This window comes from Armigeres subalbatus, unplaced genomic scaffold (assembly GCF_024139115.2).
Source record: "Armigeres subalbatus isolate Guangzhou_Male unplaced genomic scaffold, GZ_Asu_2 Contig382, whole genome shotgun sequence".
Taxonomy (NCBI): domain Eukaryota; kingdom Metazoa; phylum Arthropoda; class Insecta; order Diptera; family Culicidae; genus Armigeres; species Armigeres subalbatus.
The window spans coordinates 157,046-229,134 of NW_026943133.1; the positions used below are offsets into that span (position 1 = coordinate 157,046).

The 72,089-nt window shown below is 39.1% G+C and overlaps 2 protein-coding genes across 2 annotated transcripts; both read left to right on the forward strand.

Annotated features, from left to right (window-relative positions):
• The first annotated feature begins 7,336 nt into the window (after positions 1-7,336).
• LOC134204079 (uncharacterized) lies at positions 7,337-10,207 on the forward strand. Its single transcript, XM_062678908.1, has one exon. The coding sequence runs from the start codon at positions 7,337-7,339 to the stop codon at positions 10,205-10,207; it is 2,871 nt and encodes a 956-aa protein (XP_062534892.1).
• Positions 10,208-10,288: 81 nt separating this feature from the next.
• On the forward strand, positions 10,289-20,401 carry LOC134204080 (uncharacterized). Its single transcript, XM_062678909.1, has 4 exons — positions 10,289-10,850; positions 10,997-11,737; positions 11,814-12,616; positions 20,045-20,401. The coding sequence occupies exons 1-4, from the start codon at positions 10,289-10,291 to the stop codon at positions 20,399-20,401; spliced, it is 2,463 nt and encodes an 820-aa protein (XP_062534893.1).
• Positions 20,402-72,089: the final 51,688 nt, after the last annotated feature.

A 72,089-nucleotide genomic window follows, 5' to 3' on the forward strand; every position in this document is an offset into this window, starting at 1 on the left:
TATAAACATAGTTATCTAAAATTTACAATAGAAAATAATTTGTTCATATGACTTCTTTCTTTATTTTGATTTAACAATTTTTACAAATGTTCAAGATTACTTTTGCTAGACAACACTTGTTCACTTGTCATAAGGAAAGTTGAATCAATTCAATTTATTCCTACCACTTGATTGCAACTTTATAAAGATGTTGTGTTTTGTAATTGACTAACCAACGCATTTCATACCTACTATTTATACTAAGGCTAAGTATCACAGACAGCCTTAACTATCGTTTTTCCTAAATAAGTTTAATTACGTTGCTACTTAGGTAGACTCACTGGTTTTTATTCAATAGCGGTGTCTGTATCTGTTTTTTAAATCATCAAGCTCTCAATGATTCTCATGAGTTGAATTCAAAATATAAGTCAGAGGCTAACTTTTCATGGCCTACGCCTTTTTCGCCTCATTAAAAAAGTGTAAGATACTAAGACAAATGTTATATTAAACTCTTACAATTCTGCATTTGGTTTTGAAAATTGTCATATGTCAAGATTTTTTTATACAGAATTTTGAAAAACTGCTGTTTGATTGTAGTAATGAATTTAGGATTTATCAATTAATTTATTGATTCCATTAGCTACTCGAAAAACTATTTAATAACAAAATTGTACGAACCTGTTATTTTGAGCACGTTATGAATTTCGAAAATACCTACATTAGAAATAGCTCACTGGGTGCACTTTGAACCCACCTTCCCTCAAAATTCTCTTTGCTTTAATTACGGACTGACCTTTGGACCGAGCTCTACGCAATGGGAATCGCTTCGGAGCACCTGCATTTCTGATGTGGCATAAACACGATGAACGAAAACATTGGAACGATTATGAAGAGGCATTGAATGTAGCATTTGAAAGAACGATCCTGAAAAATTCCATCGCTGTCTGTTTTTTATGCTTGGTTCGTTTTTCTGGAATTGTTTTCGGCATTGTCTTCCATGCTGCTGGGTTTATGTTTACGAGTAGGTTTCTTCCCTTTGCAACTTATTCTTCATATTAGACGTGTTTCAGACTTTGTTTTGATCGGTAGCCAGATGATCGATAAACAGGTTTTCAGTTCATGCTTTTCTTTCTTTTCTATACAGCTCTTCTATACATTGTTCTGTATTCACATTTCTTCTTTGAACTTGTTTGTTTTGAACAAAAGTAGGGAGAAGGACCCCTATTCTCGTCCCCAACGTATTTTTTCCGGCCACATACCAATCTAATGGCTTGAATTTCTGCACATCACAAGAAGCCTACAGATACTAGCCATGCCTTTATAGTACCAAGTTATTCGGTTGTAAAGCGTCCGAGCTATAAACATTGCATTTACAACTGCTGATTACGATGAATTGGCGTGAATTGACAATGCATGTGGGAACAATATATTTCGCCCGAATAATTTTGTACGATTTTTGGCAAATGAGTAAAATCGCAATCGAGTTTGCTCGCGTGCAAGAGTCCTATGATTTTGGTTTAAAAATGAACATGAGCATAATTAGCCCCTCGTTGTTGTTACTCAATTATTCCTGGATAAGCTATAATTACTAGTAGATAATACTTTGGTTCACTCAAAATTTTAATGTGAGAAAATACTGGTACCGGCCGCATTCAAATGAAGAGAAATTTGTTTTAATTAAACTCGATTGGATAAAAGGCCCTCAAAATAAAAGCAGATCGATATGTTTATCTGGAATGGACTTAATCACGAGCTTCTTCTTTTTCCACGATCCTTCTTCTTATCGGTTGGAAAAGTGAAATTAGCTGCGAGTTGATGAATAATTCAATGAACTCGAGCAGTTTAGTTCACCGGATGTTCATGTTGAGGTTCATTTTTTGCAAACATTACCCGTGCGGTTAGACGTGTGGCTACAAAGCAAGACCATGCTGAGGGTGGCTAGGTTCGATTCCCGGTGCCGGTCTAGGTCTAGGCAATTTTCGGATTGCAAATTGTGTAACTAATGGGGCGATCCCTGCCCAGCACTAATGACCCCCCTTATTCAATAGCCTCAGGGTCGGCGTACGCGCTTGATTATCGCGGCCAAGAAAATACAGGAAGCTTCCACTTGAACACCAAAACCGGATTCTTCAAATTACACACAGGTACCTTTATTACTCCTTCGTATTCCCACTTCCTTAATCTACCTCCTACCTCACTTTTCTAACTCTTCGGTGGGGGGCCCCTTCACGTTCCGCTACTCCAACCGCTTCCTCTACCTCGCTACCGGCTAGCTCCAATTATAGCCCGGGGGACACTACCTCGAGATTTCGATGCTGGCTGGTCTCCTCGAACCCAGTCACGGAATGCCTGCAGCGTTGGTGATATCCACAAAATGGCGGTGTCTGGACAGTTGTGCCACGGACGTACTAGAATGGCAAATCTGGCCCAGAGCGTGTAGGGTCGAACTTTGGACGATAGCGGTCCACCGCTGCTTGGTTAATGGCTCCAAGAACACTCCACGGCCGAGTTCACGTAGACTGATGTGGGTGCACTAAGGTCTTGCCAAGGGGTCCTATTGGAGGGGGTGTTGGGGTTATTTGTGGCGGTTAGTTATGAGGGACGATCGATGGTCAGGTTTAAACCATACCTGGATATTTCCTCCTATGTCGCGCAATTCACTTTTTCACAGATCTTCGACTTCTTGGTTTTAATTTTCCGGATAGCTAATCGACTCACGTCTTTTTCTAGCAAAAGTTGCAAGCTTATTGCCATTTAGCGATGGTGGTCGTTCGCGCGAAAAGGCTTGGCATTGGGCTTGACCGTTACCTTTTTCCCTCATCACATTTTCGCCCTATCGCTGTTCCGATTACACCACCCACCATGGCCTCCCATGTCCTTGCATACACCTGGTGTTGGGTAGCGGAACTATCCTATTGATTGGGTCAAGTTTCAATGGATCAATAACTTTTAAGGCATATACAACAAAAACCGAATACAAAAACCACGAAAATCTCAACAATCTTGAACAGATCAACACACCACTGGTTACAATTGTCTCGATTTCCCTGGGCATAAATGTATCATCGTGCTAGCCTCATGATATACAAATGCAAAAATGGTAACCTGGCTTAGAAACCTCGCCGTTAATAACTGTGGAAGTGCTTAATGAACACTAAGCTGCGAGGCGGCTCTGTTCCAGTGTGGGGATGTAATGCCAATAAGAAGAAGAAGATTACATTTTTTTGTACGAACCAAACGTGATTAGTTACCAAAACCCCAGATTAATTCACCTAGCGTTGGCAATGCCTTTCTTGATTTAATCTCTTGGTTTTGTCTTAGTGTGATACATATCATAAATAATTGCCTACACTGTGGTTATTGCAGACGCTTTGTAAGCTAAGCAACCAACCAACCATATATGGTTCAACACACAATTCTCTTCATAACTTTTGAACGCAATGACCGATCATGATTATATTAAATAGTGATCAACTAGGGTTTGTCCCCCGTCGAACTTGTTACGAGAAAATCGGATAAGAATTACTAAATGAAAAAGTGGCTAATGTTTTTCAGTTTTCGTGTGCACACACACATACATACGCATACACATACACACGGACAGACAGACATTTGTCCAGCTCAACGAGCTGAGTCGATTGGTTTATAACATCATGGGTCTCTGAGACTTCTATTAAAAGTTCGATTTTGGAGTAAAATGATAGCCTTTCGGTACAACTTTGTTGTACGAGAAAGGCAAAACGTTCCGGTGGGTGATGTAAAGCTAACAAAGAGATATTCCTTGATCCAAGACAGCTTTTTCATTGTTACTGGTTCCATTCATAACAGGATTGATTTAGTTAACAAGACTTGGCTAAATATTTTATCATCGTTTCCCTTAAAATGCACCTAGATGCAGCTGCGAATGAAACCAATATGGTCGAAGCTAGGATGTGGTGAATTTTATTTGCCCAGTCGTAGTTTTAAGACCAATTGTCGCACTAGTGCACTATATCATTATATTGCAAAGCTCCAAACCAAGCATTTTTCGCTGTAGTCAACATAAATTTGACAAAAAAGTCTGGTTCTAGCCCCCACAACTGTAATGTCTTCTCTAAACCCTGTCCACGTTAAATTTCGGACACTTAGACAATGTCTAATTGATTTGTAGTCATTTTATCAATTTGGACAATAATGAAAATATGCTGAAAGTATCACGTAAAGCGAAGAGATTCAGCTATCATGTAAATTGATCTTCTCAGTGGTTTGTGAAAATTTTAAAAAATCGCATTGGATGGTGGGTGTCCGAAATTTAACGTGGACAGGCTTTAGTTAGCCAATCCAGAGATGACGAGTACGATTCTCGGTCCGCACACGGTTCCCTTTGAATGTGAAAAAAAAATTCTGCCCAGAGTAATTGCCGCCATGTAGTCGCATGACATGTCATTACCATTATGTATGAAGTATGCATTAGTCTGTAATCAATAACTATGGAAATGGTAATAAGTCTTAACATTTTCAAAGAGGAGCTGTATTTCATATTTGACATTAGTATAGGGTTAAAAAGCTGTAATAGTACTTTTCATATAAAGATTTCAAAACAAGGAGCTGGTTTCCGCAAGAAATAGATTCGACTGATGTATATTTTTTGCATATGTACTAGAGGAGAAAAGTTTAAGTTATCTGAAGTTTGAGATTTGGTGACAAATACTCAAGTGTATTCTAATTAGAGCGCGCGAAATCGTTTGTGTAGTTTATATACGCGGATGTGTTTGGTGAAAATATGTTTGAATATGTGATAATACCAGTAAAATATGGATCAACAACGAATTGCTCGGAATAGCGCTGGAAGAGTAGTGATTTTTAGTGGACACTAGTTGTGGTCTTTTCTTTCTCAGTTCATTTATCCGGAATTTGATCAATTTGGTGAGATTGTTTCAATATATTTTTATATGATTCCAAAACTAAATACGCGCTGGATTTAGAAATCCGGAAGTTTGTTTATGGATCCATCATCCAATTGATAATGGTAGCATGAACAGGCGGGGCTTATTGCAAGTGAAAGTGACCTCGGACTGGACGTGAGTTACCAGGCACTCTGAAATGGGTCACTGGAGCTGCAGTAGAGCTAACACCTTCTAACTCCCGGGCTAAAGCTGACTTTATTAAAGACAGCTTTCTTCCATAATACCACTGCCGGACAGTGGGGGTTAGATTGAAGATACATACATACATACACATACAAAGATTTCAAAACAAGGAGCTGTCAGAATCATATTCATGTTCGGATCACTTCGCCTCTACCCTCCTACAGTTATCGTTTGTTAACTAGGGCAGAAGCGTGATGTTGAATTGCATACAAACTCGCTGACTAAGACAGAAGACAACGATTAATAAACCTACAAGCCGAAAATTTAAGATTCTCATTCCAAAATAATCCAGATGGTAGATCATCTGCGGAGGTGATATGCTATGGTGCAATGATATGCAACAAGTTTATTCGATCACGGATAAATTGACTTTGGAGTGGAAGCGTAACCACCCATCGCATCGTACAAACCAAAACAACATCATATAGGAGGAGCATCCTCTCTCCACCCAAGAGGCAAAACACCTTCTAGGTCTTTCCTTGTATTAATCGTGGATGATTAGGCCCTAATGTATGTGGGTTAAGTGAAAAAAGTACACAGTTATTGTACCAGAAACTAGGATTTTTCACATTTGAATGATATGAAAAATTAATTAGAAACATGTTAAGTTTTAGCTAAAACTAAATGTCCTAGCGGCATCAACGTACGATGTACCACGCGCCTCCACAGTTCACACGCATCGCGCCAAATACCAAAAAGCAGGGTCTGCAGAAATTGTTCTCAATAGGGTAAAGTGCCCAATAGTGGACCCCCAACCAATAGTGGACCCTTCAGCCATTTTTGCATTATTACAGCACAATGTAAACATTTTGCTATGAAATTCCATCGGGAGAACCTGCCTTACACTCCTATGATTTGACTACATGCATTGGAAATGCGATGGAAAGTAAAATTAGATGATTTTTTACAATTCTATAAAAAATAAACACGAAATAATAGGAAAGAAGAACGTACCGAAACGGAACATAAAAATCAAATGAAGTGTCGACTATAGGGAAGCAATTTCCTATTATGGACCCCCAGGGGGTCTACTATAGGGCAAATTCAGTCAGACTTTAAAATGTTAATTTCAACGAATAACGTCGAGTATTTGAGTGTTTCATGTATGTATCGTAAAGAGGAGATGCAGAACTTGATATTAGATATCACGCAAAATTAATATTTTGAAAATTTCCACTCGTTATGCCAGGAAGAGCAAAATTACGCTACTAGGGGTTGTTGAAGTAAGACAGAAACATTTGATCGAAAGTCTTTTTTTGCTTGAGCATCCCTCTGTTATTATGATTTTCTCTTCTCTCTTTGCTCACTTATGTATCTCCGATCATCTGAGTTTTGTAGGCATATATTGTATGTAAATAGTATATAGAAAGTAGGATAAATAAACAAAAATAGTTAGTTGGAAAAAACCGTCGCGGAGTAAACATCATCGCTCTTTCGTGTCTTAATAAAATTAAGTAGTGTTCGCGAATAAAAGTGTTTCTGTTCTACTGGAAACGAATAGTTTTTTGAAGTGTCCGAAAGAAATCCGCGACGGCGCGAACATTTGGTCCTCCACGATCTGTGTATCTGCATCGGACACTTAGGATCCATAAGAAGGCCCTGCAGAAGAAAGTTCTGTGTATTGCTAGACTGAAAAATTAGACAATAAGTGCGCGAAAGCCATCGGTGAATAATTCGCACGGCTCGGAAGACGAAAAAAAAGTGAAGTGAACTCGATTCTGTTCCACGCCGACGAAAGGAGATATCGTCGCCATCGCAGACTACGACGCAATTCTTCAGCAGCAGTACAACGGTCATTTTGTTCGACGAACCCAAGAACCATCCAGCGCCATTATACGGGATCGCCCCACAAAGGACATTTTGGATTGATTGAAGGGAAGTAGTGCATGTATGAATGGTGTCATCGGCTTGTGGCTAATAAATTGATGATAAAGTGCATGCGAGTTGTGTCCTCATTTGGTGCATTGCCCTGTGGTGTCCTCCCACTAGTATAAGTTGGTCTCGGTAATTCGCTGGATTGTTGGCTGGTTTCTCTTCTCTGGTTGCTTTCCCTTCGCTGCAGTCCTGTTTTGAGCTGTCATTCTGTCTCATAAGATCGCGATTTGTGAAACGTCGAGTCGATCGGGAGTGTTTTTGTTAAAAAGTGTGCAGTGTACAGTGATTGAAATAATTAATTACGATACCGTAGTTAATCCAGTGCTGTGATCAGTTTGGTAGGTGTTTACGCAATGCCAGATTTGCGGGAGTTGTCCAAACGCGAACGACGTTTGCTTTCAACATTGAGCGGTGTAGAGAAATTCGTCACCAATTATGAAACTCCCCGAGACGAAGCGCAAATCGTCGTTCGTTTGCAGATGTTGGAATCAGCATGCAAAGAATTCTACGAAGTGAGGGAGAAAATTGAGCTGCTTCTTGAAACGACGAGTAGTAAATCGGACGATGACGAATCCGCCAAGGTGAAGCAAGAAGAAGAGAACAATCAAGCGTTGACCAGTTTTGAGGATAGGTATTGCTTAGCAAAAGCTAGTCTGTTATCAGTACAATCTGCAACCATTTCTACCACGTCAAAAATGGATCAACTTGGCGATCATTCCGGCGTATCCTACTCAAAAGTGAAGCTGCCAGAGATTCGTCTTCCATCATTCGATGGGAAGATCAAGGAGTGGGTTACATTCCGCGACAGTTTTCGTAGCCTAATTCACGAGAACAAGCAGCTCACCGACGTGGATCGATTTAGCTACTTGAAGTCAGCTTTGTCGGGAGAAGCTATACAGGAAATAGAGTCTGTGGAGTTTTCTGCTGTTAATTATAGCGTAGCATGGGAAGCGCTGGAGTCCCGCTACGAAAACAAAAAGTTAATTGTGAAGGCACACTTGGATTCCCTCTTCGCGGTTGAAGGTTTGAAACAAGAAAGCTACCAAGGGCTGAACAATCTAGTTGGAGTATACGAAAAAAATCTGCAAATGCTTCAAAAGATCGGCGAACAAACTAGTGGATGGAGTACGATTCTGGCCCACATGGTGTCTTCCCGGCTGGATCCTGCCACATTACGGCAGTGGGAAACGCACCACAACTCCAAAGAGGTACCTACCTACAACAGTCTTATCACCTACTTGCGCAGCTACTGTTCAGTCCTGCAATCCGTTGCTCCAACGAAATCTAACTATTCTGATCAACGTGCACTGAAGCCGTCTGTATGTCACACTGTTGTCAAATCATCGCACAAGTGCCCATTCTGCAACGAAGCGTGGCATTCTGCTTTTGTGTGTAGCACATTTCAACGTTTGATGGTTCCAGAACGTAATGAGGCGGTTTTCAAAGCAAAATTGTGCCGAAATTGCCTGAGCCCTGGCCACTTTGCCAGGAACTGTGAAAGAGGTGTTTGCCGTCACTGTGAACAAAAGCACCACACCCTGCTACATAGCGCTCCTACCAGATCCTCCGTTTCACAATCGCAAACAAATCCTCCGATTCAAAACAATCGACAGCCACAATCCAATTCACCAAACCCGAACCAACCGACACAAATCGAAAGCACCTCTATGCACACCAATTTGCAAGAACAAAGCACTTTAGACCCAGTCACAAATACAGCCACAAGTCAGACACACGTTGCACTCCCAATCACACCCACACACAACATCCTACTTTCAACCGCCCTCGTCAATGTTAAAGATCGGTATGGTAATACCATGCTGGCACGAGCTCTGCTGGATTCATGTTCTCAGCACTGCTTGATGACGAAGGAATTTTCTAGCCGACTAAGATTCCACGAAGTTCCATCATATCTATCCGTTCAAGGTATCGGACTATCTGCAAGTACTTCTACCAGATTAGTCAGTGCGGTAGTTAGTTCAAGAAATGATCGCATTTCATCATTCGCACAAGAGATGCATTTTCATGTCCTTCCACGATTAACGGTTTCACTACCGACGGCAAGGTGCGATCCTGGGGAATGGAAGCTTCCAGAGTCATCACTCTGGGCTGATCCTCGGTTTTATGAGCCAGGTCCAGTAGATATCATTATCGGTGCGGAATTCTACATGGATCTCTTGGTGAACGAGCAACGCAAGGCAACTGTAGGGGGTCCCACGCTTCAAAACACTGAACTGGGATGGATCGTCTCCGGAAAGGTTCCGGATAGTACTCTCAGTGAATCACAATCGCTTATCGTCGTCTGTTCCACTTCCGACCTTCAAGATCAACTTGCCAAGTTCTGGGAGCTGGAAACATGTCGTAGCCAGAGTACACTCTCTGTTGAGGAGTCAACCTGTGAGGAGCATTTTGATCGGACAACGATCAGAGACGAGACGGGGAGATTCATCGTTACGCTGCCAAAGAAAAACATGATACTTGGCCAGTTGGGCCATTCAGAAACCACTGCGATTAAACGACTGATAGGCATGGAACGTCGTTTCTGCGGAAATCCAGAGCTAAAGAAGATGTATACCGAGTTTATCCAAGAATATCTTGAGCTTGGACATATGAAGGAAGCTGCGGAGGAAGCAAAAGACGCTGTCACAAGATATTACCTTCCGCATCATGCTGTTTTCAAACCAGAAAGCACAACCACGAAGCTACGTGTAGTCTTCGATGCTTCTTGTCCAACTTCAACAGGAATTTCATTGAATGATGCTCTTCTGGTGGGTCCTGTCTTGCAGGATGATCTGACTAGTATTACTCTTCGCTTTCGCACCCATCGTATTGCTGTGAATGCTGATATCGCCAAGATGTACAGAATGATCGGAGTTCAAAGAGAAGATCATCCATTGCAGAGTATTAAATGGCGAAACGATATTTCTGAACCAATTCGTACGTTTGAGCTGTCAACTGTTACTTACGGAACATCATCAGCTCCGTACTTAGCCACAAAATGCTTGCAACGCCTTGCAGATGATGGGGAATCCACACACCCAATAGCATCCAGAGTGATCAGGAAAGACTTTTATGTCGACGACATGCTTTCCGGCGTAGATACGTTAGCATTAGGTCAGAGGATGGTTCGTGATATCATTGAACTTTCTGAATCAGCAGGATTCTTGCTTCGAAAGTGGAACTCTAACAGTAAAGAACTTCTTGAAGTCGTACCGAAAACTTGAGAGACGATCGCTCGGTGCTGGAGTTAAAAGGGTCCGAAACAACCGTCAAAACTTTAGGATTAGCATGGGAGCCCAGCTCAGATGTCTTTCGTTCTCACATATCCGTCATTCAATTGGGCAACGTCAATCACGAAGCGCGTGGTCGTCTCGGATGTGTCTCGTCTCTTCGACCCACTTGGTCTAGTTGGTCCTGTCATCATTCAAGCCAAGATTTTTATTCAGGATCTGTGGAAGGATAACAGCGACTGGGATGAAACACTCAACCCTGAGCATCAAGCACAATGGCAGGAGTTTCGGAGAAATCTTACAGGACTAGAAAACCTTACAGTTCCTCGGTGGGTGGGAACCGGTGGTAATACCAAGACGGAGCTCCATGGATTCTGCGATGCTTCAAACAAAGCATATGGAGCCTGCTTCTACATTCGAACGATCTCCGAAACGGGGGAGGTGTGTGTGAGGTTATTGACAGCGAAGTCACGTGTTGCTCCTCTGGACAATCCGAAAAAAGGAAACAAGCGACTTTCCACTCCGAGACTAGAGCTTTCATCTGCTGTGTTGCTGGCCCATCTATTCGAGAAAATCACAAACAGTATTGGCATAGAAACGAAGTGCTTCTTTTGGACGGACTCCACGATCGTAAAATGTTGGTTGGCAACATCGCCATCAAGATGGAAGCAATTCATCGCAAATAGAGTTTCGAGATCCAACACATTACCAAGTGTGGTGTCTGGAATCATGTAGCTGGTCTAGAAAATCCTGCGGATATTATTTCTCGTGGTATGATTCCAGCACAATTACAATATGAATCACTATGGTTCAACGGTCCGCACTGGTTAAGTTCAGATGAACATAACTGGCCTTCAGCTCCACAGATTGACGAAGAAGACTTTGATCCTTCAGTTCTTGAAACCAAGAGCATAACAGCTGCTTTACCAACACTTCCTCCCAATGAAATCTTCAGTTTAAAATCGTCGTATACGGAGCTTCTACGACTCACCGCTTGGATTCAAAGGTTTTGCTACAACTCTAAAACGTCGAATCGTAACAACCGTCGTAAAGGTCAACTTACCGTGCATGAATTAGATGAAGCACTGGATTCTCTAGTACGCGTCTCCCAGCTTGAATGTTTCCAACAAGAGGTAGCCGACCTATCAATGGGTAAAGAAATTCGAGAATCATCGAAACTGTCGCCCTTGCACCCGGAGCTTAGGAAAGGCATAATTTGCGTTGGCGGCCGGCTTCGTCACGCTCAAATTGCAACTCGTCGTAAGCACCCGTACATCCTTGATCACCAGCATCCGTTTACGCTCCTCATTATTGCACACTACCACCGGAAGCTATTACATGGTGGACAACAGCTGATGATTTCGGCCATTCGAGAACGTTTCTGGCCTACTAGTATCCGGAATCTGGTACGGAAAGTCATTCACAGATGTATACCTTGCTTCAGGGCGAAACCAAAAGTTCAAGATCAGCTAATGGCAGACCTGCCTCCCGGAGAGAGTGAACCCCTGTTCTCCATTTCAAAGGGTAGGCGTTGATTATTGCGGCCCATTCCAGATCGCCTATCCACAACGTCGTAGTCGTCCTGTAAAAATCTTTATAGCCGTTTACGTATGTCTAGTGACCAAAGCAGTGCACCTAGAACTAGCGTCTGACCTTTCCGCACAAGCTTTTATTGCCACCTTGAAACGCTTCTCTTCTCGGCGCGGCAAGCCGGAGATTATCATGTGTGACAATGGAACTAACTTTGTCGGTGCAAGACGACAGTTAGAACATTTGCGTCACTTGTTCAACAACCAGCAGTTTCAACAATACGTAATCAGGCATTCTGCAGATGAAGAGATCCAGTTTAGATTTATCCCAGCTCGTTCGCCAAATTTCGGTGGACTTTGGGAATCTGCAGTCAAGTCGTTTAAACTACTTTTCAAGAGAACGATTGGCTCGCACACCCTACTATACGATGAGATGCTAACAGTCCTAACGCAAATGGAAGCAGTAATGAATTCTCGGCCCCTTACACCGCTTAGTAATGACCCGGACGATTATGAAGCTTTGACCCCCGGACATTTTTTAATTCAGCGACCTCTGACAGCAATTCCAGAGCCCGATTTGGATGGAATCCCAGAGAATAGATTAGCGGCCTACCAAAAGGCTCAACGATATACGCAATTATTATGGAAAAAATGGTCGCAGCTCTACTTGTCAGATTTGCATAATAGGACGAAGTGGACAGTGCGACGAGAGAATATAGCTGTAGGGACGATGGTAGTTTTGAAGGATGAAAAACTTCCCCCTCTATCATGGCTGCTAGGGCGGGTAACCGAGACTTATGCTGGTAAAGACGGAAACATTCGTGTCGTAACCGTCAAAACACGTGATGGTACCTATCGTAGAGCTATCTCGAAGGTCTGCGTGCTACCAATCCGAGATAATGTTATTCTATCTAACGGGAGAGAACTAGGACTCCTCCAACGGCGGAGGTTGAAAGGCCTCCGCACGCCAGTTAAGTCATTGCATTTTATGTTTTTTGTAAAAAGTAACCCGTTCATCTTTCCCCCAGCAACTGTGTCCAAATGTCCCGGAGTTGTCTAAATTGTTGGCTGGCTAGCCATTCCCTTTAATGTCATTCGAGGTCTGTACGGTTACGGTGGTTATTCGAGGTTGCATGAAGTGTCAAACCATTCGATAATGAACGTTCTGCGGCATTTTATGCCAACATTCCCGCACCTTTTGATTAATATGGACTCGTTTGAGGACAATGCTACATCATCGAGTAAGAGCGAACTTCTTCCGTACTGCGCTGCAACTTTGTAGAGAAGCCAAGGTCCTTAAATTCATCGCAGCATCGCCAAAGCAACTATGAGAGGGTCAACGATGCTATCCGGCATCCTCGCAGGCCAAGCAGGCCTGCGATCCAGGCAAGTCATTTCATTATATGGTTAAAAAGGTAAAAAAGCACCCTCTCATATTTTCCAGCGACATAATCGGCATCCTATTGTCGGTCCAGCATATATTACGGAGAAGGTATATCGGAGACTCGAAACATGCGATATTATCAACTGCAAGAAGATGATGTCTCTTGTGATGACCTATATCAGGAACAGATGCCAACCGGCATCCGCGCAGGCCATGGAGGCCTGCGATTCAGGCAAGTCGTTTGTTTTTATGATTATTAAGGTAAAAAAGCACCTGCTCATCTGTTTCAGCATATCATTCTGTACCAGCATCGTTTTCGGGAGTAATTAACTCAGCAGGAGTCAATCGTGAAATTTGTGGTTTTATGGAAGTCGCAAAGTCCACTGCTATCGAGGGCTATCATAAGCATCGTTGTTACCTGAATACCAGCAGCTGTAAAGTCCATTTCAACCAACTCTAAATAGCAGCATCACAGAAAACCCTATCGCCGCAACCGACCAACGACATGTCAACACAGCATCCGAATATGTAGTATGGAACAAGATTTACCGATCAAAACAAACACAGTTCGCATTCGTAGGTAATAAGAAGAAGCAGGAGGACTAGAGTGAGACAATTGTTGAAACCAAATTTCAAGGTGGCCGGCATATGTTGAAGTAAGACAGAAACATTTGATCGAAAGTCTTTTTTTGCTTGAGCATCCCTCTGTTATCATGATTTTCTCTTCTCTCTTTGCTCACTTATGTATCTCCGATCATCTGAGTTTTGTAGGCATATATTGTATGTAAATAGTATATAGAAAGTAGGATAAATAAACAAAAATAGTTAGTTGGAAAAAACCGTCGCGGAGTAAACATCATCGCTCTTTCGTGTCTTAATAAAATTAAGTAGTGTTCGCGAATAAAAGTGTTTCTGTTCTACTGGAAACGAATAGTTTTTTGAAGTGTCCGAAAGAAATCCGCGACGGCGCGAACAGGGGTCCACTATTGGGTATTTTACCCTAGATAACGAACAACGATAAAAGAGAGGCAAAAGCTGTTCCGAATCATAACAAGCCATGATAACAAATTTATCAAACTTGTATACAAGTGATTCTCGCTTTGTTTTCGCTCATTTCGTGTTGGTTACTGCACAGCTGTGTAGAACAAGTTGAAATGCATCATCAGAGCTAGTGCTCCCCGAATTTGGAGCTTTCTAAAAGAAATTTATCATGGGGTATAGCCACCCGAATCAGTTCTCTATCATGACAGCTTGCGAAAAAAGTCTCTCACGGTATGCTACATATCGTATATGTATACAGAGATGATAAGTGAGAGACTTGTTCATTCTCTTAGGATTCAATCCCTGCCAAAAAGTGATTTACTGACGCGCGATCCAATTTTTACTTAGCTAAAAGTCAGCTAAAAAGTGTTTTAACTGAATACATTTTTCATCGTCATGACTTTTTTTTTAACTTCTCAATATTATCAATATGACATCAGCTGACTATGTTCGAATCGAAAATCACTTATACGCACCAAAGACGTCATTACTAATCATAAATCTAGAGATTTTCCTAGCATGCTCATTTCAATAATAATTAAATAAATATTCACGAGACCGCTACACAAACAGTACCTAGGTGCTACACAGAAAGACTGTAATCAGCCAATTTCATTTCAGCAGCTGATAATAATCTAGTTTATACATCTTTGTTTACTCTCTCAATCACGAAAATACCTAAAGATTATAGTCATCGATTGATAGCAAGTAGGTTATTGCTATTTCAAATCATTCACGTTTTGCGTCCACAGAATTGTTTATACAAAATCTTCTTACTTCGCCACTACATTTCCAATAGAACTTAGTTTTCCTTCAACGTACATCTAACAATTCTCCAACTAAATATTACGTAATTTTCTACTACCATAGTTTTGATGAGCTTTTTTTCTCTTCGAAAGGCAAAAAGAAATTTTGTAATGCACTACTGGTTTCAGCAAACGCTTAGTATCAAGATGACCTATCAAGTTTACACTAAGTAAGACCTGTCGCAGAATCCAGGCAAGGACATAACATACTATCAATCGCGGTTCATCTTTGTTTTGATGAGACTGTAATGCTATTTTAAAACGAAATGTAGAAAGTGTTACTGTAGGGTTGAGAAACGTGATCTCAATTATCTCCTCGCCAAAGAAGAATGTTTTTTAACCAGGCGTAATAATATTGAAATCTGGAAATCATTGGAATTGTTTGTTATGCAACGTTGTTTTCAATTCGATATTAGCAGTTGTCACGCGAACCCGAAATCTGGGTAACTGGGACTTTAGCATTTTTGGACTTAGCAACATGGCGTCGACATAGAATACCGCCGTAATATATGTAACGATTTACGAAGAATGTTTCAAGAAAAATGTGAGAATGGTGAAGTATACCATCCCGATCAAGAATGCATAACAAAATTATAACAAGGGGACTTATTTATTTCAGAAAAATAATGTAACAAAATGTGTTATAAAATTGGCTGGTTAGTTGTTAAAATAACAAAAATTATATCAAAATTCTCTCTAGCCGTAACATAATTATATCAGAGGTTGTTACCTTCATTTCAACATTATATCAACCGTTGATATGATTATGAGGTACAAAAATCTACTTTCATGGTAATTGCCTACATCACGTATAAAAATGTGGTACGCTACAGCGCCGGATTTCCATCCATAATGTAGGCAATAAATTTTGTACTAGCTATTACCATCGAACATTGATTCAAGTTATACTGGAGGTGATTATCTCCGCTTTTTTTCCAATATCAAAAAATGTAGGCAATTATTTTGTGTAAATATACACACATAACTAGTGTTGTTATAATTTTGATATGAAATAAAACTGGCCGGAGACACATTTTTATCGAATTATCTAATTATAACACACGTTGTTTTAAATAACAACCATTGATAGAATTGAGTTACAATTTTGTTATGTATTCCTGATCGGGATGGTAGACAAATAATGTACGTTGAGAAACTTGTTTTATGTACCTAACTGTTTTCTTGCAAATAACAACTTCCTGGATCTAAAAGGGCTGGGTATCCGATCAGTGTTGCCACTTATTTTTCGAACCTCATCTTCATTTTCAGGCGTAAAAATCTTTTTCATCTTTATTTGTGAGCAAAAAATCTTGAAAAAAATCTTATGTACTTAAGGCTGAAGCGCATGCCATCGTTTGTCATTTCGCCCGTCAAATTTGAAATTTTTCCCGTGGATAAACTGCCAAATTCGACGGGTTGATTGGCGAACGGGTCTTTGTGCTCCAGGCTTAAACTTGAATAGGTGCTTAATAGCGGAAATATTTACTTTTTTTAAATATACAAATGTTTTTAAATCTGTTGGGTTTTTTAGAAGCAGGTAGATATTTGTAATGAGAGTATATTTTGAAACGAGTTTCGAGGTATTTTTGTACCATCCCATTTATTGCAAAAACAAGGTGATCAAAAGTTATAAACCTTTCAGGTTTGTAGTGTGAATATTTTGACTTTTTGCATTTTTGCAGTTACAGCCATCTTTGCAACTCCTTTCTTTTCAACATGACATTTTTTAACGCACAATAGCATTAATCGTGCTGGTATACCATATATATATTCAGTCGGTTACTAACCAAAGTTTTAATAAAGTTTTTCGGCCAAAACAGCCTTTTGACAGCTGCTGCCGAATGAGGGATGAGATGAAAAATGTTGATGAACTTTCTTAATAATGGAAATGCCAGCTTTCCTTCTCGCCGTTTACCGCTCAGCGATGCCTCCCAACTTTTCGTCGTATCGGCTTGCTCATCGATCTGATTTTGCAAAGATTTGCACCCCTCAGCTCCCGCAAAAGTTTGTAAACTTCTCCAGGATCGAACTGAGACTGGTAATGTTCTCCAAATTCTTTGGATTGATGAGTCAAGCTGTCTTAAGAACGGGAGCAGGACCAGCTCCACATAGAAATTACATGCGAGAGAATAGAAAGTTTCCTTCAGCGGTTAATCAAGATGTCCTGCCAGATTATATGCCGCTAGCCCTACGTAGGTCTTCATTTTCTCGCGAAGATGTTGTTCAATGTTTTGAAAGCCATTTGTCTATGATATTTTTAAGAAATTCATCTTTCTAGATGTTGGAAAGGATAATCAGATAAAGCGATTTAATTTCATTGTACATGTTCGTATACTCAGGGCTTTCCGATTGGAAAATACGATTGACTAAATTAACAAGCAGTAGTTCATCCCGAGTAGAAGAAAATACATAGCTGAATAATATCAAATGTTGATAAGATAGTCAAATGAGATATAAACATGATTGATATAAAAGATAAAAGATCAAACGACAATATCAATATTCCGCATTAAAATATCATGTGGAGATCAATTTATGCTATTTATAATAAGAGATCAGTATCATGTGCCATTAGTTTGTTCTTATCCATAGCATATCTTGATATTTAAATGATATTTCGGTGCAAATTTTTGATATTGTTGCCTGTTCTTTTATCTCTTATATCAATCAAGTCTATATCATGTTTTTTTATTCTGTTCATGACTTCTACCCGGGATGGGATCGTTGAGGTGACGAAGTTTAATAATGGGCAGTTTAATAATTGTCACAGTTCGAATAGAACGTAAAGTACATGATTAGCTTTGAAAAACGATCAACATTCCGTTTGACTACTGAGTCAAGCAATAGCCATCTGGTAGCTGACGGACTTTACTGAGTGAAAACTGCCTTATCGGTCATGATATCGGATCAAAGTATCGGCCAAAAATGAGAAAAAAACAGAACACTAAATTTCAAAATGCACAAAAATCTTGAAAAATCTTATTTCTTCGAAAAAATCTTTAATCTTTATATAAAGATATCTTTATCAAAAAATATTAAAAAATCTTTATAAATAAGATAAATCTTTATATGTGGCAACACTGTATCCGATACCCAGTTATTTCGCTAGTTCGGTTACCCAGATTTGAGTAAAGGGTCTCTTGCCCATTTTAGAGTAATCACGGTTCTGCTGAATCTGGGTCACTGTTTTTTGTCAGCAGGGTCACTGGGAAACTGTTTTTTGTCAGCAAGTGTGCGTTACTTTTCTATTGCGGAGATGCGACCTTGATATTTTTGCTTTCTTTTGATGCTTTGCACAACTTTTTTTTTTTTTGGGCAAGTTTTAGAACAAAGTAAGTAGGGGAAAAGAATGGTGGAAATACTAATAGTATTAATTGTGTGCTCATTTTTGGTATTAGAACAAAAGGTATTTTATTTTTGATTTAAAAGATTAAAAATAGGAATTTGTCTGAAAGAAACGGGTTCTATGTTATACTATTTTGTATTCCCGTTTAGTGCGAATGAAATTACACTGATTCGCACACTTGCTGGAACTTCGAAAACTGAGGACAAACGACAGTGGAGATGTAACTTATTACCTACCCGCTGGATTGGTGGTTCTGGCGAAGGACATTTGATTCACTCGCTGGATTAACGTTAATTCGATGGTGCTGGAAGCAACGGACGGAAAACGACACAGTAAGAAATCGACGCTGATTTCGATGTTGCGAGACGCCCATTACCGATGCCATTCCGACGCTGGTGAGTGTAAAGCGCTGTTGCTGGAACCAGGGTGAGTCATTAAAAGCTGTCTCTTTTGTCTCGGATTAACACTGCCACATTGTTTTCTTCCTTTTTCATTTTTTTTTATTTTTTTGTCGAAATTTAAAACAATAACTTGTTGTGATAGGATCTAAAAGTGATTTGAATACGTACCTACAATGTCGTTATCGTTTACCACCACGATTGAGCCTTTTCGTAAAGGCACTTCTTTCTTATGGGTAGAGACTGAATTTTTATTTCTCGCCAATAAGATTATATAAGTTGATTAGAAAATTCACTTTATCACAATGAATGGTTTATTGATTCTGAGTTGCGGAAATTATATTTTCCTACCGGATATTTGCTTGAAGTTCTGTCGCATGTCAACAAATTAATTATAATCAACGTATGCAGGATTTGGATGAATATGTTGAAGATGTTTTGCTTGCTTTGAAAATTTAGGCGATTTTCTCCATACGGAGAATTCAAAGACACTGCGATTAGAGATAAGTTGCTTGCTCGAGGGATGTAGGTTTGAAACAACGTACTTTAAGTGATCCAGATCAAGCATTAGAAACTGCTGAAAAAATAATTTAAACCTGAGAAGCTGCGAAGAGCAATGTACAAACCCTCTCTTCACACGTTGGTTCTGATTTTCAACGTAATGAAGAAACCCAAGTAACAATTTGGATGATTGGAAGACTTATCACAGTGCTCATATTTTATGGTGGTTTTATAGAGGCATGCCAAAATGCTTATTGTTTTATAACGGTTTTATATAGTCGTCATTTTAGTTGGTCCGCAAGTGTACTATAATAGAACTCTTTTATTCCAACCAGTATAAAACTTACGTTTGCAAGTTTTATTATGGGTTCTGAGCTGGTTCTGTATTTCATTTTTTCATTTCATTTATTTAGTCAACATCTATACAGATAACACTTAATCAACAATTTGACGCCACAATACACGATTCGAGGCCGCATCTCTCCATCCATCTTACAACTATAAAATAAAACAAGCAGCAACTTTTAAGTTGGTTCTATTCAGGACTTATATAAGCTTTCAAGTTTTATGAATTTCAGTTTAAAACCTTTATATAATTGTTACTCTCAGATAGGTTTTGATCAAGAAGTCTAAGTTTCATAATTTATTTCTACCATTTTCTACTGTTTAATTCGAAGTTTGAACTTTGTTTGTTTTGAATTTTGTCTCAGTCATAATCACAGTAAACTTAGAAAAAATGAGTGCTTGGAAATTGTTTAAGGCTAGTGGATCCTACAGGAGAAAAGTTAGAGAAAATTTGCGGCAAATCCATCAATCATTGTTACAGAGCGATTTCGTTTCTACAGTACGAGAGCATTCTAGTGTGATTCTCGAGCTTCCTCCTTCGGATCAGTCGGGCAATGATCAATTGGAATATGATACAATGGAAGCAGGTATGCCCGAGATAATTGATGATGCTGACAACACACCTTCGGAATATTTTTGCGAATCCGATGTGGATAGTGATACTGGTTTCAATGAGATCGACGACAATATAAACCTAGTTGAGTATCTAAGACGCTGGGCCCTGTCCTTCAACATAAGACATATTGCAGTTAAGGAGCTACTAAAAATACTGAACCGGCGACTATCTAAATCTCTTCCGCAAGATCCACGAACTCTCCTTAAAACAACGCAACGCTAATTCCGGTGGAGATGGACATTATTGGCATCACGGATTTAAGTCTTGCATTGAAAAAGTTTTCAGCGAGATTAAGGAACCAGTGAACATATCAATAAAGATTAACATGGATGGACTTCCTGTCTACAAAAGTTCCAAGGACGAGTTTTGGTCAATCCTTTTCAATATTGATGAGTTTCCCTACATCAAACCAATGGTGATAGGCATCTATAGCGGAAAGCATAAGCCCACGGATTTAACAGCTTTCCTGGACCCGTTTGTCAACGAAATGATAGACGTCTGTAAAGACGGAATTATGATCAACGGATTCATAATCACTGTTTCCATCCGCTGCTTTGTATGTGATTCGCCAGCTAGAGCATTTATCAAAGGTTGCATATTGTATGGCTTATTTATGTTTACAGGTGTGGCAAACTTCAATGCTCAGAATGGATGCCAGAAATGCGTTTCCCGGGGAGAATATTCACATGTTTCACATACTAATTTCTACCCACAAAGCAGTTGCCCAACCCGAACTGATGAAGGGTTTCGGAACAAGGGCTATGGATCGCACCATAAAAGCGATTCACCGTTGCTGAGACTTCCAATCGACATGATTAAGGATTTCCCTGTAGGCGATTCACTTCATCTGATCGATCTGGGTATCATGAAGAAACTCCTTCTTGGATGGCGTGATGGAAGCGTCGGATCATACAGAACCAAGTGGCCTGCTAGCATTTCAACCGACATTTCGATGAAATTGTTACGGCTCAGAATGCCTCTAGAGATACACAGATCAAGCGAGGCCTAGACTGTCTTTCACATTGGAAAGGTTCAAAGTTTCATACATTTCTACATTATGCATCCATCGTCATCTTGAAACCTGTTTTGCCTCCGCATGTCTATAAACATTTTTTAGTATTCTTTTGTGCTATTAAAATTTGTTCGTCAGATATGTATTCTTCTATGCTCGAGTTGGCTCACCATTTGTTAACACACTTTGTTGACATGTTCAAAAGCATCTACGGTGAAGATTACGTAACTAGTAATTTTCATAACTTGATGCATTTGATCGAAGATGTTAAACGATTCGGCCCATTGCATAAGTATAATGCATATCCTTTCGAAAGTAAACTATTTGAGATACAGATCGCCAAACGTCTAAGTGAATTGAATCAGGTAACTAGAAATGCAAATTACAAACCAAAAACTAAACACCCAGTTTAAAAAAATAAAATATCGATGAGTACCAGTAATCAAAATTTTATGAATAAACCGAACAAATTGTTTTCCAAAGTCGAATTTGAAAATTTTACGTTGACGACAGATTCATCTAACAAATGGTTTTTGACCAATGATAATAGAATTGTAGCTTTGGATTGCGCTATAGAGCAAGATGGTGTTATAAAATTGTCAGGTAGCAAGTTGAACGACATGCAATTATTTTTCGAGACTCCGATAAGATCTAATGTGCTTCATTTTTATCAATCTAATGGGAAAATCAATCATAAAGCTTTGTATGATCTTACACAAATTAAGTGCAAGATGTTTAGCATTCCGCTTATAGATTCCAGTAGTGTAGGGGAGACTGGGTAGACTTGATCCCCTTTTCTGATTTCCGATGTATCACAGCCAAAAATAAATAAACATACGCGATTTCCACACAGACTCTTTAAGAAATATAGTATTTAACTTTACTGATGTATGACAGTCCTTAAATTATTGTTGTTATTGATACACAATCAATTTTTTAGAGTGCTGTCAAAAATCTACTTTTTTTCTGTCCCCATATTGAGGCAATAACTTCAAATCCAAATATCCTAAAAGTTGACATTTTCATCAGTTCAAATCATTAAGCACATTAATGGCTTTGTGCTGTGAAAAAACGAAAGCCTTGGTCATTCTTATGAAAAGTTATTCAAATTTTGCGTGGCTACTAAAAAAATCTTTGGGAAGGTCAAAACATACAAACCAGAATAAATAAGGTTATCTAGAGGATCTATACTAAAAAATACGCTAGAACTACTATACCTTGTGCAGAATAAATTTTAAGAATAGCTGACGAATACGTTGATAAGCCAATAATGAAATTTTCGTTTGCAGCTTACTTTCTCCCTTGGAATCATCTGAAACATTTTCTCTTGAAATTCCCGTCCAAGAACATTTCGTTAGAAACTGTCGAGTAATAAAATGATCGATAAGACGATAGCAACAATCAATGTCATCCTCCTTTCCATTTGTACCACAGATGTGACTAATTATTTTGACATATTTGGAAAAAACAGTATCGTCCTTCAGGCTCACCTCCAAAGCATCGAGCATCTCAAGTGAATCAACGGGTTTGAAACAGTCCTCTGATTGAGCTGATTCAATATTGTCCATTCTTGTATAAAAATAGTCCATACTTGTTTTTAATTGAGCAAGGCTGTTGATTATTTTTGTCTGATTCTCGACGATGATAACCTGGTTGGTCGCAATATCCTCCAAAGATAGCGGTTGTGAAATCGTGTTCACGACAGACTGGATTGTAACTTCACTTCCACTTGTACCTGCTCCAACATCTTCGTTCATATATACAATACTAGTTGACCCGGCAGACGTTGTCCTGCATAGTAGGCGAGAATGTGCGTTCCGAACTGCCCATGCAAAGTTCGCATAGGAATCACAATTTTAGTTTTTCACGGTTTGCTCAATTTTACTCGTAATTTTCGCATTAGGAAATATCATATAAACCCGTCGGAAACTATAACGAATGTTTCTGCTGAAGAAATGAAAAAAATCCATCCAGCCGTTTTCGAGTTATGCGGATACGAACACAGACCATTTCATTTTTATATATAAGATTGTTGAACGCTCCTTCTCTATGCGTTACTTAATTTATGAATGCTCCCTTATACAGTAAACGAAAGCTGCATATTCTCTAGTTTCTTACCGTGGAATTCTCGGCTCGGTCATTGCTGACACTTCCGGATTGCGAATCTCAGCAGGAACAAATTCGTTGAAGTTCTTCGGAACATGTTAGTAGTAGTAAAATTCTTCTTTATTTCATCATTTTCTGTTCTACAATTATTTTTTACATGTACAGTGCTCGGCCGGCTTGGCCCTCCAACTTCAATTTTAAATTTTCATGTTTATATTGTTATTTAAGTGTTAATATGATATATCATGACGGCATTCGGAACATGTTTTTGTTCATTTGAATTTGAAATGATTTGCTTCCGCTGTTTTTTGGCTGCAGTTGGGGGTTCCTCTGCTTCGGTGTCAGGGAGTGTTTCCATTTTGCGGATCTCGGCTTCAATTTAGTATGGCACTCTCGCTTTTTCACGCAACGCATTTACTGCCACTTGTTTGTAGGCGTAGATGATTCATCCAACATCAATTTGGCAGCGTTCATCGCCTTTGGCCACCATAGAAAACCGTCTTTTTCCCAGTCGGAAGGGACTACGCTGAGGCACAGCTCCCCATCTTCATCGGTCTGTACTTTAAAGGGCATTCTATAAAAAATAATGAGATACAAATAACGTTGTACAATAACAAAAGAAATACTTACTTTTTGAGATTGTTAGCAATTTATAGCATAACTATGCTGTTGATTAAAAAAAGTTTGTTTATTTCTAGCATCGACTTTCTCGTAACTGCAGTCAAAACGTCAAACCTGAATAAAACCAGCAGGCTGCGATTTAGGCCAGCATAAAACTTGCTGGTCATATCATGGACGTATACAAGACGAGATAAAACCTCAGGCTACATAAATTGCTTTGATATAACCAAGTCAGGAGTATGAGTCATATTTCATGCGTATGAAGTTTTATATGAAAAACATGTCGCCACAAACAATAAAAAGGATGAACGACATGTTTAATACCTGGAAAAATGAATTTCTATGGTCGTTTTAGAGGTGTAATGCGACAACCTAATTTTTTTTCTAAACTAGCATAGTACTTTTATAATAAATACAGCTGTTTTTAAGAAGCTTTTCTCCTCAATTTAGTTTAATACGCGGAGAAGCATGGTGTAAAATATTCATATATTGCATAATTAATGAGGCGCACTGATTTTATAGTACTTTTTTATCTTGGTTTCACCATAAATAATTAATGACATGGTTCCAAACATATGTACATGGACTGAAGTTGAACAAATATAAACTTTGAGTTATTTCAACATGGTGGATAATCAGAGATCTAACTTTTTGTTGATGATTGGATTTCATGAATTGCTGAGAGAGAAATATATTTGTTTGGGAAAGATTTAGGAAAAAATAAACAAACGTCAATGCTTGGACGGCTGGAAAAGAGTGCGAATGCTAGTTGTAACAACTTTTGGAAGAGGTTATATCATAGTTTTATAGCGCTCCAACCAAGGACCTTAAAACTTCGTAGTCGGGAGATGGTTTTATGCGGGTGGAGGGCTTTAAGAGGTCGATTAAAATTTTATAAAACGGATGCTCCTGATGTGGGCTGCATATTAGGTTTTACTGGCTGCAATAAAACTGGGCCAACAGGCCGTGACATGGTTATATAGCGATCTCCAGGCGATTGTGAAAACCGTGAAGTCGGCATGGCAGGTTTTGAGACTAGGTTTCGAAGAACGCTATAAAACTTTGATATAACCTGATTTGTTACTTGGGAAGGGACTCCTATGGGTACTGCTTTTCACAGCCTATTGACATCCTATTGTTTAGCCCATCGCCAAATCGTAGCCAGGATGTCCCGGGCTATAATTTTTTTCATACTGCGTTTCAATGATGACAGCGGTCTATGTCTATTGATGATGATGACACCGCGATTGTCACCGGCTCGGCTTTTCATGTCAATCAAGTATATAATAAAACAAGAAGTGACCATCCAGTGAGATTAGGTAGCTATCAAAATAAAAAAAAAAAACAAAATAATCCACCCAGTGGTGATGGTGCCTTTCTCGTGAAACAAATAAAAAGTAACCACATAAAGGCTCCCCCAGACCTAAGCGATTTCATCGCCGCGACGGCGACAACTAGTCGCCGCGATTATATCGTTGGGTCGCTGCAGGCAATGTTCTATTTACGCTTCCATACCAACGGCGACAGAATCGCTGTCGCCAAGCGATAGAATCGCGTCGCGACTGTCGCGTCGCGTGTGTTTGGGGGAACCTTAAGAGAGGTCAAAATTGCGCGGTAGGGAGATAGATTCAGATATTTCCATCAATTCATAATAATGTGCGTTCATTTGAATGCATAGCAGAAGTTTTAAAAAAAATGAATGATTTTTTTTTCCCTTGGGAAAAATGGGGAAAAAATCAATGTTTTTTTTTAATAACTGCAGAACGCAATGGCTGATTTTCAATAGCTGTCCTTATTATTTATGCGCTCATTAGTTTTCATTAGATTTTGGAGTGATCCTATAGCCTTTACGTATACTTAGTATACGCAAAAGGCAAAAAACAGGTACAGGAACAATTTTCAAAAACCAAGGAGTCTAATTGTCTAATTGCGGATAAGAGACGACGTTATATTCCCTATATAGGGAACGTAAGCATATTCTCAAGTCGCACCTGGTTAACTACATTCCTTTAATATTTGTCATGTTTTGCTAAGACGCTAAAGCAATCATATTTTACACGCTTTATTAATTGTTTTTCTCCTAAATCGTACACAGAAGAATAGCCACAGACAAGAAATATTCAAATCTGATCAATTCAAACATACAACATAATAGTTATTTCATACGAAAGCCATACCATTTCATATCCAATGTAAATATTTTTGCCAATTCTTCATAGAAGATTTAATGCTGCTCGAAATGCGTCACACCCAGCTTGAAGATGGAGAGATGAAGATGTTAATGACTTCAACAACACCCATAAATGGATCATCAGATCCTAGGAGAGCTACCGACTGATTATATTGATACTCGTTACCGTGTTGGCACAGCTCGTTGGCAGTGTACTATCATTTTTTGCGAATCACCTAGCATTTCTTCCTTTTTTCAAAACAGCAACTTATATCACTGAGGCTGTCTGACTGATGGTACCTCTGTAGAGTCAACATGTTTATGACCGCCAATAAAGCAAATAAAATCTTCAACGGTGTTCAACGATACGCGGTTCACGCTCCGGTTGCCAGGCCCCATTGCGCTAAACACACAGTGTTAACAATCAATTATCGCACTTGAGGCTCTGAATCTGAATCGATATATCATTTATATTTCTCTATATTTGACTTGCCGAATTTAACACCAAGGCTCACACCCAATTGGACTTCGTTACGTAGAGGTCGACAATGATACATATGGTCGATTGTTTTCCGTTGAAGAAGTTCCACAATTTGTTCTGGCAGAGCAGAAAGATTTTTATTGAAAAGTGTGATTTGTACTACTTCGTAGCGAAATGTCAACGAAGCATCCACTCTGGCCCGGCGTGTTGGTTATAGAGAACCTTGTACTGTGCGTGAACAGGTTTGCGAAAACACAATTAGAAGACGTGTCCCATAAGACTGTCATTAATATTAATCTTTGCCCAGTTCAATGGCGTTTGATAGCGCACAAAACCGGTTCAACTAAAGTCTTCTGGCGATTGGTTGGTGGCGATCATCGTTCTGTATATTCACTTCACCAAATTATCTACACTGTACAATATACGTAAAGATGACCTCCTACACATTTGATTTATCGTCATCATGTGTAGTACAGTAATGTCACGATCGATCCTCATGCCGGAGGTCCTTCTAGGACTATGACACCGTTGCACAATTCGCGCTGGAATGTAAATGTCGAGAAATATCTGGAAAGTAAAACCAGTCGGCCACGCTTACATCACAAACAAGTGGATATTGAATAATTGAACCGCGTGCATTCATTTTTCAAGCCAACCGGCATGTGTTTTTAATTGTTTCATCGTTGTCGCTGTAATTTCATACTCTTTCTCATCTGTTCGATGATTGATTCAAATAAGGGTAATGACGGCTATGGCATATCTCGGTCTATTATTGGCAGGAACTTTTTGTAGATCAGATAGATGGAAAATTGACATTTTAGATTTAAAAAATAATATAACAAATCCGGCTAAAACTATCAACATTTCCCATATGTATGTGCAACATAAGAAGTTTGACGTGTCTTTTTTATTATTGGAAAAATTGTATCACTGTTTGATGCATTGCAAGTAACCAATTTTAATTAGAACAACGCTGCTATAAACTAATCACTAAGAGAATGATGCTGAGGCGCTTTTTCTCGTACGTCACAGATTTGTCATCCAATCAGGTTTATTCCCGTCACTAAAAGTGACTTTCAATAAAAACAAATTTATTACTAACCCCATCATTCCTGCATATGCTTTGAGTCGCAGTGATTCAAATTTTGCTATAACTCAACGATCTCTGCGACGAGTTTTGTTTATTGTTTTGTTTGTATTCATTTTTTGAATACTCTGCGTATCGATGCTGGTTGCAATTCAATTCTCCCAATTTAGCTCAATGATATCGCGTCGAGAATATTAATTGGATTGATAAACCGTTTGGAGCATACGCACGATGTGAAGATTGAACAAATGTACGTATTCCAAGATCATTGTTCGGTGTGTGTGGAAAATGATAGATGCATGAGGGTACGAACAAGATGATGACGTTGGCTGGAAGTAACTTGGCTACTGTGCACTCTGCAGCGTCCATTATGGCACCTACCGAGTTTCCTACATGGAAGCAGACCAAGTCGTTAAATGGTGTAGCGCTAACCAATTTCTTTTTATAAGAGTTTATTCGCCTTCCAAAATGCTTCGTTTGTGAGAATATAATGAAAAGAATAACACTGACATGGCCCCTGCTAAATTTTTAACAGCAAGTCAAATTTTAGTAAAGTTACAAATATGTAGACTGATATGTCTAATCACAAAACTACTTGTGTAATGATGTCCCATGGGGCTTCTCCATCTAACACACAAGCTCGGAAATCTATGAATCGTTCTGTTGGTCTTGTAGACCTCCCAGATCTGAACTCAAGAATAGTTTGGAGTACCGTTGATGCTCTGGTAATACTGCACTTTAATAAAAATAGTTTAATTATGTCCCAAGAAGCATTTCTACCTTCAAATTAGGATTGAGGCCCCATAAAACGCTTTGTTGTTTATTTAGGTCATCGAGTTCTAACCTCAAGGAAGGTTTGGAATCCCTAAAAGATATCAAACAAAAAAATCCCCCATATTTCTCCTTTCTCATGAATTGCATCCGTTTTTGAAGCAGTATGACCAAAATTCATGTTGAAATAAGGGGAAAAGAACCGTATCGAATCGGTTAATGGAATGTTTTCGCTTGTCATTAGAAAAGTTAGTACTATTCCACTCCATACGTATTTCAACCTCAGTAGTAAGGTCGTCTCCAGTGTCTCGTACTTGACATTGATTCGACCCGTCTCATGGTCTTACGACAAGTGGATAAATGAAGTCACAATTTTATTCTGGTCTCTTGATCGAGTGCATGTAACTTTCCATCTATTTGTCCGCTTAAAATAGCATATTTGCGTTTCCAATTTCTACTTCTCCGGTTAGAGCTGATAATTACCATTGTTGTCCACTGGTCTCATCACCTCTTTTATGTGCCAACTTTTGTCATCCTATTATACGTAACAGTTTGAGAGCTTTTATTATTTCTCAGAAAACACTAATATATCAAATAAATAAACTCTGTGAATAATTTTTACATATTATATAGCTCAATTATCGGTGGTCTAAAATTAATCGACTTGAATACACATAACATGGAGCGGTAAGTTTCCATTCATCCAGCAGTTAAAAATAGTACCTATATTTGCATTTCACAGCTATTGAGAGCTGATAGCTATCGTTACTGTTCACTGCTCTCATCACATCGAGTGATTTACTTATAATAGTTTGATCAATGATTAGTACGCTACAGAGATTATTATTGAGAGGGTGTCATATGAAAATAGGAGTAGGTGGGTACTGAAGATCGGGCATTTCATAACGAATTTCTTTTAATATAGCTTAAGCACTTAATCGCAATAGCTATAGATAAATAGTACTACATTGTTCACATTGTTCATTGTTGCGGAGAACAACTATAAAACGAAAAAATGTTAAAAAAGTTAAGTTTGAATTTATGTTTATTCCAAAAATATACAACAAATTACTACTTGTTCTTTGTGTTAATGAATATTTGTCTGTATACATTTCTACCTCTATTTGATTGGTAAAACATTACCATCCTTCTAAATAGATTATCCAATATATGTTGGATTTGTTTTGCCTCTGTTGGTTTTTTTCGAAAATTTCTATTTCCTGTAGCTTAGCGAAATAACGCGCGGCTGCAAATCAGGCTATGCTGCCCATGAAATTGTATGCTTTTGCAGGTGGCGTAAGGCCGAAGTGGCCTGTGCGGTATATAAGAGTCTTCTCCATTCGGCTCGGTCCATGGCTACACGTCGCCAAACACGCAGTCTACGGAGGGTCCGCAAGTCATCTTCCCCCTGATCGATTCTGCTTGCCCGCTGCGCACCTCGCTTTCTTGTGCCCGTCGGATCGTTGTCGAGAACCATTTTCACCGGGTTACTATCCGACATTCTAGCTACGTGCCCGGCCCACCGCAGTCGTCCGATTTTCGCGGTGTGAACGATGGATGGTTCTCCCAGCAGCTCATGCAACTCGTGGTTCATTCGCCTCCTCCACGTACCGTCCGCCATCTGCACCCCACCATAGATGGTACGCAGCACTTTCCTTTCGAAAACTCCAAGTGCGCGTTGGTCCTCCACGAGCATCGTCCAGGTCTCGTGTCCGTAGAGGACTACCGGTCTAATGAGCGTTTTGTAGTCAGTTTGGTACGGCGGCGAACTCTATTCGATCGGAGCGTCTAGCGGAGTCCAAAGTACGTACGATTTCCAGCCACTATGCGTCTCCAAATTTCTCTGCTGGTATCATTTTCGGCAGTCACCAGTGAGCCCAAGTACACAAATTCTTCTACCACCTCGATTTCGTCACCACCGACCGATGCAAACTCGCGGTAGGTGGCTCACATTGTCTTCTCATGAACCTCTTCCTATCATGTACTTCTGTCTTCGACGTGTTGATGACTAGTCCGATCCGCTTGGTTTCCCTCTGCAGTCTGATGTAGGCTTCCTCCATCTTCTCAAAGTTACGTGCCATAATATCTATGTCGTCGGCGAAGCCAAGTAGCTGGACGGACTTATTGAAAATTGTACCACTCGTGTTAATCCCTGCTCTTCGTATTACCCCTTCCAAAGCGATGTTGAAAGCAGACACGAAAGACCATCACCTTGCCGTAACCCTCTGCGGGTTTCGAAGGGACTCGAGAGTGCCCCTGAAACTCGAACTACGCACATCACCCGATCCATCGTCGCTTTGAACAACCGTGTCAGTTTATCCGGAAATCCGTGTTCGTGCATTAGCTGCCATAGCTGGTCCCGATCGATTGTATCATATGTGGCTTTGAAGTCGATGAATAGATGATGTGTGGGCACGTTGTATTCGCGGCATTTCTGCAGTACTTGGCGAATGGCGAACACTTGGTCCGTGGTGGAGCGTTCGCCAATAAAACCCGCCTGGTACTGCCCCACGAACTCCCTTGCAATTGGTGCTAGTCGACGGCATAAAACTTGGGATAGTACCTTGTAGGCGGCGTTCAGCAATGTGATTGCGCGGTAGTTGCTACAATCCAGCTTATCGCCCTTTTTGTAGATGGGACACAAGACACCTTCCATCCACTCCTGCGGCAAAACTTCCTCCTCCCAAATCTTGGTAATGACCCAGTGTAGCGCTCTAGCCAGTGCCTCAACACCGTGTTTAAATAGTTGTCCTGGTAGTTGGTCAACCCCTGGGGCTTTGTTGTTCTTCAGCCGGCCAATCTCCTCCTGGATTTCCTGGAGATCCGGAGCCGGGAGGATTATGTCCTGCGCGCGTTCTCCCAGGTCCATCACCATACCGCCATCTTCGTCTGCCATATCGCCATTCAGGTGTTCTTCGTAATGCTGCCGCCACCTTTGGATCACCTCATGCTCGTTCGTAAGAAGGTTCCCGTTTATGTCCTCACACATATCAGGCTGTGGCACGTAGCCCCTACGTGAACGATTCAACTTCTCATAGAACTTTCGTGTGTTATTAGCGCGGTACAGTTCCTCCGTCTCTTCACGGTCTCGATCTTCCTGCTGGCGCTTTTGCTTCCGGAAAATCGAGTTTTGTCTGTTCCGCGCTCGTTTATATCGTGCCTCGTTCGCCCTCGTGCGGTGTTGCAGCAATCTCGCCCATGCTGTATTCTTCTTTTCTACTAACTGCTCACATTCGCCGTCATACCAGTCGTTTCTCTGATCCGGGGGCACCGTGCCAAGTGCAGCGGTTGCTGTGCTACCAATGGCGGATCGAATATATCTCTAGCCATCTTCAAGAAACGCTGCGCCTAACTGCTCTTCCGTTGGGAGTGCCACTTCCAGCTGCTGTGCGTATTCTTGGGCTAGTCTACCGTCTTGTAGCCGCCCAATGTTAAGCAGCGGCGTCCGACTTCGACGCGTGTTGTACACCGTCGAGAGTTTTGAGCGCAGGCATACTGCAACGAGGTAGTGGTCGGATTCAATATTCGCACTGCGGTAAGTGCAGACGTTCGTGATGTCGGAGAAGAATTTACCGTCGATTAGAACGTGGTCGATTTGGTTTTCGTTTCTTGGCTAGGTGATTTCCATGTGGCCTTGTGGATATTTTTGCGGGGAAAAAAGGTGCTTCGGACTACCATTCTGCGGGAGGCTGCAAAGTTTATGCATCGTTGGCCGTTGTCATTCGATACGGTATGCAGACTATCCGGTACGATAACCGGTCTATACATTTCCTCCCTTCCTACCTGTGCGTTCATGTCACCGATGACGATTTTGACGTCGAGTAATGGGCATCCATCGTATGTCCGCTCCAGATGTGCGTAGAATGCTTCTTTCTCGTCGTCGGTCTCCCTTCGTGTGGGCAGTGCACGTTGATGACGCTATAGTTGAAGAAACGGCCTTTAATCCTCAGCTTGCACATCCTTGCGTTGATAGGCTGCCACCCAATCATGCGTTGGCGCATCTTACCCAGCACTATAAAGGCGGTTCCCAGCTCGTTGGTGGTGCCACAGCTTTGGTAGAAGGTAGCCGCTCGATGCCCGCTTTTTCACACTTTCTGTTCTGTCCAGCAAATCTCCTGCAGCGCTACGACGTCGTTGTTGCGGGGATGTAATTCATCGTAGATCATCCTGTCGCAACCTGCGAAACCTAGCGACTTGCAGTTCCATGTTCCAAGCTTCCAATCGTAATCCTTTATTCGTCGCCTAGGTCTTTGGTGATTATATCGGGTCGCATTATCTCTTATATTGATCGTAACTATTGGTTTTCTAGGCGGCTTATTGGGCTTGCGCAAACCTCCTGTCTCGTCGGAGGGCCGTCGTGTCAGGGCTGTTGAGCGTCCCACCTAACACCAGGATTTGGGCTTGTGCGCTTTGAGCGGCACACGGTCGCTTTGGTGGGGCCTACTTGCGGATACATGCAGCTTTTTATAGGAATTTAACAGGGCCCACTGTCAAACCCCACCACATCCTAGGCAAGCCCCACAACTCGCAGATGGCCTGGGGAGGATAGAATTTGTTTTCATCGGGAAACGTTTCGGAAGCGTTTCCCGATGAAAACAAAACCCATTCTTTCTGTGCGCGTGCAAGAGAAAGATGACTAAACGTCAGCAAGCTCTATTAAAACAAAAACCATCGAAATCGGTTTTGAATGTTTATTAGAATGAGTCATCGAAAGCTTTGAAGTTTAACATTAATCGCTATTGTCGGATGAAACTTAGATGGACGCTCGTTCCTCTTCCCGAAGGACTTGTAATACCAGAATGCAATTGATCACTTTTTGCCTTTCTCGTATACAAAGTATACGTAAAGGCTATATGTTCGCTCCAAAAACAAACTTTTTACAGGAGGCTCGGAGACCCATAGTGTTATATACCGATCGACTCAGCTCGACGAATCGAGGTGATGTTTGTGTGTGTGTGTGTGTGTGTGTGTGTGTGTATGTGTGTGTGTGTGTGTGTGTGTGTGTGTGTGTATTTGTGTGTGTGTGTGTATGTGTGTGTATGTGCGCAAAAAGTCTAGCCAACTTTTGAGGCACTTAGTCCTAACCGATTTGCTCGCAACAAGTTGCATTCGACGCAGAATCCTGTCCCATTATCCTATTGAAAATTGGCCGGATCGGACTATGGGCTCAGAAGTTATGGTCAAAATACTTTTTTTTAGGCAACAACGAGGGGAAAAGTCTAGCCCATTTTTCAGGTACTTACCCTTAACCGATTTGCTCGCAACAAGGTGCAGTCGACGCAAAATTCTGTCCCATTGTTTTCTATTGAAAATTAGCCGGATAGGACTATGGGCTCAGAAGTTATGGTCAAAATACTTTTTTTCATACCAAAAGTGCGTAGAAATTACTCACTCATCCGAAAAAAAACGAGAAAGGCACCATCACCGCTAGGTGGATTAATCTGGGTTTTGTCTTTCTAGTCACGAGGTCAAACCGTTCAGCTGTTTAAAAATCGGTAATAATTATCGAATAAATGAATCAGCTTCGGCAACAAAAGTACGTGCCAACTATAACGATAGAAACCGAATGTATTATGGGTTGCCTGGGAGGCTACTCGGCTCTATATAGATTATTGGCTGATCTAGGTTATGAAAAACACACGATGATTTAAAATTAAGATGATCACACATAGGTATATTGATTTCGAGCGGTAGACTAAAAGGAGACGTTCCTAAAATTCATTTTAAATTAAAACGCGAACAAGAGATAGCAGGGGAATTCACTTGACGTCGTACGTTGCTGCATAGGGGAACTGTTCTGTTTTCCATCTCACTGAACATATATTCATCTCACCGCAAAACAAAGAAATACAGCATCAAACTCGTCGCTTCTTTCTGCTAACAAGTGTGCTCACTGGTGAAAAAAAATCACAAAAATAAGAAAGGGGTCGTTCAAAGATTACGTCCATGGTTTGAGGGGGGGTCCGGATTTTGTTACAGTTTATGAAAGGGGAAGGAGGGGGGTTCGTCTTATGTGATGTCCACCCTCGACAAATTTTTGAAAGCATTTTAGGGACAATTTGCATTTTAAAAACATATTTGAATATGTTATAGTAAGGGACATAACTCACTATGGTATTGTAAAAATAGTGTACGAAAAAGAAAAACTAAAATAATTGCCAAAATAAAAATGACACATGTATGTACAGGGGGAGGGAGGGGGGTCAGTGATTTGTGACAATTTGTGACATGAGGGGGGAGGGTGGTTGAAAATGACGAAAAACGATGGACGTAATTTTTGAACGATCCCAAACAAGCCAAATTTCTTTTCATCGCTTTGTTTTTGATGGGATGGAAATAGGAGCTATGGGATAAAGTGCCGAACCGTTCCCCTATCTGTTTCACAGACGGTATGAAATATTTTTAATATTTCTATAATCAGATACGCAACTGCTTACTTACACTGCTAGGTGAACATCCCTAGTGCATTTCTTAATATATTTCCTGGTATTCACAATTGAAAATGTTTCAACAACAATAAATACAATAATATTCTATTTGATAGTTCGTTCCGATGGTTTTCTACATTCTTAATAACAATTATTAATTAAGTGATAAAAAATTGAGATCTCAAAATCCCATAAGTTAATTGCCATGATCAGTGAGCAACCGGGAATGTCCTAATGTTGGCATTCTACTTTATAAATAAAGAAGAAAACGACAGAAAGGAACTTATCAGATAAACAAAAGTCAATTTGGTTTGAATAAACAACCCTTGTCATCCATCCATTTTACACTATGCAAATATCTTATCTCGTCCAAAATAAAATGAGAAATGTCCATCACCAATCATACGGTCTTGTCTTTTAAATCTTGATGTCTATGACGTAAGAGAAGAACGAAAGTCATTAAAAATAATTACTAAACATTGTAGCATTGAAGGGCGACGAATTATTGGCGTACACTTCTTCTGTTCGAAAGTTCGTTGCCACAAAGTATCGACAAATATTAATATTTTTAATGTTCTTTAGAAGGACTATTTAGTGTTATAGTTGACTACTTGACTGTGATAAAATAATCGTACTTGAATTTTACTTAAAGTTTATGAGTACTCATATGATACGAGTATGTATCGATACTTTTATTTCTTTTAGTATAAGTATTGATACCTTAGTGGTATCGTTTCAACCCTAGCTATCATGATTCATGTCTGGAATTGTAATGTAGATTCATTGCGTTGATTTAAGTCTTCGTATATGTGAACTTTAACTTCTGGAGGTAAGCAAGATAAAATTGGTTCAGCAGAAGCAAACAATTTATCATATATTTCTCAGCCGTCATTTTTTCGACGAAAGTACACAGAAGCAAAAATAATAGCCATTGTTATTTTTAAATAAAAAATAAACTCTGTGAATAAGCTCTACATATTTTATTTAGCTCAATTATTGGGGGGTCTAAAAGTAATCGGTTTGAATACAGATAAGTTTCTATTCATCTAACATTTTTATTTGCACTTCACAAGACACAACTATTGAGAGCTGATAGTTATCTCTACTGTTCACTGCCTCATCCGCTCAAGTAATTGACTCATATTAGTTTGATCAATGATTGTTGCGCATTGTATAACCTCTGTAGTTATTATTGGGAGGGTGCCGTAGATATGAGTATCGAGCTATAAAAGATGAGGCATTCCAGAACGAATTTTCTTTTATGTAGCTCAAGCACTCATATTCCAACTGATAAATAATGCTACATTGTTCAATTGTGAAAAATGTATACATAAATAAGGCACAATTTAGTCGAAATTTAAATTGACATAACATGAGTCATGTTCCCCTATTTCTGTTCCCCGGCGTGTGTTGTTAATTTTGATTCATCCATTTTCATGTGCACATAAAAAGCCGCTCAAAAGCGAGTATTCGGAAAATGGGTCCTGTTGTCATAAATTTGAATTAACACAATTTTTGCCAGAAAGTCACACATTTTCATATATTTTTAAATATTGTCATGCATTCCCAAATATTTTCATTCGCATTAATTTGCAAGTATATTCCTATACTGCCATATGAATACCGAAATGTTTTCTAATACTTATTCAGACTGACATATTGTTCCGTATGATTTCTTACATTTTCAGAGATTTTCATAATTTCATGTATTTTAAGCAAAGTCATGCAAATTAGATAAAATTTGCCCATCTTAACCTTTTTGTCTAATTCTAACATAATAGTTTTTTTAAACGTCCGGAATCCAGTGATCTGGAAGCCCACGATCGTGTGCAATTATGAAGGTGTGTACTCTTTCTCAACACCATAAAGATAATTAAAATAACATCATAAACCAAACGTGAAATGCGTTTCACGTTTCCTTAATGTTTATGCAAACTCATGCTTGTTTTTCCATCTTAACCTTCACATTGGGCCACGCCGTAAAATTAGGAAGAAAAAATTATTTTCACCATAATGATATATTTTAGGATCAAAGTTTCTTCAGCAAAGTCAAAGCTTATTATTTAAGCTTTATTTTGAAGTTTGTTGCAATAGGGTGGCCCCACTACATTTTGAGATAAAATTTTTAACTTCTATATTTCTAATTTTAGCATTGTACGATGTTCTAGAAAGTTGTTCCTTATTTAATTTTGAGGCACTTTGTTATGATAATTTTAAATAATTATGTTAAGGTGATCCTAAAAAATCAATATTTTGATTGTAACTTTTTAGTTTCAATTTTTATCGAAGTGACGTCTTCTACAAAGTTTTTAGAGCATAAAAAATGCACGTTTTGGTTACATAACCAAGTAAATTCATTGGTGAATTGCAGAGATATCACTGTTTTTCTTGAAAAAATCCGTTGTTTTCAAATGCCTGTATTTTTGAATTGGGGAGAAAGGGGGGTCCATTTTCCCAGGTTTAGACAGAGGAAGAACTAAGGATTGCTCTGCATATTTTGGAATTGGGGAATTTGAGGGAATTTAAGGTTTTTCCATCATTGGAAAAATGGCTTTATGTACGAGGAAATCAAAATCATCAGTTCTAAAAGTGTTATAAAACCAAAAATTCCGCCCAATTCGTCAAAAACTAAATGTTTATATGTAGTAATCATAACTTCCTTATATATTAGCAGCGCATCTTCACTCAATATACCGATTGGTAGAAAAATGTTCAATAATATCAACGCTTATCAACGTGACAACTTCACTGAACAGACCGTAATCGTAGGTTGTTTACATCACTTGTTCAATCGATTTTACTTTAAAATCGTTAGGGTGGTATGGAAAATTAGGTTTTTTGAGCGTACACACTTAAAATAAATCGCCGAATTCGGTAAAATTTTACTGAAATCTCAACAGCAGAACTGTTCGGTAAATAATTTAACTGATTTTCGGTGATTTTGACAGTTGAGCAATGGAAAAAAATACAAAAAATCTGTAAAATAAATTACCGAACAGTTCTGCTGTTGAGATTTCGGTAAAATTTACCGAATACGGTGAAATGAGTTAAGTGTGTAGTTTTTTTTATTTAACTTTTATCTAGATATTTATTAGGGTGGTTTAAGAATTTGATTTTTCTCCACACCGATCACTCAATTCTGTCCCATGTTCTGAGTGTCCTCCGCGAATTGATTTAGCACGAGCCGTTTCAAATTTGCATGGGAATTAGTATGGGCAAAGTGAACTTTTCATCATACTGATTATGGCGCTTTCCAATTAAGCGCTGGCGAAAGCAGAACATGCGCTTCGAAAAGTTCAATAAAGATCATCAAAGATTCGCAAGCTGGATTCAAATCGATTACTAATTATTGGAACGATTAATCAACAAGCGATTTTGGCCATGTGGCTTTTTTCGCCAGCGCTGTATGGGGAAGCGCCATAATCAGTAGGATGAAAAATCCACTTCCCCATACTAATTCCCATGCAAACTTGAAACGGCTAGTGCTAAATCAGTTGTTATCCAATTTCGCTCAAATTCGCGGAGGACACTCAGAACATGGGACAGAATTGAGTGATCGGTGTGGAGAAAAATCGAATTTTTGAACCACCGTAATATATATCTAGATAAAAGATGAATAAAAAAAATTACGCTCCAAAAACATAATTTTCCATACCACCCTAACGATTTTAAAGTAAAATCGATTGAACAAGCGATGTAAACAACCTACGATTACTGTCTGTTCAGTGATGTTGTCACGTTGATAAGCGTTGATATTATTGAACATGTTATTCTACCAATCGGTATATTGAGTGAAGATGCGCTGGAAATATATAAAGAAGTTATGATTACTACATATAAACATTTTGTTTTTGACGAATTGGGCGGAATTTTCGGTTTTATAACACTTCTAGAACTGATTATTTTGATTTCCTCGTACATAAAGCCATTTTTAAAATGATGGAAAAACCTCAAATTCCCTCAAATTCCCCAATACCAAAATATGCAGAGCAATCCTTAGTCCTTCCTCTGTCTAAGCCTGGGAAAAATGGATCCCCCTTTTTCCCCCATTCAAAAATACAGGCATTTGAAAACAACGGATTTTTTCAAGAAAAACAGTGATATCTCTGCAATCCACCAATGAATTTACTTGGTTATGTAACCAAAATGTGCATTTTTTTATGCTCTAAAACTTTGTAGAAGACGTCAATTCGATAAAAATTAAAACTAAAAAGTTACAATCAAAATATTGATTTTTTAGGATCACCCTAACATAATTATTTAAAATTATCATAACAAATGATACAAACGACGTACAACAATGGTTTCTTCAGTCAAGTGCCTCAAAATCAAATAAGGAACAACTTTTTAGAGCATCGTACAATGCTAAAATTAGAAATATAGAAGTTAAAAATTTTATCTCAAAATGTAGTTGGGCCACCCTATTGCAACAAACTTCAAAATAAAGCTTAAATAATAAGCTTTGACTTTGCTGAAGACACTTTGATCCTAAAAAATTATCATTATGGGGAAAATATTTTTTTCCTCCTAATTTCACGACGTGGCCCACTGTGCCTTGTTTGCTCCACCTTGTTCAGAAGTTGCTGTAGGAAGACCCCAATTATTTCTGGAGTTTTGTAGAATAAGTAAACGGGCCTGAAAAATACGATAGGTGTTCCTAAGAAAAGAAAAGCAAGTCGAGTCAAGTACGAGACACTGAAGACGACCACACAGTTGTGGTCGATATACGTATCTGCAAAGATAACAAAACGTAGTGGAATTAAATGGAGAGTACTAAACTCATGATTTTTAAATGGTTCTAGAGGACATATGTGAGCCCTCCTTAGCCGTGCGTTAAGACGCGCAACTACAAAGCAAGACCATGCTGAGGGTGGCTGGGTTCGATTCCCGGTGCCGGTCTAGGCAATTTTCGGATTGGAAATTGTCTCGACTTCCCTGGGCATAAAAATATTATCGTGTTAGCCTCATGATATACGAATGCAAAAATGGTAACTTGGCTTAGAAACCTCGCAGTTAATATCTGTGGAAGTGCTTAATGAACACTAAGCTGCGAGGCGGCTCTGTCCCAGTGTAGAGATGTAATGTCAATAAGAAGAAGAAGAAGAGGACAGATAATTGCATAATACCAACCGTATTAACATGTAGGATACTTATCATGGCTTCTGTATGAAGACCCCAATTGTTTCTGGAGGTTTGTAGAATAAGTAAACGAGCCTGAGAAATACGATAGATGTTCCTAAGAAAAGGAATTATGACAGTTAATAACAGTTTGATTGGTCAAAACACACCACATAATTATGAAATAAATGTATTACCTAGGAGCTTGAGCTTGAGCTTGAGCTTGATTGACTGCTCGTAGTTGCTACTCCATTATAACCAGATCAGCTGTTCTTGCACAGGGAACCAACCGATGTTTGCTTGGAACTAGCACAGATCTTCAATGTGCAAGTATTGGTGATCTCATTTGTTAGGGTCATACTGGCGCCTGCCACGTCAGAATGCAAGTCAATGTAGGGAAGGGGGAAGAAAAGATGATGCAATCACTCGCCCACTGCAAGCCGAATATACCTCTGCACTTGCCACAAGTTCATGCGGAATTTGTCGGAATTTTTGGGTTAGGTTCAAGAGACAGAGGTCCGTCTTGGTTAACGAGCTGCCAATGTGATAGATAGGAGAAAGCAACTGATGGTATTTCTAATTGGATGTAGGAAACGAGCTCTATAGTTCATTTCCAGTTCTAGCAGATTACTGTTAGAATACTCAAATTGGAGGTATAGGAATAGTAATGAAAACGGTATGGAATCCATTTCCAGTTCTAGCGATTGCTAGAACATGAGAAATATAGAGAAAGATACAAAGTAGGAGAATGGAACGGACCTGGGATTGAACCCACGACCTCCTGCGTATGAGGCGGAAGCAGTAGCCATATGACTACCAAGCCCGCTTGATGAATGTATTACCTAGGAGCCTAAAAACTGAACAGAAAAAATAGAAACAGTTCGTTTCAGCAAAAAAAATGTTTGATTGATTGTCGCTATTAATTTGATCTAATCGACTTTCTATCGTCGGTTTATAGGAACTGTGTGAATAAATGCAACGATCGATTCCCACAAATAGGCAGCCAGATATGCAAAATAATCGGCGATCAGTAAAATATATGTGATTTCGTAGTCAAATCTTCTTCTTCTATACAAATAAAAATCATTTTCTGTCTGTCTGACCCTTATAGACTCAGAAACTACTGAACCGATAGATGTGAAATTTCGTATACAGGGATTTTTCGGACCGGAAATGTTCTTAAGATGGTTCAAGACACCTCGCCGTTCTGAAAAGGGGGGGTTCCCATACAGATAAAACACAAATTTCGTCATAACTCAGGAACTAATCAAGCAAGTGGAACTAGATGTGGCATGTATAGGTTTTTAATGACAAGGAATATTTCTATGATAGGTCGAGATAGGTCCCAGCTTTAGAAGGGGGGCTCCCATACACATGAAACACACATTTCTGCATAACACTCAGGAGCTATTCGAGCAAATGGTTTTTAAAGACAGGAAATGTTTCTATGATGGTTCGAGACCCCTCCCCGCTCTAGAAGAGGGGGGGGGATCTCATACAAATAAAACTAATCAAGCAAGTGGAATCCAATACGGCATGTGAAAATAAATTGTGAATACAAATCAAATGTTTGCATCAACTAATTAATTTTGAGCGAGACGAAGTTCGACGAGTCTGCTAGTATAATAATAAATATAGAAAGAAAATTAAATGAGATGAGACTGAAAATCTTCTTCTTCTATATACATAAAAATCAATTTCTGTCTGTCTGAACCTTATAGATTCGGAAACTATTGAACCGAACGGTGTGAAAATTTGTATGCAGAGGTTTTTGGGGCCGGGGAAGGTTCTTAAGATGGTTCGAGATCCCTCCCCGCTTTGGAAAGGGGGGCTCCCAAACAAATGAAACTGAAGTTCCTGCATAACTCGAGAACTAATCAGAGAATAAATCAATTTTAGGCGAAATGAAGTTCGTCGGGTCTGCTAGTTTAATATAATATCCAGTATTTAGTAATTTAACATTCAAGAGGTAGAAACTCATTAGAAACTCATGTAGTTTGCCCTGATGCAAGAATTGTTTCAAGTAAATAAACAAACGTCAACTATCTTCGAGTAAATTTTAGGAGATTTCTGGGAAGAACCAAACCTTTCGTACTCTACGTAAATAATACATTGTTTGAAATAGTATTTATCTTCCGCGTAGAACCGAAATTCGTCCACCTCATGAGATATCAATAAATTAAAACGGGTTAAAGGTAATCAATTTAAAAATAAATTATCTTATCCTGTTCAGATACTTGACAGTAAGGTTTTAGGGCAATTGAATGGAAAGTAGACTTTGGAATTAAAACAACAAATATCAGAAACAAATCGCCACCAAACGCAAAGTTTCTGCCGCAATTTTTTTTTTGCGGGATGAGCATAATTGCATCAAAAGAAACTGTGTTTTAATTGCTAATTGCAAATCATCACATAAGATAAGCGGAATACAAATCGAAATGATCGCTTCTCATGGTGCGTATTGAACTATTTACAGTGGTAGTTTAGTCAATCAGTCTGCTTCAATTTAAATATTTAGTTCAAAAGAAACTGTACGGATTTTGGACCTTTGATTCCTAATCCGCCCGCGGTGGACGTATTTCGATTCAGGAGTAGGTAGTTGATTTAATTTATTATTTTATCATGTTTTTCGTAGTTTTTAATGTGAAAATGTGAAACACTTTCATGCTCCTGTATCAATGATAAACGTGTCATTTGCATTAGATTTCTATTTTCTAGTGACTTTTTCATATACTAGATGCTTAAGTGTATGGATTTTGATGCCCCACGGTAAACGCGGTTCGATCTCGATGATCAGGGAGAAATCTACCTTGCTTAACAAGCAGGAATAGGTCAGATGAGTCTTATGCTTACGTTGTTAAATACCGTCAGTGGGGGTGACATTGGGCCAAAATGTGATATATTCTAAGAAAACGTTATAAAACTCGGGTAGTTAACCTTGTATTTAAGTTTTTATTTGTTTGATTCGATCTTCAACAATAAATTTACCACTGTGGGGAAAAATGATTGAAGCAAATCTTCAAAATTGGTCTATTCTCACTCTTTAGAGGGGGTGATATTGGGCTTTATAAAATAAAGTGCTTTTCTAGAACACAACAGAGAGAAAAACCTCCCACATTAGGTTTTCTTTATGAAATAGGTTTTGAGATATTATGTAAATAGTATTACATCTTCAAATTATATACGGATCATTTTATATGAAATTGTTATGTTTCCTGAGGAATTATGCAAATTATCTACAGTAACAGTATATTATTTAACTTCGTTATTTTCAACTGTCGTACACCCCTTTTATAGTTTTATATACTACCTTTGAGGATTTTGTAAGGATCATCACTATTAGGGACAGTTTACAAATAACGTAAAGCTGTAGGAGAAGGAGGGAATCAACAATCAAGCCATGCGTCATTTTATCAAAAAAATGGGTTACGAAGGGAAGGGTGAATGTTCAAAATTGCCAAATTTGGCGTCACATAATTTGTGAACGAACTCATTCATTAACGCATCAAACCAGCACTATTATGAAAAATTCATTCATTACATACGTATAATTATGTTGTACCCTTCCCCTTGTACAACATTGTAAGAAGTCGTCTATGAAATATGTCACGCTTATTGGACTAAAAGGATTAAAAGTCTTTCGAGAAACATGATGATTAATGAACAATATAGATTTGATAAAAAAAACCGTAACCGAGAGAGGATCAGATCAGATCAGTTTGTGTGAAGAATTGAATGGATTTTATGGATATAACGAAAATGAAGCTTTCGAAAAAAAAGTTTGTGAAGAGCACAGCTGTCAAATCTGATGTTCATTTACAATTGAAACCTATGTGTATATACACTTTTTCATATTCGTTGCTTTTGGGAGTATGCGCACATTATTGCGCCTGGCCCAATCTCACCCCCTTTAAGAGTGCATCGCTCGTTGTTACGAAAAAACAGAACCACTTCATAAAATATCAATATAATTTGATAAATCAACAACAGAGTATCGTAACATGATGATCAAGTATCCATCTATCTAAAAACTAGTTATGTAATATATCTGTGGGGCCTTACTGGCTTTATTTTTATACAGGTTTGTTCGATCAATAGTTTTACATTAAAATTCCAAGTATTATGGGACGATTATAATTAGCTCTTGGAACTTGTTTTGCGATTTGTTAGACGTGAACTTTTATATTCTTTCGAAAGGTTTAAAGTTTTCATCAAGATTCGTAACATTTTCCGAGATATTAACATAGGAAATATTTTTCGTGTTTGGCCCAATCTTACCCACTAGGCCCAATGTCACCCCGAACGACGGTATCTTATGAGTGTTTTATTTGAGCCATCAATATCGTTACTAATTATTAAATGGCAGCGATTCAGCGTAAAAATTCAGTCGATCTGTAATAACTTTAATCATGAACCTATACTAAAAGATCAGATAAGAAAATTTTCAGACCGTTGTATATAAAAATATCCAAACTAATTGTTGAAATAGAAGTTGCATCACTTTCAAAGATGAATCCTGATCTATGTTTCTGATTATCCCACTCATCTAACACAACTTCCTTATCGTGTTTTTTTTTTTTGAGATGCAGATATCAGTCTAGCTAAAGCTGGGGAGAATCAAGTCCATGGCCTTTTTTTATTTATTTATTTTTAGGATCTTTTAACTGTTGTACACATGGTCTTTTAAAAAAATCTTTACTTTAAAAGACCATGGAATTTTAGGTTACTCACAAGTTATGTAAGTTAAATCGTTAATAAGACCGAGATCAGATAATGACATGACAACATCATCGAACAATAACAAAAACAGATGATTGATCTCTCATTATCAGGAAGCCATTACTATTCCATCTTTCCATTTTAGGCTACACCAAAATTATGTACCATTACGTATTACCCAAGTAACAATTTATTGTTGCTTAAACGTTTTTACAGCTTTCACAAAGCAGCCTTTGTTTGTATAAAGGTTGAGAATTAGAACTAACATCATTTGTTCAGCTTTTAATCATCTTCTTCTTCTTCTTATTCTTATTATATTTAATCATCTAAATTTGATGATTTTATCCAGCATTACGCTTATTTGAGGTTACTCAGTAGTGAGTCTAGACTTAATAAGGGCTTAATGGAGTCTTAAAAAGCTTGTTACCAGCTGTTCTTTAGCTGCATTTGAGCGAGCAGATCTGCTGGAGAATGTTTACGAATCTATTTTTGGAACGCATGAGAATTTCTAGGAGCTGCACTTTCGCTTAATCATTCTCAAATCAGCTGCTTATCAGCCATCTTATATGACATAAAAATAAAATCAATATGTTTCCTTATCGTATCGCAATTAGCTAAGAATTATACAAATTTCTAGAATTTATATGTGCTGAAAATTAACTGAAGAAATTAATTGTGATATAATGTTAAGAATTGAACTCGAATTCGTTGATTTGTAGTCACTCACCTTAGCACCCGAGCCATCAGGAGTTGTACAATGATGACTATTGACGTCTTATATTTTATTTCAAATTTTAACTGAATAAAGGTGTACAACAGCTGAACAAAGGTTAAATTGAAAATGAAAACAAGCAGAATAACAGCTGCCTCTGTAATAAGCGATTAAATGTCAAATTTTGTGTTTGTTTACAATCCGGCTGCGTTGGTTAATTTGCTGAACTGTTTGGTAATTTCAAGCAAAATCGAAAAATATGGACAAAATCTCAGGTAAATCAAATAAAATTATTGAATAAATCAAAATTAAACCTTTACTATTGCATCATACAGAAAAAACAGATCACTTCGTGATTGTGGAGACGGTAGAAAATGGAAAAACTTTCCATTTCAACCGTCGACTCGCAACCACCGCCGGTGAAAAAAATCCGGACTAAAGCAGCTGCCAAGCAAGGAGTGACTATGGACTTTAATGATTTGATGATCAATCAAGGTATAATGTTGTTTAATTAGAGTATATCTAAATCATTAAATGAACAATATATACAGGCGCATCAACTTCGAAGAAAGCTCCCGATAACGTGAAAAACATATTGAACATATTGAACATATTAACACATATTGAACATACCTTTGATAAATGCTCTCGCTGGCGAATCGCAAATGAAACATCTGATTCTCAAACTTATTTTATGACCGCTGATTATCACTCCATTAGCCATTAACTCAATAAGCTCGTCAACAAGAGGTGAAAGAAACGCATTGAAATCTAGAGGCTTACTTTTTCCGGGAAAAATTCCGACAATCATGGGTTGTGCACATTACAGAGTATGTAGTACCTAGCAATGTCCTCGGATCAGAAGGCAAATTACCATCATGGTATTGACTTTTCAAAACGTTTAATAAGCCTTTTATAGCTTGGTGCGAAATGTTGTACTCAACAGCCCACTTCCGTAAGGCTTCTCTAGAACCTTCATTCTTCGGAACATCAATAGGTTCATAATCCGATTCTTCTAATTCATTTAACTGCGAATCACTTATGCCTTCGCATTTGTAATCATTGTCGTTCACTGCATCGGAGGTCTGCTTTTGTTCCGTAGGAACCATTTCGATTTCTCTGTGACCTAACAATGTTATAAGATAATGCCAATCAAACTTTAAAAAACAAAAAAAAAGTTACCTTTTAACAGCGGAACTTCTTTTGTTAATCATGACTTTTTTAAAGACGCGTTCCGCGGAACATCGTGAATATCTGAAAACGTGCTTTTTAAAAATATCTCACACTGCTCACGCATTTTTTTCCGGTTTCGGTAGTATGTCCCATTTTTGTTCAAGTTTTTAAAACATTTTTTGTTCATCGTGGAATTTTGATGTCTTACAATTTCAATAAAAGTTACGCGTTTGACTCCAATCTGTACAACACATTGTTTAAGGTTCACAAATATCTTAATCAGCTCTTATTCAGAGTTCTCTACAATAGCTGTTCAGGAATGTATATCTTAGATGGAAATACCCTTCTTCAGCTTGCTCTTAAGCATCCAATCATTGGCTGAATATGAAAATGTATAAGGCTTATATAATCTACTTTTCAAATTGTAAACCAGCTGTTACGTTAATCAGCTTTAACACCATTAACCAAACTTTATTCAGCTATAACTCTTACTATTCAGCCATCATTGTTACCTGGGTAGCTAACTCAGCAAACGTTGCCCTGCGTCGTAGTCCGAGTCCTAGTCTTAGTAGGCAAGAATGTGCGTTGTAAACTGGCCATTAGGGTGTCGTAAAAAACACTATGTTGGATAATGCATGATGCTCAAGCCTTTGAGAGATTTTTGCATCTGGAGCAGAACACAAAGAACAACCCTGTAGAACAGCCCAAAATTCTAAAAAAAATTCTTAAGATGTTCCGAGAGAACGATTTTTGAAAAACGGTGTTTTTTCGCATTTAGCGTCATATATTGGCTATTTTCGCCACATTTAAATCACTTTTTCAATCGTTAAATATTCTTTAAATTTTCATCAAGGAAAAAAGCATTTTCATGATTTTTAAATGGTTTTAGAGGTCATATAATTGCATAATACCAACCGTATCAACATGTAGGATACTGATCATGGTCCACAGAAAAATCAAAAAATATTTAATGATTGGAAAAACGATGTGGTGAATATGGCCAATATATGGCAAAAGGAGCGAAAAAACAGCGTTTTTCGCACAAACCCGACATAGCGATTTTTGAAAAACGCTCTAAACTATTTTTTAGAATTTGGGTTGTTCTACAGAAATGCTCCTGATGCGATTTTTTTTCATTTAAGGCTTGTGCACCGTAACTTTTCGAATTCCCAAACAAACCTTTATTTTAGATTTTGGCGGTTTTCTCAATTTTGTTCGTAACTTGCACATAAAAAAATATTCTATGAACCCGTCGGAGATTATAACGAACACATTTGCTGAAGGCATGGAGAAAATCCATCCAGCCCTTTTCAAGTTATGCGAGTACGAACACAGTCCAATTCATTTTGTTATAACAGATTTGGTGTCACTTTTATAATAATGCAATTATTTACAGAATATTTGTTCAGAAATGCAAAAAATAAGACATCGTTCTTTAATTTGAGTTTCAGAAAAAAAAGGCAAAAAATCAGGCTGGCCTTCTGAAATGCCATAAATTGGTCTCAATTAATCTGTCAATATCCGAAAAATCGCAGGAATCAACTAATTATATCCAACAAATAGTTTCAGTCGTGGTTTCGATCACAAATAAAAAAAATCGTCGGATTTTGTCTTTTCTATATTTTAGTGACCTGATTGGTACGAAGATTTCAATAAATTCAAGGAAATTTCTGAAACTAAAACAGCTAAAAATGAACTTAATTAAATTCATTTAATTTATCACTCGATTTCCAAGAAAGTATTATACAAAACAGTTTACATTAGTTTATCTCCTAAAACATACTTCATGTCATGGCAAACTTGATGAGATCCAATACTTTCTACCTTTTTTTCTACCGATGCAAAATACTGGATTTTTCCATAAAGTGAAATGAACTTAGTTTTGACGTTGAAATCGTGAGATATGATCAGTCTCCTTCATCAATTTCATTGAACCACCTTCAATTTGTGAATACTTCTCCAGTTGTATCTCTCATTGTTTGCATATAAATGGGCACTAATTGTATACTAATATCTCTCCGCCGCTTCCAACAGAGTCCGTTAGCACACTCGCACTATGGGAGGATAGTACAGAAATATGCGGCCAAAATTTTTTTTTTTTTGATAAATACAATTTATACGCGACATATGTTATGCGAAGAAACATTTATTAACTAATTATAACTCTTTAAAGATGTAATCGGTTTTGATTATTAATATTTATAACAAAGTTCAATTTTCATTTTTTTTATAGAATTAATAATTATATTGTGTCTACGACATATGCATTATGCATATTTAGAGTGTGAAAGCTAAAATTTCCAAGCTAATTTAAATCACAGCATTTTTATAAAAGAGGTACCGACAGATAAACAATTACTATAATGAAGTACTAGGGTTGCAGTTCATTTCTCTTTCAACTAAGAACATTTGGGGACATTATGCATGTTGAGACATCTAACAGTAAGAAGAAATCATTGTGGCAGTTTTCCATATTTAATTTTCGGTTATTAATCTTCACGTGCATAACACATTTAAGCATCGCAATCATCGATAAAAAAATATGTTGGTTGGCAATTGAAGTATCACATTAGAAAAAAACAGATAAACTGATCAAAACAAAAAATATTTCAATTCTTTTTTTAATATTATATTTTTTATAGTTCACTGGTTAAGTTCATCTTTTTCGTCCTTGAGTATAACCACTCACTCGTCGCAGACGAGCGAGAAACGCATCGTTCGAGACAAGCAGGTGCTCTACATTAATATCCAAAAAATGTAGATTATTGACCACCTTCCATCCCATAGTGACTCGATCAGACTAAAAACGCGTATGTTATTGCGGTTTCTGTCCTTGATCCGAGTTGTATTCCGCTCATTTTGTAATCATGTCTGTCATACAGATTAATAAGGAAAAATTTTTCAAAACTGGTTTGAAACCGATCTTCACTTCAACCTAAATTTGTTGAAACTTATACGAATACTATCATATGCAATCAATGGGTGAATGAACCTTACAGTAATCTTGGTTAATAAAAATAAGTATAAATTTATAAATAGGTATCACTACTTACCGCCCACTCAGTGCTTATAAATTGTACAGCCAAAGAACTGAAAGCTTTCAGTAGGTTACACACATAGAACTCACTGGTAATCGACTTGTATTGATTGGAAATTATTACGCCGATTGTGATGGTAACATCTCAGCTAATATGAATAATGTAGGGGAACTGTTCGGCACTTCAGCTCATAGATCCCATTTTCATCCCATCAAAAACAAAACAATCAAAAAGAATTTGATTTGTTTCTTATTTTTGTGATTTTTTCCAGAAGTGAGTACACATGCTAGCAAAAAGAAGCGACGAGATTTGTGTTGTATTTCTTTGTTTTGCGATGAGATGAATATATGTTCAGTGAGATGGAAAACGGAATAGGTTCCCCTATTTCACGAAATTATTACTTTTATTAATGGTTGCATATAGCCTTGTATCGTGTTAAAGTGGAGAAATAAAATTGAATGTACATATGGGGATTGAGATCGAGTTATTCTTTTTCATAATATTTATTATCATAAATGGCGTAATCTGAATAGGCTATTAGAATTGGTTGTTGTTCCAAAGATTTCTTGAAGTTTTAATATAATCGCGTATTATCGTTCTTTAACATTTGCATCAACTGTCTTACAAAACACAATTTCCAATTTAAAACAGGTTATTATACCGAACAGGCCGGCAACCACGTTTTTCCTGATTCAAACCATAATGTACCGCAATAATCGATACACGTGTTCTTGAGGATTTATCGATATCTACACAATTACGAGACTTAATGCTCATTGATATTTTTATTATTAAGTAATAGAAGAGAATGAGAGCTTTTTGTTTCACAGATTAGTCATGTCGAATGAGAACTCGGCATAGATTTCCATTCAATCACTTTCGAGTTCGAGCTTTTGCGTTCATTGAACCACTTCTACTGATATTGAGTCGGTGAGTCGTTGTTGTTAATGTATTATGATGGCTTTATCCAATGTTGGCCTAGCATACAGAAAGATTATTCGGTAGTATTCCATTTAAGTCTTCCATAACTTGATTGTAACTTGAAAAAATAAGAATTACAATAAATCAACTGTCAAATAAGTGTAATAGCCGTAACACCTCGTCGAAGAGATAAATGCATGTATTACATATTAGCTAATTGAATTAGTTCAAAAATATAAAAAAAAAATTCCTGATAAACATTGATTTCTACATTTTTCAGTAGGCCTTTTCAATAAAACAAGTAGTGCAAAGAAAGCAAGAAACAACTAACTCCATCAGAAGAATATCAGCTGTGGTGCACGTTGCATTCACGTGCTCTACAGCAGCGTATCCACGCTGCTTGGGTCGCCTTTCCATCGACTTGTTTACTTTCTATAAATAAGAGAACAGTATTTATTCTATAATCGGAACTAATAATGCCAAAATGGCATTAGCAATTGTAGAACGAAACAACAAAAGGCACTTAACTGGGTCTGGTATACCGATTAAAAAAACTGCACCTGATAGAACCGTCTAAGACGAATTAAGTACTGTCCATTTAATTCCACTAGTTAATTTTCGTTATCTTTGCAGATACGTATTTCGACCACAACTGTGTGGTCGTCTTCAGTGTCTTGTACTCGACTCGACTTACAAGACATACAAGACACTGAAGACGACCACACAGTTGTGGTCGAAATACGTATCTGCAAAGATAACGAAAATTAACTAGTGGAATTAAATGGACAGTACTTAATTCGTCTTAGACGGTTTAATACATTCCACTAAAAGAGCTTAATATATTTTTCTGCACCTGATAGATTAAATTAAAAAATCGTAAAAACAACTTTCAATTGAAAGCAATTCCAACTAGTAAAATTCCAACGAGTGATCAATAACTGTGAGTTAAACCGTGTAACAAAAGCGTTTCTACTCTTCTGTCTGAATTATCAACGATCTAGTTCGAACCGGTAGTCAACAACTTGACTGTTTGCTCACGTCATTTCGTACAGAACAGCTGACTTGTGAGTAGCCCCTTGCCACAGGGTATGAACTGTGAAGCAATCGCGAACGGTATATGTGATGAATAAGCAACAATGTTTGATAAGCTTAGAATGTAGGTATTAATCAACCAATCAATCAGTAATTCACGAGATGAGTGAAATGTTGCCTTAGTAATTGTATTAAATACTGAAAATGGTTAATGCAGCACGTTTTTCTATGCAAAAAAAAAAACAGATTAGATGTAACAGGGAGTAAGAAGGGTACCTAAATCGAAATCGAAAGACGATGAGTCTGTTTACAAACTTATAGTCAAGCATGGTTGCAACGATAACCACCAGCTTATTGCCAGCAGCTCTATACTATGTAGGCATACATACATTGTTCAGCTTCCAGCTTTATCAAGCCTCGTGAGGCAAACACGTGCTCACGCTGATATTTCTAACATAATACTTATAAACAAGAACCCGGCATTCGCGCCAAGCTCTAGATGTTGGCATGGAATATTTGCTGCATACTGCTGTTCGGTATATTTTATTCTGACTGGTGGCGACACCTCTATGTCACAAAAGATACTTCTATGCGAAAGCGACACGTCCATCAAATGCCATTTAGGTAAAATAACTACAGACTAAAATAAGAACTCAACAGAAAAAAAAAAATTACTGTAAAAAATAAAATAAAAACTAACAATAGAGAAATTAAGCTAATAGCAAATAAATAAGAAATTATGACAACTTTATTTAAGCGTTCGTTGATAATGGATTTTTTATTCGTTTTATATCCGTTTTTGTTTTTTTAACGAAAATATTTCTATTATGTTTTTCAATATTCACGAATATTCAGAACAGACTTATCCAAAGCCAAAATTATCGCTTTTTTCTCATTAGAACGCTTTACATGAATCATTTCATAAAATATTCTTCTATTCTGGACTATGGGTGAATTTTTGTTCAATATATTTATTAAAAATTATAGACCCGTAATGCTGGATAGACTCCTTTACGTGGTGTGTTACGGGGTAAGATCTACCACGGTTACATTGCTAGCTACAGGCAAATCCTGACCCAACGAATACCTTCCTCATTATCCATCTCCGTGGTACTTATGAGGGTGTCGCTAAGTCGGTGGCCTCTCGTTAAGTAAGTACTACATCAACACTTCCTTCCTCTCCCTAGTTACGGTGAAGATGGGCGTGGCCAGGAGTAGTAATCCTCATGCTTTTGTTATTTTTGTTTAATACCTGGTTTACAGTTCGTCTTTGAACGGCATACTTTTCCATACTAACGAAATGGGTGCTTTAATGACCATTATGCAACTCAAATGAGTTGCATAAAATCCATTATAGCACTCATTTGGGTGCTATAATGAAAAACCAATATGCGAACAGTAGTTACATGACTACATTTTGCTGAATTAGCTTGGGTAAGTGCTCAAATAGTGTATTCTCTGCGTCGCGTAATAAATTAAACAATTTGATGGACAATACATCAGAATTTTCCAAAGGCAAGTAATCGTACAACTCGTTGCTGAAAAAATCATCTTTTTGCAACTAGTTGCATAAACTACTATTTAAACATTTGAAATTAGTTCATTTCATTAAACAGCTTGATTGTTATTAAACCGGTGGGCATTTTCATATTATCAGTTTCTCGTACTTAACTCGACAAATCGGGTAACAATCTAAAACACCACTACCTCGCCTTAAGGTCACTCCTGACGGAATCCAAGTTTCAAAGTGCTTTTTCGGGGGCACACCAGTCGATACGGCGAATAGAGTTCGCCGCCGCGCCGTACCAAACTGACTATCTACAAAACGCTTATAAGACCGGTAGTTCTCTACGGACACGAGACCTGGCCGATGCTCGTGGAGGACCAACGCGCACTTGGGTTTTTGAAAGGAAAGTGTTGCGTACCATCTATGGTGGGGTGCAGATGGCGGACGGTACGTGGAGGAGGCGAATGAACCACGAGTTGCATCAGCTGTCGTTCACACCGCGAAAATCGGAAGACTGCGGTGGACCGGGCACGTAGCTAGAATGTCGGACAGTAATCCGGTGAAAATGGTTCTCGACAACGATCCGACGGGAACAAGATGGCGAGGTGCACAGCGGGCAAGGTGGATTGATCAGGTGGAGGACGATTTGCGGACCCTCCGCAGACTGCGTGGTTGGCGAAGTGTAGCCATGGACCGAGCTGAATGGAGAAGACTTTTATGTGCAGCACAGGCCACTCCGGCCTTAGTCTGATAATAAAAAAAAACAGTCGATACGGAGGCGGCGCACAACTGTCATTTTTGTTGATTTAGCTTTGCTGCGTCGCAGCATGCGTGAAAAAATAAAAATGACAGTTATGCGTTGCTTCCGTATCGAGTGGTGTGCCCTCGAAAACGCGAGCACTTTCAAACTTGGATTTCGTCAGGAGTGACCTTAAAAGCACGTGACATTCTAAATAAGACAAATAAGACAAAAAAGACAAAAAATACATTTAAGACAAATAAGGCCCAAGTCCTAGTGTTAGGTGGGACGCTAAACGGCCCTGATACGACGGCCCTCAGATGAGACGTAGGTTTGCGCAGGCCCAATAAGCCGCCTTTAAAAACAACTATTACGAACGACATAGAAGATAATACAACTCGATACAATTGGCAACGACCTAGGTGACGAATAAAGGATCACGATTGGAAACTTGGAACATGGAACTGCAAGTCGCTAAGCTTTGCAGGTTGCGACAGTATTATCTACGATGAATTCTCGCTTAACTTTTCAAAAGGACCTAAGTAACATTTGAGTACTGCTATCAAAAGCTTTCATATTGGTCTATTGATTGCAATATTCAAATTAACGCATGAAAAAAATGTTGCTTTGGTTGTTTTGAAAAGTTAAGCGCGAATTACATTCCAGCAACTTCGACGTCGTGGCGCTTCGTCTGCTGGACAGGACAGAAAGTGTGGAAAAGCGAGCGGCTACCTTCTACCAAAGCTGTGACACCACCAACGAGCTAGGAACCGACTGCATAGTTCTGGAAAAGATGCGCCAACGCGTGATTGGGTGGCAGCCAATCAACGCAAGGATGTGCATGCTGAGGATAAAAAGCCTATTCTTCAACTATAGCATCACCAACGTGCACAGCCCACATGAAAAGAGACCCGACGACGAGAAAGAAGCACAGCTGGAGCAGACATACGATGGATGCCCACTGCGGGACGTCAAAATCGTCATCGGTAGGAAGGGAGGAAATGTCACATGGCCACAAAAGGCCACATAGAAATCACCTAATCAAGTAACGGAAAACCAAATCGACCACGTTCTATAAATTTTTTTTCCGACATCACGAACGTACGCACTTACCGCAGTGCGAATATTGAATCCAACCACTACCTCGTTGCAGTATGTCTGCGCTCAAAAATCTCGACGGTGTACATCACGCGTTGGCGTCGTCCGCCGCGGATAAACATTGGGCGGCTACAAGACGGTAGACTAGCCCAAGACTACGCACAGCAGCTGGAAGTGGCACTCCTAACGGAGGAGCAGCTAGGCGCAGCATCTCTTGAAGATGGCTGAAGAGATATTCGATCCGCCACTGGAAGCACCGCTGCACTAGGCACGGTGGCCCCGGATCAGAGAAACGACTGGTATGACGGCGAATATGAGTAGTTTAGTGAGGCGAAGAATGCAGCATGGGCGAGATTGCTGCAACACCGCACGAGGGCGAACGAGGCACGATACAAACGGGCGCAGAACAGACAAAACTCGATCTTTCGGAGGAAAAAGCGCCAGCAGGAAGATCGAGACCGTGAAGAGACGGAGGAACTGTACCGCGCTAATAACGCACGAAAGTTCTATGAGAAGTTAAACCGTTTACGTAAGGGCCACGTGCCAAAGCCCGATATGTGTAAGGAAATAAACGAGAACCTTCTTACAAACGAGCGTGAGGTGATCCAAAGGTGGCGGCAGCACTACGAAGAGCACAACGTGCCCACACATCATCTATTACACAACTGATACGGTTGATCAAGGCGACCATGGATCGGGTGATGTGCGTAGTTCGAGTTTCAGGGCATTCTCGAGTCCCTTCGAAACGCGCAGATGATTACGGCAAGGTGATGGTCTTTCGTGTCTGCTATTCATCATCGATTTGGAGGGAGTAATACGAAGGACAGGGATTGACACGAGTGGTACGATTTCCACGAAGTCCTTTCAGTTATTTGGTTTCGCCGACGACATTGATATCATGGCACTAAACTTTGAGAGGATGGATGAAGCTTACATCAGACTAAAAAGCGAAGCTAAACGGATTGGACTAGTCATCAACACGTCGAAGACGAAGTACATGATAGGAAGATGCTCAAGAGAGGTCAATGTAAGCCACCCACCACGAGTTTCTATTGGTGGTTGAAGAATTCGTGTACTTGGGCTCACTGGTGACTGCCGATAACGATACCAGCAGAGAAATTCGAAGACGCATCATGGCAAGAAATCGTACGTACTTTTGACTCCGCAAAACCCTCCGATCGAATAAAGTTCGCCGACGTACCTGGACCTGGACGATGCTCGTGGAGGACCAACGCGCACTTGGAGTTTTTGAAAGGAAAGTGCTGCGTACCATCTATGGTGCGGTGCAGATGGCGAACGATACGTGAAGAAGGCGAATGAATCACGAGTTGCATGAGCTGCTGGGAGAACCATCCATCGTTCACACCGCGAAAATCGGACGACTGCGGTGGGCCGGGCACGTAGCCAGAACGTCGGACAGTAACAGTCGGTGAAAATGGTTCTCGACAACGATCCGACGGGCACAAGAAGGCGAGGTGCGCAGCGGGCAAGGTGGATCGATCGAAGATGACTTGCGGACCCTCCGTAGACTGCGGAGAAGACTCTTATAGACAAATAAGACAAATAAGACAAATAAGACAAATAAGACAAATAAGACAAATAAGACAAATAAGACAAATAAGACAAATAAGACAAATAAGACAAATAAGACAAATAAGACAAATAAGACAAATAAGACAAATAAGACAAATAAGACAAATAAGACAAATAAGACAAATAAGACAAATAAGACAAATAAGACAAATAAGACAAATAAGACAAATAAGACAAATAAGACAAATAAGACAAATAAGACAAATAAGACAAATAAGACAAATAAGACAAATAAGACAAATAAGACAAATAAGACAAATAAGACAAATAAGACAAATAAGACAAATAAGACAAATAAGACAAATGAGACAAATAAGACAAATGAGACAAATAAGACAAATAAGACAAATAAGACAAATAAGCCAAATAAGACAAATAAGTCATAAGACGAGTTTGTACAATCCCATTTAATTCCACCACTTAATTGTACCTTGACAAATACGTATTTCGACCTCAACTGTAAGGTCGTCTTCACGGTCTCGTACTTGACTCGACATAAAAGACATAAAAGCCATGAAAGACATGAAAGACATAAAAGACATATAAGACAAATATGGGAAGATCCATGAAGTACATCACGCATAAATCTGTATGATTTTTTTCATGAATTGTCACGTTTTTTTTTAACCCCCGCTTCCCCTTAGTGGATGGCTCGTAAGGTAAATCAGACAAATCAGAAAAGTGAGATAAATCAAACAAATGAGATGAAAAATTTGTCTTAAACGACTATTTCCATATTGGATGGTCAATTAAATGAAATGTTGTGCACCATTCAAGTTATGGATTAATGAAGAACACCAACTAATAATTTGAATTCTTAAACTTTATCAGCAATGATAATAAATGCTGCATAAGCTTCCTGCTTCCATCAGAGGTACCGTTCCGCATTATGGCTGGAAATTTACAAAAACTGAACTTAACTGTTAAGGAAATCTTTTTTTGAAAAGCGTATAAATCAGTGGCGTAGCCAGAAAATAGGGGCTTTGAGGGAATTTCTCAAATGCTTTTGATGAAGCAATTTCGATGTTTCACCACTAATACTGGTTATGGATTTTATTCAACTTTGAATCTACCCGACTTAGCGTTCCGCGTCACTCAAATATAATCATCCAGAATCTTAAAGTTTTATCAGTTCTTTCTAGACAGTAAAATAACACCCCAAGTAACAATGCAGGCTGAATAGTGAGAGCGATGGCTGAATATTGGTTGGTTAACAGTGTCGTAAGCTGGTTAAAGTGTAAGCTGAGCACGAGGTTGGGTAACCATTCCCACAAGTTATTTCTGATCCTTTGTACAGCAATCCAGTGATCGAGTATATCGAGCTGTTTAGAAGCTTATCTATCAGTTCTAAGATCCTCTATCTAGCTTACTTATTAGTTGCTGAATAAAGATTAATTACTCGCGGGTTCATTTTTTTATTCGGCTTTTGAAATCGCAAGGTGTAATCATGATAGACAAAATTTCTACTGAGTGTTCTGAAACATCAATAGTTACCAGGATGATGATCTTCCTAACGACCTTTAAATAGTAACTCAAAACACAGCAAGCGCATTAGAGATATTCTAAGCAAAAAATAATAATTTCAAGACCTGTAAGTTAGTTTGAAAATATTTTTTTGCAATTCCTGATCATAATATCTGGTTTACAGTTCGTCTTTGAGTGATAAAACGGCCTACTTTTTCATACCAACAAAATGGGTGCTTTAATGAACATTATGCAACTCAAATGGGTTGCATAATATTCATTATAACACTCATTTGGGTGCTATAATGAAAAACCAACATTAGAACAGTAGTTACATGACTACATTTTGCTGAATTAGCTTGGGTAAGTGCTCAAATAGTGTATTCTATGCGCCCCGTAATAAATTAAATAGTTTGGGGGACACCACATCAAAAATTTCCAAAGTCAAGTACATCTAACGCTACACGGCTTATCGAACTATGCAATGTTGCACGATAACATGGGATCTGTTGGTTCTCTGCAGCAACACATTTTATTGGCAAGAATGATCATGTGGAGTTAATTAGACTGTACAATTTTGGTACATATTTACCAAATTAAAGTTCATTTTTCGTCATTGCAAAAAATAGAGTGTGCAACTCGTTGCAAAACTAAATTTTTTCAACACTCGTAGTATTTATAAACGTACAACTCGTGCTGAAAAAATCATCTTTTTACAACTTGTTGCACAAACTACACCCAACCGGCGGTTGTTAGATTTTCTAACAATTCTGTATAAGAATCTACCAACACCTGTATAAGAATTGGGCATATGCGAAATTGTTAGATTCTTATACAAAAAATGTAAGAAAAGCTTACAATATTGTTAGATTCTTATACAATATTTGTATAAGAATCTAGCAATTTCGCATATGCCCAGTTCTTATACAGGTTTTGGTAGATTCTTATACAGAATTGTTAGAAAATCTAACAACCGCCGGTTGGGTGTACTATTAATGCAATCACAGTAGTGATTTTAATTAAAGTTAACTCTTATTCATAAAAGTTTCGAAGGCCAACTTTTGATAATTCTCTGTAATGTATCCAAAATGCCTCATCAGATGCCAATAGATTGTAATATGAATCCAACTCCATTCAACCATATAAATTTCAACTATTGTTAATGTACAGGCATATCTATCTCCATGCATTGATGAACTTATTCTGGTAATAATCCATGCAGCTATAAAAAAAAACACAAATGTGCCTCGAAAATTTCAAGCTTCACTTTGAATTCAGCGCGGACTTGGAGGATGTTTATAAAATTAATTACACTTTTTTAATGTTATGCCTTAATAAAATATTGACTGTTCCAAGGCTATTTGGATCAAAAGATTACAACTATATTACTCACAATCTAAATGTAAACAATAACTACTTTTGACAGCTAATCGAGTGGTTAACAAGATTAATTGCTTGTGCAGCTGTTAAGTACAAACTTGGTACGTCACAGCACCTACACAGTGTTATCAGCGAAGTGTCTACCTGGACTTCAGAACTTGCGCCAAAGATGACAACGCTGTCAGGGGAATTGTCAGCAATCGTAAACACAAACTAATGTGCACATCATGAAATCGCAACGTGAACTTCAACATTTATAATTTGTTATTCTAAGTTATTAAATACACCGTAATTTGTGCAATTAATCTGTACCAACTAGAATTGGCAGGTATATGAAGCCCTATAGAAATTATGAATTGTGCCAATTGTTAAATTAATTTCTAGATTTTCTCTACCGAGATCGAGGCTCGGATTGAGGTTACAAAACCCATATTTATCCAGGAATCTTTGCTAAGCAACAAAGGTAAACTATTTAAACCTAAAATGTACTTAATATCGAATGCTTAAAAGTACCCTAGATACATCGCTGTGCCCCTAGCAAGTCCCATACACGAATACAGATCACGGGAAATTAAGTTTACTTGAACTCATGAAACGTATGTATAGAATAAGCCGCATAATCAAATAACCTAACCGATGTAAATTTCATTATAGGAATTTTTTAACCGTCTCTGAATAAACGAGTTAAGAAATCGGATACCGCGGTCTATTATTGTTACTGCCGTAACAAATTAAAAAAAATCGTTTCTCGTGCAAATCAAAGTGGGACTGAAATATGGCACCGCTTGCACCACCGGAACTTAACTGTCCACTGTGTCAATCCGATGACGATAGCCATATGGTTAGCTGCGACCGATGTAACGAATGGTACCACTTCGACTGCGTCGGAGTGACGGACGATATCGCCAACCATTCTTGGGTTTGTCCGAAATGCACGAAAACAGATGCCTTAAATCCGCCATCCAAATCTACTGGTGCAACGTCCAAAGCTTCGAAGCCTCAGGAGACTGAGCAATTAGACGGCCCTCGAAAATTGGCCCCACCGGTCGCACCCGCTCAAACATCACAACCTCTCCAGTTATCAGTAGACTTGCAGCTAAAAATGCTCGAAGAAGAACGTGCCGTTGAGCGAAAATATCTTATGCGAAAATACCAGCTAATGATGGAAGCTTCCAGAACCGCGAATCATCCTACACACTCTCACTCGGATGACAGTTTTTTACAATCCACCATGCCATTCCTCTCCACTACGACCAGTTCCATCCATCGCACCTGAGCTCCATCTCCTTGAAGGTACAAGAGGAGCGAACGAGACAGCATTGCTGAATTCTAGGCAAATTGCTGCTCGTCATGCAGTGTCAAAAGAGCTACCCATTTATAGTGGCGAGCCAGAGGAATGGCCACTATTTATCGCCACATATGAAAATACAACTAAACTATGCGGATACACGCCGGAAGAGAACATGGTCCGGTTACAACGATGTCTTCGCGGCAAAGCACTGGAGGCATTCAAGTGCCAGTTATTACACCCGGCTAATTTGGAACACGCGCTTGCTACGCTATGAATGTTGTTTGGTCGTCCGGAAATCATAGTTCACAGCCTTATCGAAAAGATCAACAAAATTCCTGCGCCTAGAGCAGACAGACTCGGCACGCTCATAGACTTCGCCCTCGCAGTGAGAAACATGGTTGCCACCGTGAAAGCTTGCAACTTGGAGGAGCATCTATATAACATCACCCTACTCCAAGGCCTAGTGGAGCGATTGCCAACAATGGTTAAACTGAATTGGGCGACACACTGGGTACGGCTTGGAACAGTATCACTTTTAGAGTTCAGCGATTGGTTATATACCATGGCAGAAGCAGCAAGTACAGTCACGATGTCATCTGCTACGTCTGTTTGTAACGATGCAAGATCCCGTCGAAGTGGCCATAGAGAGGATGGATTTCTAAACGTCCACACTGAAAACCAACAAAGGTATGTATCGCCACAACGACCGAGGGGTAACTGTGTCGTTTGTTAACGATCTTGCAGTGCTACTGAAATTTTCCCAGAGTTTCTAAATATGAACCATTCCGATCGTTGGACTACACTACGCGAACACAAGCTTTGTAGAACTTGAATGGAACGCATCGAGGACCTTGTCGATGCAAAGACATCTGCGGCAAAAATGGCTGCACCTACAAGCATCATCGTCTATTACATAATGAACGCAACGAAGCATTCAACTGCGCTGCTAGGAATCCTGTACAATCCTATGTAGGTGAAAACCCAACAACCAACATCAACTTTACCCAACAAAACTGTAATACTCACAGGCTAAACGAGAAATCGGTGTTGTTTCAATATATTCCTATTGCTTTACATCACAACGGAAACACAGTACATACCTACGCATTCGTGGACTGCGGATCCGACATAACATTACTCGAAGAGGATTTAGCCGCTGATTTGAACCTGCATGGTGAAAAACATCCTTTGTGCATCCGTTGGACTGCCGATCACTGTCGTTTTGAAAACTCTACCTAGCGAGTTTCACTCCAAGTATCCGGATTGTGAAACAAAACCCATAAGTACATACTACCTTATGTATTTACGGTAAAGGAACTGAAACTACCAACACAGTCACTCGACGCAAACAAACTGCGTAAACGATATAGTTACCTCAGAGGGCTATCCGTTGAATCTTACTTCAATGTTCGTCCCCGACTGCTTATTGGAATGAACAACATCCGGCTCGGTCATGCTTTGGATAGCCGTGAGGGTAGAGAAAACGAACCTATCGCAACTAGAACACGTCTTGGCTGGACTATCTTTGGAACCTGTTCAGATGATCACCACAAACCAGTAGCCGCACCCTACAGCTTCCACATATGTTTGCACTCAAACTTCGGAGAAGATACGCTGCACGACGCGGTCAAAGATTATTTTGCCCTTGACAACGTAGGCATTACGGCACCGACAAAGGAACTGTTATCGGTAGAAGACGAGCGTGCTATGGCGATCCTACGTTCTAATACACACTTTGAATGTGGTCGATACACTACGCGTCTACTGTGGAAATATGACGACATACGATTACCGAACAACCATTTGAACGCCACGATTGCCTCTTGAAAAGAATGACACGTGAACCAGCCTTAGGTGAAATACTGAAGAAGAAGATAGCTGATTACGCGCAGAAAGGGTATATCCGCAAACTTTCGTCTGACGAAATACGGCAACGTGGCAATCGTACTTGGTACCTTCACATTTTTCCTGTCTTCAACCCAAATAAACCGGGCAAAGTTCGTATCGTTTGGGATGCCGCTGCTGCTGTAGCTGGCACGTCGCTGAACTCCGTACTCCTAAAGGTTCCAGACCACCTGGAACCTCTGTCATTCGTACTGTATAAATTTCGTGAGCGCCGAATCGCTCTATGCGGAGACATCGAAGAAATGTTCCACCGTGTCAAGATAAGTGAAGAGGATCAACAAAGCCAACGATTTTTGTTCCAGAACAATATGGATGTAAGTGAACCGGATGAATACATTATGACCGTCATGACGTTCGCTACTTGCTCGCCTAGTAGTGCAAATTTCGTCATCAATGAAAACGCAAATCGTTTTTCGGAAGAACTTCCTACAGCAGTCGGAGCTATTCGGAAAAACCACTATGTGGACGACATGCTAGTTAGCATTAACTCTGAAGCGGAAGCTATACAACTGGCAAAGGAAGTCCATTTCATTCACCGAAAAGGGGGTTTTACATTAGAGGTTGGATCTCCAACTCTCCAGCAGTCATGCAGGCACTGAACGGTAGTGACACCTCCGAAAGAAGTTTGGACTTCAACAAATCAGCCGCCATAGAGAAAGTATTGGGAATGTGGTGGAACATTGAAGCAGATCAGTTTCAGTTCAAACTTCGCACAGAACGCCATATGGACCTGTTATCTGGCACAAAACATCAAAACAAATGCACATCGAACTGCATACATTTGTGGATGCGAGCGAACTCGGTTAATGTGCCGTGTCTTATCTACGGGTTGAACAAGCTGACTATATTGAGTGTGCGTTAATAGGTGCCAAAACAAGGGTTGCGCCGCTTAAATTTGTCTCTATTCCGCGCCTAGAACTTCAAGCGGCTGTAATCGGCATCCGCCTCGCTAAGAGCATCCAAGAAGGACATTCCATTCGTATCGCACACCGTTATTTCTGGACAGATGCTGTAGATGTACTGTGCTGGTTGCGCTCAGACCATCGTGCATACTCAACATTTGTTGCATATCGTGTGAGCGATATTTTGGAGCACACTGATATCGCGGAGTGGAGGTATGTTCCAACCAAAGAAAACGTAGCGGACGAAGGCACGAAGTGTAAACGACAACCAAGGTTCGATGCTGAAAGCAGATGGGCAAGAGGACCATCGTTCATTTGGAGACCAAGTATAGCCTGGCCCTTGGAACCATCTCTAAAAAACACGACAGCATCAGAATTGCGACGGTGCATGCTGCATCATTCAGCAGTTCCAGTTCTTCGTGATTGATAACAACCAGAAGCATATTCTAATTGGAATCATTTGAGACGAGTAACCGCTTTAGTGACAAGGTTCCCACATAATCTAAAGCGCAAAATTTCTGGTGAACCCCTTTCTGTTGGCCCATTAACGCGCACAGAACTTCTGAAAGCGGAGCTGTTCCACTATAAGCGCGCACAAGAGGACGTGTATGCTGATGAAATGGCCCTTTTGAGAGCTCCTAGGACAGGTGAACAAACAATCCCGAAAAGTAATCGGCTATTCAAACTTAGCCCTACTATTGATGACGATGAAATATTACGTATTCATGGTCGCATCGATGCGTGTGAGTATGTCGGAAACAATACTAAATATTATATTACCACGAGGGCATCCACTCACAAAGTTGGTGCTCCAAAGTATACATGAAATGTACCATCACCAATGTCACGAAACTTTTGTCAACGAGGCACGCAAGAAATTCTACATCCCCAAACTTCGTATGGAATGCAAAAAGATCCGTTCTGAGTGTCAGCGTTATAAAGTACGCCGCGCGCAACCAACACCACCAGCGATGGGGAACCTTCCCAAAGCACGCTTAGCAGCTTTCATCCGGCCCTTCTCATACGTCGGAATTGACCATTTCGGGCCCTTTCAAGTGGTAGTCGGGCGTCGTATCGAAAAGCGTTGGGGAGTTCTAGTGACATGCCTTACAGTGCGTGCCATACACATCGAGTTAGTTCACAGTCTTGACACAAACTCGTGCATTATGGCTACTACATTATGGCTACATTATGGCTACAAATAATCAGTGATAGAGGCACTAACTTCATCGGTGCCGAAAAGGAGTTAAAGAAATCTTTAGCGGCGATTAACCAAGAGTCTATTATGAGAGAGTTCACAACACCGTCAACGTCGTGGGTATTCAATCCTCCAGCTACACCACATATGGGTGGCTCGTGGGAAAGGCTGATACAATCAGTGAAAAAGGTCCTATACGAGATTCAGCCAACTCGCCTACCCAGAGACGAAGTTCTTAGGAACAGCTTGATAGAAATTGAAAACATAGTGAACAGCAGACCACTCACACATGTGCCAATAGAGGATGAATCATCGCCAGCGTTAACTCCCAATCAAGGATGTTATCGATCATTTAGTAATCTGCGTTCGATCATTTAGTAGTTTGTCAATAACTCATTCCACCGGCCTAATTTCAAAATGTGTTGTATGGTGGACTTTTAGTGCGAAGGTTTTTCTACAACACAGGTCGATGTTCGAATTCCACTATTAAAGGAGTTACGGTGCTAGTTGCTATACTTATACTAAGTGATAACAAAATATGCAATCATTTAGTCTAAGTTACTGCTACTAGCGCTATAGCTCCGTTATTAGTGAAATTCAAACAACGAACTGTTAGGAAGAGTAGAAAAACCTTTGCACTAGATGTCCACCATACAACACATTTGGAAATTTAGCCTCTGGAATGAGTTATTGACAAACTACTAAATGATCGAAGGCAGATTACTAAATGATCGATAACATCCTTGCTCCCAATCATTTTTTGGTAGGATCCTCCAACGGACTCAAGCCTCTAGTGCCATTCGATGCCAGTGAAGCTGCTTTGAGGCAATCGTTCAAGACATCGCAAGTTCTCGCCAACTATTTCTGGAAGCGCTGGATTAGTGAGTATCTCCCGATTATCACTCGGAGGACCAAATGGTTTGCACCAGCGAAACCTATCTCGGTTGGTGATATAGTCATCGTCGTCGATCCCAAGCAACCGAGGAATTGTTGGCCGAAGGGGAGAGTGTTATTTATGCTCGTACTCGTCGTCTCGTTGTAGACTCAACAAATAGAGTTACAAGTCAGAACAGCACTAACTCGGCTTATAAGCCGATGACAGCATTCCACCAAACAAAATGTTGGAGAAATGACGATGAATGCATTTGCTCCTGTACCTCCCAAAAAATGCTTCGATAGCTTCCAGATTGTAATTGGAAAGCCTTTGCATTCGTTCTATTTAGAATTTACATGCGTGTGAACGGTTTGAACGAATTTTTCACCCTTCATTCGTAAGTGTCTATAATTTCACTTATATTCTTATGTTTCTGATTTGTTTCAAAGAAACAATTGATTTTGATTGAGGAACGTATAGAAGGGGCCCTCCTTAGCCGTGTGGTAAGACGCGCTACTACAAAGCAAGACCATGCTGAGGGTGGCTGGGTTCAATTCCCGGTGCCTTTTTAGGCAATTTTCGGATTGGAAATTGTCTCGACTTCCCTGGGCATAAAAGTATCATCGTGCTAGCCGCATGATATACGAATGCAAAAATAGTACACCCAGGTTTTTTTACACGGTTTGGTTTTGGTCGTTTAAGACCTTCAGCGTCATTGAAGCAATGAGTTAACCCCACGAAAACATTCACAAAAAAATCAAAGAAAATTCAAGGGGTATTTAAAAAACTGAGTAAGTTCTGGTTAACCGGGAAATTAATTAATTCCAACCGCGTAAAAAAAACCTGGGTGTACTCAATTTAAAAAAAAACACAAAAAACTGTTTTGAACAAATTGGCACCGAATCTTTCGATTTCTTCGATACAGATCAACAGTTTTTGGCGAAACTCACCACCCTGCCCAAGTAACAAATCAGGTTATATCAAAGTTTTATAGCGTTCTTTGAAACCTAGTCTCAAAACCTCCCATGCCGACTTCACGGTTTTCACAACCACCTGGAGATCGCTATATAACCATGTCACGGCCTCTTGGCCCAGTTTTATTGCAGCCAGTAAAACCTAATATGCAACCCACATCAGGAGCATCCGTTTTATAAAATTTTTATCGACCTCTTCAAGCCCTCCATAAAACATATAGCATAAAACCATCTCCCGACTACGAAGTTTTAAGGTCCTTGGTAGGAGCGCTATAAAACTATGATATAACCTCTTCCAAAAGTTGTTACAACCAGCATTCGCACTCTTTTCCAGCCGTCCAAACATTGACGTTTGTTTATTTTTTCTTAAATCTTTCCCAAACAAATATATTTGTCTCTCAGCAATTCATGAAATCCAATCATCAACAAAAAGTTAGATCTCTGATTATCCACCATGTTGAAATAACTCAAAGTTTATAATTGTTCATCTTCAGTCCATGTATGTTTGGAACCATGCCATTAATTATTTATGGTGAAACCAAGATAAAAAAGTACTATAAACTCAGTGCGCCTCATTAATTATGCAAAATATGATTATTTTACACAATGTTTCTCCGCGTATTAAACTAAATTTAAGAGAAAAGCTTCTGAAAAACTGCTGTATTTATTATAAAAGTACCATGCTAGTTTAGAAAAAAATTAGGTTGTTGCATTACACTTCTAAAACGACCATAGAAATTCATATTTCCAGGTATTAAATCATGTCGTTCATCCTTTTTATTGTTTGTGGCGACATGTTTTTCATATAAAACTTCATATGCATTAAATATGCCTCTATAAGACTCATACTCTTGAATTGGTTATATCAAAGCAATTTAGGTAGCCTGAGGTTTTATCTCGTCTTTTAAACGTCCATGATATGACCAGCGAGTTTTATGCTGGTCTAAATCACAGCCTGCTGGTTTTATTCAGGTTTGACGTTTTGACTGCAGCTACGAGAAAGTTGACGCTAGAAATAAACAAACTTTTTTATTCAACAGCATAACTATCATTGCTAAAAATCTCAAAAAGTAAGTTTTTTTTTTGTTATTGTACAACGTTATTTGTATCTCATTATTTTTTTTTTTTTATAGAATGCCCTTCAAAGTTGTACAGACCGATGAAGATGGGGAGCTGTGTCTCAGCGTCCCTTCCGGCTGGGAAAAAGACGGTTTTCTATGGTGGCCAAAGGTGATGAGCGCAGCCAAATTGATGTTGGATGAATCATCTACGCCTACAAACAAGTGGCAGCGAATGCGTTGCGTGAAAAAGCGAGAATGCCGTACTAAATTGGAGGCTGAAGCCGAGATCCGCAAAATGGAAACACTTCCTGACACCGAAGCAGAGGAACCCCCAACTGCAGCCAAAAAACAGTAGCCTTAAAATTTTTCCAAGCACTCATTTTTCTAAGTTTACTGTGATTATGACTGAGACAGTTCAAACTTCGTATTAAACAGTAGAAAATGGTAGAAATAAATTATGAAACTTAGAATTCTTGATCAAAACCTATCTGAGAGTAACAATTATATAAAGGTTTTAATCTGGAATTCATAAAACTTGAAAGCTTATATAAGTCCTGAATAGAACCAACTTAAAACTTTCTACTTGTTTTATTTTGGTTTTATTTTATAGTTGTAAGATGGAATACAGAACCAACTCAGAACCCATAATAAAACTTGCAAGCGTAAGTTTTATACTGGTTGGCAGAAGAGAGTTCTATAGTACACTTGCGGACCAACTAAAAAGACAACTGTATAAAACCGATATAAAACAATAAGCATTTTGGCATGCCTCTATAAAACCACCATAAAACTATGATAAGTCTTTCAAGCATCCAAATTGTTACTTGGGTGGGACAGTTCCAGTGGGAAACCTGTAAGCAGTACTGCATAATTGCTCTTCGAAGTGCGTGCACATATGTAGTTTCTCAAAAAAACTGAAAAAAATCATATATTCCTGAAAAAAAAATTATCGTACTTTTTGCCAGAATACGTGTTTTTGGACGAAGATTCAGAATATATAAATCTCATTTTGGCCAAATTTGTTACGCATGCAGTTTCTCAAACAACCTTTTGTACCTTTGCATGATATTTGCGAATTGCAGGAGGACGATTCAAATGTGAATAGATACGTTGAATACATAGAATCGTATTTGCTCAAAACAATCAATTGAAGATTAGGAGGTCAATACCTATACACACTTCCCTATGTAAGCAATATCAAGCGAAATCTCGCCAAAATGCGTTCAACTGTGACTGCGTCGTCTGCGACTATAAGATGATGTAGCCTACGGAAATCGACATAACATTACGGTTGGGTGTGTAGAGCCCCACACTACTTGTCTGCTGATGTAGTAACGCAAGCGTCATTTGGTTCCACTATATGCAGCTATAAAAATGTAACCAGCGTTTTGGTATCAAGTTAAAAGGGGACAATAGTCAACGTGTTAGCAGACGCATGGCGCCATACGGTCCCATGAGCATCCTCAACATCATGCGATTTGAAACTGGTCGGTGAAACGCCGGTTTTGAAAGTACGAAAAATCTAATTAATCAGATAACTTCGCTCCGCTTCATGTGCAGGTACAATTAAGAATATCCTCTCAGTGCTAGTCTCGAAAAACTACAGCAATAGCAACAAGCATTCATCCACCATTGAGCATGTTTAAACAGACACAAATTTCCGCTTTCTTGATATTTATCCGCTTCCGAATGGTTGAGCGCATTGCCTGTAGATACCCTCAACTATAGACACACCATACAAAAGTCGGTACGGTATGTCTATGAGTAGGTATGGCCTAGACCGCACCCTGGTCTAGCAGCATCGAAAAAAATCCATCTGGATCGGAAAATAAGGGATGGGTCCAACAGAGGAAGAAAAACTCGTTTCCGAACTTGGTCCTTGCCGTCAGTTTAAGTTCAACCGTGTCCGTGCGTACTTCGAATTGTCCGGAATTTCGGTGCTTCCCGTCCAAAATTTTAGTGCTACGATAGAAATCGCCATCACGTGCATCTCTTGTGCCTGCATAAGACAACTTCCGACCCATACGATTAATTGGAACAAGGTGCTTCATCGGTGGGGAATAATATGGGTTACACGGATGAGAATTCAGGGAAAAGCAACATATGGCTGGGTTTCTGGATGATAACGAGTTATGAGTCGTGCAGTTCAATAGTATCGCATAAGGTTCCGGTCGGTTGAGTAGATAGTGTCATGCGACAAAATTATATCCATGGTGTTGTACTATTATGGGGTGCTAAATGAAAAATCGATTTCACATATCATGCAACGGAAAGACAGATGATAACGATAAATTCCAACCTGTTGCAGCGGGTGCGGTAACCTTACTGGACCCGATGGAATGGGATAGGGAAGCGATCGATATATGGAAAAAATATAATTTTATACGTAGACGTAGCCTTCCATCAACCTCCAGCATCTGCATTAGTTTCTAAGGTTATTCTCGTCCTGAAACCCCATTGAGTAGTGTTTGAAGCATGTACTAATACAGTTCGACCGGTGAATACCATACATATTTGAAAATTCTAACCGGGAAATTGATTATATAACGTTACTGTTTCAGTTCTTCGTCCTATGACTCATATGTTCATCCTATGGCCTAAGAAACACCAATGAAATTGTTTTGATTTTTGGGTTTTTTTTTATTTTTATTTTTTTTTTCGAAGTGCGCACGAATATTTACAAAAATATCCAACGAAACCAGCGTTTTTTTTTATTTCGCGTTGAGATGAATTTGATATAGTAAGATGGAGAGCGGAAAAATTCCCCAAGTATGCTTTGAAATGTGTTTGTTTCATACTGTCCCCTAATAATTGAAGGCCTATAGATAAATTCAACATGTGCATTTTACTTCTATTCGTTATGTATATCACCTGCGTTGAATGATCATAAATGACTAACAATTTTGTGAACCAAACAATTTGACTGAGTATGCATTAGCCCAGATATGTCCAAATTGCTGGGACACAAATAGAAACGAAAATATTGCTTATTATTTATATTGTCATCCCAACAACCATGTTTGCTACTAACGAAATTATCATCATCATCATCATTTTTATGGTTCGAATAAGGGTATGAATATGAATTTGAATATACAAAATTGGCGATTCATAGGTTTTATTTATTGCTAAATTTGTTAGCTCCCATCTATGTCTGGTGATTCAATCAATACCTCATTCATAATCAACGGGATTCGTTTTTAACTCGAACTCACTTGGATATAAAGTTATACTACTTTGAGCACTGGGTAATGTAATTGATTGTTATTTTGTTTTGATTCTGCGTTTTGTTTCACAATTTTATTTAAATCCTTCATCTCAATTGTTTTATCTGAACGTTGTACAAAGAAAAGTGGGGTTCAATCAAAGTTAATTGATAATTTCCGGGGATTAAACCACCCGACTTGGACGTATATTGACAATGTTATGAAAACTCATATGTGAATATGTACGTTATGTGGAAGATATTGATTTGGGAAATGTATTGAAGGTAACCACTTTCCCTTCGATGGGTCTCGAACCCATGACCCTACAGTACGCTAGACTGGTGCTTTAACCAACTAAGCTACGAAGGACCTCCGTCGGCCTTCGCAACCTAGAGGCTACTGAACGAGCTCGAGATTCCCAAATTGGACGCATATAGTCAAATCACTCGCAATCCATTTGTCAAGCCAATACTTCCACATGTACACGTCCACATTAGAGGAGCGTGAGTATTTAGAATGTCTGGCGGCTATACACATTCTTCATCAGCAACTGTACTGCTCAAGTGAGGTTGTGTAAGCTATTTGCCAGTCGGTCGTCAAGCAATGCGGTCGGGTCTGACTCAGGTTCAGCTATGCGAGTGATTTGACTATGCGTCCAATTTGGGAATATCGAGCTCGTTCAGTAGCCGCTAAGATGCGAAGGCCGCCGGAGGTCCTTCGTAGCTTAGTTGGCTAAATCACCACTCTAGCGTACTGTAGGGTCATGGGTTCGAGTCCCATCGAAGGGAAAGTGATTACCTCCAATACATTTTCCGAATCAATATCTTCCACATAACGTACATATTCACATCGTTGTTTCTGGCGTTGAACGTACTTTTGACGTAGGACTTACGTCTCTCTTTACTATACCGGGTGTCATTTAAAAATATCCAAATCGACCGCGTTACGCTGTGTTGAAAGATTTTAAACGTTAATAACGTTCGTCTCAGTGGACGAATTTCTGCGGTAAGCCCCTCAATCGATAGATTTCAAGTATGCCTTCCATGTCCATGCTTGATAAGACCCAAAAACTTGTTTCAATAGGCATGAAACTGTTTTCAATGAAAAACATTGAGATCAAGGGAACCTATAAATATGGGTACCGCATAATTCTTGCATCATTCCATTACCACGTTCTGATTGGTGCAGACACCAGCGAATGAGCAGCCGCTGGGTCTGCCGAGAAGCCATAAAATAGCGCAACGCGATTTTTTCCTTTCATTCTGACCGGGACAAGCGAAGCAACCGCATCATCGATTGAACAGCACTCACACCTTTTAGCAGGGAATG

Coding starts and splice junctions, on each gene's coding strand:
- LOC134204079 (XM_062678908.1), top strand. CDS start 7,337: ATGCCAGATTTGCGGGAGTTGTCCAAACGCGAACGACGTTTGCTTTCA.
- LOC134204080 (XM_062678909.1), top strand. CDS start 10,289: ATGTCTTTCGTTCTCACATATCCGTCATTCAATTGGGCAACGTCAATC. Junction 10,851..10,996: donor GGACTCCACGATCGTAAAAT/GTTGGTTGGCAA, acceptor GTATGATTCCAG/CACAATTACAATATGAATCA. Junction 11,738..11,813: donor CCTGTTCTCCATTTCAAAGG/GTAGGCGTTGAT, acceptor AAATCTTTATAG/CCGTTTACGTATGTCTAGTG.